Below are 72,089 nucleotides of genomic sequence, written 5' to 3'. Positions count from 1 at the left end.
CAAAATGTTGGTCAGGTCCTGGAGAAAGTGTCATCACTTCTAAGCTGGTCGTAGGTTATGTTCCAAAAACGAACAGCATTTAAGACTGCCACTACTAGAGAACATATCACTCAATTTTGAATGACGTTACTATCAACGACAATTACCATTCGAAATTTGTCGGAAAGAAATGAGAGCAGGTTTTATAGAAAATCTTCAATGATGGGTATGTACGATCCGTGTCGCTAGCATAAATAAAAACGAAAAGAAGACGAAATGTGTTTCAGTGACATGTAAGAAACACGTTCCTCAAAAACAGCTCAATGACCTCGCTAACACAAGATACACGAAGGTCTTCCGTCGTTAACATGCTTGGAGATAAGTGGAAGCATATTATAATACCTGACCTAAAGGATAAATATTCAAGGACAGGAGTGTATGTACTACATTCGCTGGTTGTGACAAAGCACACACTAGTCATTTGTCGCTATGACGTAAGCGTCGAATATAGCAACAAACAGTGTAGTAAGACTGCATATGGTTGATCTTACCGCCTCCAGTATCCATATCAGCCGTGAGGTCTCCCTTAACGAACAAAAAAAATTTCGTCATCGTGGCTACTTCGACATTTCCAAAGATTTTCAGTAACAGAGTGCACTGATGTGGTATCTTTTCGAAGTGTGGTTCTTGTCAAGAGACTCCGTCATCCTATGGGCAGCTTGTGGCTACTATGGTATCAGAACTCTTAACCGGTAACAACGCGGGCCGACGTCTCCCAGGACGACGGCTGACAGTGATATACCGCCTGCACCACTGACCTCTCTACAGCTACTGCATGCTGACATACCACCCTTGTAGTGTGACAGCTGCTGTCATCACCTTGGATAGCCACCTCCTCCTCATACCATTGTTTCTTTTGGATGCATCGTAATTCTTATCCCATGTTCTTTCAGACATGACGTATCACTTTGGTTTTATATTTAATTAATTCATGCTTACCTTTGGCCAGTAGTTTACCATTGCACTGTGTTTTCTTGTGTCATTTAAATAAGGTAGGAAATGTATGAACCTCACTTTCGACACCGCATTTTACATTTAATTGCTTTATGGTGACTACTTGATTATGAGAAATTTGTCATTGCCTTCACACGGCTGCCAGCATTTGCGGTTTTCACCCATATACCTTCCGTATCACGTACGTTTCTACAAGTAACTCTGAGATAATCATTCGTTTTTGTGAACAATTTTTACGTCCCAAATAGGCACACCTTAGTCCAAAAAATAAAAGATTTAGAATGCAATTCAGATACCAAGTTAGTTTCTTTCGATATCAAAAATCTTTATGCTAACGTCCCCATACAGTAAACGCTTACAATTATAGAAAAAAAATTTACGTCGGTTCAAAAAAGATATTTCAGGTGAACAAATCACAGACTTCATGAATCTCATCTCAGTCGTAGCCAGGTACAACTATTTCGAATTTAATGGACATTTGTACCAGAAATCCGGCGGGCTCGCTATGGGAAATCCGTTAGCTGGTATCCTCGCTGATATTTTCATCAACTCCCTAGAAGAATATTTTTTTTATTTTCCAGCTGCGTCACTAGGCATTCTTTCTTTTACCAGATACGTTGACGATATTCTAATCATCTACAAAGGACCCGCTGACGGTGTTGATCGTATCTTTAACCTATTCAATGATCTTCATGAGAAAATTTCTTTCACTATCGAATTTGAAAATGAGGCCCGTCAATTAAACTTCCTTGAATCGACGCTTACCATAGAAACAAATAAAATTTCTTTCAATATTTTTCGTAAAGTCACATGTACCGACCAGATCTTTCCTGCGTCTTCTACTCATCTACAATCGCAGTCTCATTTCATTCTGATGTTCACCGAGCCATTTCCATCCCACTTTCTAAAGAAAAGTTCAACGACGAAATCAATTTACTTAAAACAATAGCAGTTAACAACGAGTATTAACCTAACATAGTAGATGACGTCCTTAAAAAGAAAACTGCTAAAAGAATTACTACGCTAGTCACTTCTGTTATGAGTCTAACTCAAAAAAATATTTCTCTATTCCCTTCGTGGGGCCTATCTCTTATCAGATCTAACGCATTCTTAGAAAGAAATACAACTGCAAAGTTCCTTTTCTACTAATAACAATTTGGAAAAAAACTTCATTCGTAATTCACATTCTATTCGTTCCCCTTTAGAAAATTCTGTTGTTTACAAAATTGTCTGTGATACTTGGTCCTCTTATTATATAGGACAAACTGGACATGCCTTCACTACCAGATATAAAAAAACACTTGCTAAGGAAAAATGGCACTAACCCCCAAAATTCGTCTTTTTCCGACAATCTTCTAATTACAGGCCCTTCACTAAAGCCATTTGCGATAGTAACATTTTGCACACCGAAAATAAAGTGCGTAGACTAGACATTCTAGAAGAATTATAGATTTTCAAACATATTGCTCGAAAGGATAGCCTCACCCTTAGCGAACAGCTACAGCTACGTTACAAAAATTTTTTCAACGGTATAAACACGTTACTCGATATCTGACTTCGGGTCTCCTTGTGCAGGTTGCCGAAATGTTCTTTTCCTTCTAAGGTAGTCCTATGTTTTCTAATTATCAAATGTTTCTTGCCTGTATTTCACGTCAATATTGCTTTCTACAAGTTGTCATTCAGTCCGATCTACATTTTCATAATGATGTTTTTCATATTTTATCTTACTGTTATAGGCTTTGATGTAGAGAAATGATACGTTGTATGCTACTACCAAACAAACATTGCTTTCCATTATGTACCAAATACTGTTCTTTTATAATCATTTCTGCATATATTTCAATATGAAGTAGCCTAATTGTATCTACGGCTACGAGATGGCGCGTTCGTTGCAGTGCCTTATTCACCTGGCCGCATTTGTTAACACGGGTACCTCAGTCCGTTTTCAACCTGTAACCGCGCAAGTAACGAGCAGCCTTTAGTGGCTCGCCATCACAATTTTTTATCTTAAATATCTTTGTGACTAATGCCCTTTGGCATATTTATTATTTTATAAATTACATGTAAGTACTGCCAGTCTTTCATGATGATTCTGTACTTATACTCTGTATCATAAGTTTTTAGTCATAATTCTGTGACCATGTTATAGACCATTCTTTGATTTAAACTCTGAGGAAGACACTCCTAGCAGTGTTGAAACCCGGTTCATTCGTTCAAAAATAGTGACCGAGGGCTGTTTTGTTTCAATTGTAAATATTAATTGTTGGAACACAAAGGTTTACAATTACGTCGTAAATGAAATTTAGAGTCAGATACGTCGGTTCTTAAATGCAAAAAAGATCAGACTTGATATTTTTGATCACAGCTCCATGTACCACGAGTGGAATACTATGGTTTTAGTAAACTCTGCCTATTTTTTGGCATGCAATCCAAATACCCAATACCATTTTAGAATCCCATTGGAACATACCAAGTTGAGCGAACCCAAGCAGGGGTCTGGTTAGGTGGTGGCCAATTTTGCAGAGACAGGTATGTCCTTTACCAAAATTAACTTTTCACCTAGAAAAATATTCTCTAATCTTTTGCACGACGCGTCGTTTTCGAGATATTTTGTTGTCTCAACTTGAAACAAAAGCCCTGTATATTGGCTACAGAAATTCTGTTCTGCGCTACTGACTGCTCGCTCCATGTATATTCCACGCCTATAGGAAAACGCCACACACGGTAATTCACTCGCTTTCGACAAAGAGGAAAACGGTCAGTTGCTAAATAAGTAGAATTTTTACCGTCAGCTCAGTACGATAACAAAAGATTTGATTTCAGTTTTCCTTGTAGACTCACAGAGGTCATGAGTGGCCTTAAATTTTTCGTACTCTGTTATCTTGCAGAATATGAAGAGCGCTGTTGAAGACGAGGTTGGTTGACAGCAATGACTCGCGGCGTAGCTGTACTAGTGCTCCTCTGCCTGCTGAGTGTTTTCCATGACAGAGGTTATCAGGGGATGTCGGCTTCCGGAGAACTTCAAAACGTAAACATGGTGGTGATGTGGGACCGCTGCAGAGAGGGATATGTCGAGGTCCACAATGGTGAATGCAGAAGAATGGGTATGTTTCCTGATATGATCAGTCGTTAACCGCTTTGGGTATTGTACAAATACTTCAATTGTTCCCTTAAGTATGTCGATCAACTTCTTTGCTCCTGACTTATTCTGAAAAATTGGCTAAGATGCTTTTTGACAGTGGTTTGCAGTATTTGCGACTGTGCTTGTGTTAGGTCGTTTAAATCCAGTCTTGCAGCAACTGTGTTACCTGAAATAAACTTCTTCAAAACACACAAATATACATGTATTAGCCACGGTTGATGGAAATATGATACACTATCTGGCTCGAAACGTACTCACGAACAGAAAAGGGAGAGACAAATAAATCAATAAATAAAACTGTAAGCTCCCTATCACACTGCGATAAATACGATATTGCAATGACTATTTCCCTCAGAACTATGTTGCAACTGAGACCCATCATCTACACTCCTGGAAATTGAAATAAGAACACCGTGAATTCATTGTCCCAGGAAGGGGAGACTTTATTGACACATTCCTGGGGTCAGATACATCACATGATCACACTGACAGAACCACAGGCACATAGACACAGGCAACAGAGCATGCACAATGTCGGCAGTAGTACAGTGTAGATCCACCTTTCGCAGCAATGCAGGCTGCTATTCTCCCATGGAGACGATCGTAGAGATGCTGAATGTAGTCCTGTGGAACGGCTTGCCATGCCATTTCCACCTGGCGCCTCAGTTGGACCAGCGTTCGTGCTGGACGTGCAGACCGCGTGAGACGACGCTTCATCCAGTCCCAAACATGCTCAATGGGGGACAGATCCGGAGATCTTGCTGGCCAGGGTAGTTGACTTACACCTTCTAGAGCACGTTGGGTGGCACGGGATACATGCGGACGTGCATTGTCCTGTTGGAACAGCAAGTTCCCTTGCCGGTCTAGGAATGGTAGAACGATGGGTTCGATGACGGTTTGGATGTACCGTGCACTATTCAGTGTCCCCTCGACGATCACCAGTGGTGTACGGCCAGTGTAGGAGATCGCTCCCCACACCATGATGCCGGGTGTTGGCCCTGTGTGCCTCGGTCGTATACAGTCCTGATTGTGGCGCTCACCTGCACGGCGCCAAACACGCATACGACCATCATTGGCACCAAGGCAGAAGCGACTCTCATCGCTGAAGACGACACGTCTCCATTCGTCCCTCCATTCACGCCTGTCGCGACACCACTGGAGGCGGGCTGCACGATGTTGGGGCGTGAGCGGAAGACGGCCTAACGGTGTGTGGGACCGCAGCCCAGCTTCATGGAGACGGTTGCGAATGGTCCTCGCCGATACCCCAGGAGCAACAGTGTCCCTAATTTGCTGGGAAGTGGCGGTGCGGTCCCCTACGGCACTGCGTAGGATCCTACGGTCTTGGCGTGCATCCGTGCGTCGCTGCGGTCCGGTCCCAGGTCGACGGGCACGTGCACCTTCCGCCGACCACTGGCGACAACATCGATGTACTGTGGAGACCTCACGCCCCACGTGTTGAGCACTTCGGCGGTACGTCCACCCGGCCTCCCGCATGCCCACTATACGCCCTCGCTCAAAGTCCGTCAACTGCACATACGGTTCACGTCCACGCTGTCGCGGCATGCTACCAGTGTTAAAGACTGCGATGGAGCTCCGTATGCCACGGCAAACTGGCTGACACTGACGGCGCCGGTGCACAAATGCTGCGCAGCTAGCGCCATTCGTCGGCCAACACCGCGGTTCCTGGTGTGTCCGCTGTGCCGTGCGTGTGATCATTGCTTGTACAGCCCTCTCGCAGTGTCCGGAGCAAGTATGGTGGGTCTGACACACCGGTGTCAATGTGTTCTTTTTTACATTTCCGGGAGTGTATATAATGGAATGAAAACAATGAAAAATTTTGCCGGACCGGGACTCGAGCCCAGAATTTCCGCTTATCTCGAGTGGTAACCTTACGTTTGGGGTGTCCGAGGACGCTTCATGGCCAGATCCAAACTTCCATATGTCGTCATTCACGTGTGTGCAACCTGCACTCCTACATCCTTTATGTATATTCCGATGTAGGGGAGACATCTTGCCGGCTGAAGTGGCCGTGCGGTTAAAGGCGCTGCAGTCTGGAACCGCAAGACCGCTACGGTCGCAGATTCGAATCCTGCCTCGGGCATGGATGTCTGTGATGTCCTTAGGTTAGTTAGGTTTAACTAGTTCTAAGTTCTAGGGGACTAATGACCTCAGCAGTTGAGTCCCATAGTGCTCAGAGCCATTTGAACCATTTTTTTTTGGAGACATCTTAACTGAAATTCGCTTGCGCGGTATCGGCTTATAACTACGATATAGCGGTGCCTGTCGTGTTCAGAAGTACGATGCAGTTTTCCTTCGGACATGCGAGCATCTTCAGGTGGTTGGTAATGTTACACAGATTCGTACTACTATCCATCTTTATATGTTGCTTTAATGCACCGAAACCGGTAGTGAATAAATTGACAGCTGTTTGCGATTTTATTCAAGTTCAGTTAACCATAAATTTCAAGTGCTGCGGCTCCGCTTATCATAAAGTTGTGTGTGAGAATTCTAAAGAGTCTCACATTGATCTCTGTATGGACTGACAGATGCCAAGACTTCCCCTGTAAGTTAGCTCTGTTCACTTTCCCCCACTTTGTACTCCAGAGTGTTAAATTTCCCGTCGTATCCTCTTTGTCATTGGTTGCCTCAATTGTCAGTGTCACTCAACTAATTATTGACTTGGGTAGGCATCCGTGACAGTCTACGAATACTGTACTAGACTTTCCAATCTTTTTTGAATAGTCCCTACGCGGCAGCTGGTGCATGACAGGGAACTTTGACGTTGTTCTCGTACCGTGTCTCGCTGTTGCTCCGATACCGTTTTGCCGCCGTTACTTTAGGGGCTTACATGCTAGACTTTCTTCTGCCAACTGCTGACAGTTCTTTCTGATGTTTCTCAGTGTTCCCGAGCTATTGAGAAGGCCGCAGCTTGGCAACAAGTACATTTCATTGCAACGTTAATGCTATGGCCTCGTTCAAGTTTCTTAGTCATTCGAGACCCGAAGGCGACCCTCAACTCTCAGTACTGTAAATGGACTCCAGGGTTAAGCAAACACTTCAGCCGAATAGAACCCATCTGTCTGTTGCGTCTTTTGTCAGAGTGTCACAGAGTCCTAAAATCTCCTAAGTGTAACACTTTTGTTCTGACTGTGGGGTTGCGACATTACATATATCACAATATCATTAGTTGCTGTTGTGGTCTTCAGTCCTGAGACTGGTTTGATGTAGCTCTCCATGCTACTCTATCCTGTGGAAGCTTCTTCATCTCCCAGTACTTACTGAAGCCTACAACCTTCTGAATCTATATAGTGTATTCATCTCTTGGTCTCCCTCTACGATTTTTACCCTTCACGCTGCCCACCAATTTTAAATTTGTGATCCCCTGATGCCTCAGAACATGTCCTACCAACCGATCCCTTCTTCTTGTCACGTTGTGCCACAAACTCATCTTCTTCCCGATTCTATTCAATACCTCCTCGTTAGTTATGTGATCTACCCATCTAAACTTAAGCATTCTTCTGTAGCACCACATTTCGAAAGCTTCTATTCTCTTCTTGTCCAAACTATTTATCGTCCATGTTTCACTTCCATACATGGGTGCTCTCCGTACAACTACTCTCAGAAACGACTTCCTGACACTTAAATCTATACTCGATGTTAACAAATTTTTCTTCTTCAGAAACGCTTTCCTTGCCATTGGCAGCCTACATTTTATATCCTCTCTACTTCGACCATCATCAGTTATTTTGCTCCTCAAATAGCAAAACTCCTTTACTACTTTAAGTGTCTCATTTCCTAATCTAATTCCCTCAGCATCACCCGACTTAATTCGACTACATTCCATTATCCTTGTTTTGATTTTGGTGATGTTCATGTTATATCCTCCTTTCAAGGCAATGTCCATTCCGTTCAACTGCTCTTGCAAGTCCTTTGCTGTCTCTGACAGTATTACAATGTCATCGGCGAACCTCAAAGTTTTTATTTCTTCTCCGTGGATTTTAATTCCAACTCTGATTTTTTCTTTTGTTTCCTTTACTGCTTGCTCAATATACAGATTGAATAACATCGTGGAGAGGCTACAACCCTGTCTCACTCCCTTCCCAACCACTGCTTCCATTTCATGCCCCTCGACTCTTATAACTGCCATCTGGTTTCTCTACAAATTGTAAACAGCCTGTCGCTCCCTGTATTTTACCCATTCCACCTTTAGAATGTGAAAGAGAGTATTCCAGTCAACGTTATCAAAAGCTTTCTCTAAGTCTACAAATGCTAGAAACGTAGGTTTGCCTTTCCTTAATATTTTTTTCTAAGATAAGTCGTAGGGTCAGTATTGCCTTACGTGTTCCCACATTTCTAAGGAATCCAAACTGATCTTCCACGAGGTCTCATACATCTTGCTCACCAGATGGTAGAGTTTTGTCAGGACTGGCTCTCCCAAGGCCGTCAGTAGTTCTAATGGAATGTTGTCTACTCCCGGGGCCTTCTTTCGACTCAGGTCTTTCAGTGCTCTGTCAAACTCTTCACGCAGTATCGTATCTCCCATTTCATCTTCATTTACATCCTCTTCCATTTCCATAATATTGTCCTCAAGTACATCGCCATTGTATAGACCCTCTATATACTCCGTCCACCTTTCTGCTTTCCCTTCTTTGCTTAGAACTGGGTTTAGATCTGAGCTCTTGATATTCATACTAGTGGCTCTCTTTTCTCCAAACGTTTCTTTAATTTTCCTGTAGGCAGTATCTATCTTGCCCGTAGTAAGATAAGCCTCTACATCCTTACATTTGTCCTCTAGCCATCACTGCTTAGCGATTTTGCACTTCCTGCCGATCTCATTTTTGAGACGTTTGTATTCCTTTTTGCCTGCTTCATTTACTGCATTTTTATATTAAATTCAATATTTCTTTTGTTACCCAAGGATTTCTACTAGCCCTCGTCTTTCTACCGACTTGATACTCTGCTGCCTTCACTACTTCATCCCTCAGAGCTACCCATTCGTCTTCTACTGTATTTCGTTCCCCCATTCCTGTCAATTGTTCCCTTATGCTCTCCCTGAAACTCTGTACAACCTGTGGTTTAGTCAGTTTATCCAAGTCTCATCTCCTTAATTTCCCACCTGTTTGCAGTTTCTTTAGTTTCAATCTACAGTTCATGACCAATAGATTGTGGTCAGAATCCACATCTGCCCCTGGAAATGTCTTACAATTTAAAACCTGGTTCCTAAATCTCGGTCTTACCTTTATGTAATCTATCTGAAACCTTCTAGTATCTCCAGGATTCTTCCATGTATACAACCTTCTTTTATGATTCTTGAACCAAGTGTTAGCTATGATTAAGTTATGTTCTGTGCAAAATTCTACCAGACGGCTTCCTCTTTCATTTTTTACCCCCAGTCCATATTCACCTACTATGTTTCCTTCTCTCCCTTTTCCTACTCTCAAATTCCAGTCACCCATGACTATTAAATTTTCGTCTCCCTTCACTACATTTCTTTTATCTCTTCATACTTTTCATCAATTTCTTCATCTGCAGAGCTAGTTGGCACATAAACTTGTACTACTGTAGTAGGCATGGGCTTCGTGTCTATCTTGGCCACAATAATGCGTTCACTATGCTGTTTGTAGTTGCTTATCCGCACTCCTATTTTTTATTCATTATTAAACCTACTCCTGCATTACCTCTATTTCATTTTGTATTTATTACCCTGTATTCAACTGACCTAAAGTCTTGTTCCTCCTGCCACCGAACTTCACGAATTCCCACTATATCTAACTTTAACCTATCCATTTCCCTTTTTAAATTTTCTAACCTACCTGCCATATTAATAGATCTGACATTCCACGCTCCGATCCGTAGAACGCCAGTTTTCTTTCTCCTGATAACGACGTCCTCTTGAGTAGTCCCCGTCCGGAGATCCGAATGGTGGACTATTTTACCTCCGGAATATTTTACCCAAGAGGACGCCATCATCATTTAAGCATACAGTAAAACTGCATGCCGTCGGGAAAAATTACGGCTGTAGTTTCCCCTTGCTTTCAGCCGTTCGTAGTACCAGCACAGCAAGGCTGTTTTGGTTAGTGTTACAAGGCCAGATCGGTCAATCATCCAGACTGTTGCCCTGAAACTATTGAAAAGGCTGCTCCCGTCTTTAGGAACCACACGTTTGTCTGGCCCCTCAACAGATATCCCTCCGCTGTGGTTGCACCCACGGTACGGCCATTTGTATCGCTGAGGCACACGAGGCTCCCCACCAACGCCAAGGTCCATGGCTCATCATTAGTTACACAGGTTAAAATGGTGCTAGCTGTCAGTCTCACACGGATCATGTTCTGGCGTCTCACCAACGTCCGTTGTTAAGTTTGTTCAAATTAGACCCCTGTGGATCAAAAAAGAGTTTATCATGAAAGATGGGAATCACATAAGAAGTTATTTACCGAAATGCTACACAAATAGTTTTGGTAAACATTTTTGGAAAGCAGTGATCAATTAATTGTTATATTTTGACTAAAGTTCAGTCTTGATCACAACATGTATGTTTAATGATATAGGTAACCGGTTTCGGTTCTTTCTACAAAATCATCATCAGACCCATGGCTCCCTTAGGATGGTAGGCGGAGCTTTCTTCGCTGCTACGCAGTCAACTGATCAGTTGACTGCGTAGCAGCGAGGAGAGCTCCGCCTACCATCCTAAGGGAGCCATGGGTCTGATGATGATTTTGTAGAAAGAACCGAAACCGGTTACCTATATCATTAAAACATACATGTTGTGATCAAGACTGAACTTTAGTCAAAATACACAAATAGTGTCTCTTAGCTCTTATAAACACAGTACAACCAGTTACATTGGCGGTGCTATTAATTTTTTGAATTTCCAACCTCTGACTTACAGTGTACATTATTCTAACTGAAAAGTGTCTGATGACAAACCTTATCTGTTGCAATCAGTGCTGTAACTACTTATGAGTGGTTATCCTAAGTGTTCAACAATATTTTCGTCACGCGTATTGTTTCCTATTACTCCAGTCTCTGCCCTTATTCTAGTCACCTTTATTTACCAATACGTACACCCCGTGACAAAAGTGTGGCACCTATAAGATACGGTCAGTTGCCAATGTATCTCATTGCACAAACACACCACCGGTGGCTGGTCAAATTATTAGAGTTGCAATTCTCCGTGACCAGAGTGGATTACTGCTGTTCACGTTTACTATTGTTAACAGGCCTAGTAAGAGATATAAGGGGCGCGACTGACGTCAGCTGGGGTACCACGTAGTCAAGTGAGACAGTGTAGTCATACCCTGACAAGGGTTTGAAAGGTATACTGCACAGCCAAATTCGCAACACTCAAGATAAATTTCGAACATAAATATCAACCGTTAGCAGACAAAGATATATTATTTACGTCGTGACTGAAATTTAAAATCAAATGCGTCTCTTCTTAATTGCTAAAACAAGAAGACTTGATATTTTTGTTACAGCGCCATCTGCCAAGAAATGGGGAACAATGGCTTGAGTAAACCTTGCGTATTTGTTTGGCGCAGAATCAGAATATGCAATAAAAATGAGGATTCCCTTTGGATAATGCCAAGTGGACCGCACACACGCAGGAGGGATGGTTAAGAGGTGATCAGAGGTATCACAGATAAATGCCCTCTCTAATAAGTCCAACTAAATTAACAAACATTAAACTTTCACCTTTTTGCACGATGTGTTATTTTCGAGATATTTAGTTGCCTCGAGTAAAAACAAAGATCCTGCATACTGGCTACAGAGGTTCTATTCTGCGCTACTGACTGTTCACTACATGTACATTCCACCACTAAGGTAAAACACCATACACTGTACTTTATTCGCTCTCGAGAAAGAGGGAGAAAGTCTGTTGCTAACTCAGTGAAACTGTCCCCCTCAGCACGGTGCGATAACCAAGCATTTCATTTCAGTTTTCCTTTTAGACCCTCACAGATCATGAGTGGCCTTCTATTCTGTTATCTTCCAGAACATGAAGGGTGTAGTCAAGAAAGAGTGTGGCATACAATGATGACACGCGACGTAGCCATTTTGGCTCTCATCTGCCTGCTAGGGGATTTCCACGGCAGCAGTTATTTGGGGTTGGCTGCTTCCGGACAAGTCAAATTCCACGCGTTACTGGTGTTGCCGAACCGCTGCTGATGCGGTTGCACCGAAGTCCATGACAGTGAACGCAGAAGAAGCGCAACGTTTCCTGATATGATCAAATGATAACGTTGCGAGGTATTACACAAATATTTCAGGTTTTCCCTTAAAGATGTTGAGCAACTTCTTTGCTCCTGATTTGTTCTACAAATTGAGTAACGTGGTTTTTGGCTGTGGTTTACATCTGTTCTGACATTGAGTCTGTGTTAGGCCGTTCAAATGCATTCTTGGAACAGTTGTACTATGTGAGACAAACTTATTCAAAATACAAAAAATACATGTATTCACAACAGTTGATGGAAATATGGTACATCATGATTGGCTCGAAACATAGTCTTACCACCCACTCACCCAATCTCCCACCCACCCACCCACCCACCCACCCACACACACACACATACACACACACACACACACACACACACACACACACACACAAGCACAAAGATCAGTATATATGCACTAACACACATCGGACATTAATCTTCGTAAGCGTGGTCATAGAAAACGCGCGAAAAGTTCGCAAATAATGATGTAGGGAAAGGTACCGACGGAATGGAATGAAGTAAACACTGAGAAGAACATGGAGATACCGTGTTATCGTGTGGAACAGCGTTGTCAGCACGTAACAAGGCTCTGAAAGTGGTCTTATTGTGGGCGTTCAATTAACTGTCTAGTCTACTAGTGCAATATAGAGATTTGTGGTTCATGTGCATGTGACAGTTGCCAAATGTTGGCCTGTATCAGAACGTGAGGACATGGAAACTCGTCGTCAGGATCCCGCGGTCGATTCTGAATTGATGGTTGCTGTATTGTACAGCAAGCACACTAACCATTTCACACCTGCGCCTGCCGTCCGAAACAAGTCCGAGCTATGGAATGCACAGATTTACGTTAACACCACCACACCAACGTCGGTGTGCTGGGATGCTCCCATGGCCGTGAAGCATGTAGTTATACGGTTATCGATCCCCTACTAAACCATCAGTCTAACAAAAGAAACAAAAAAAGAGCGGATACTTCAAGAACAACAGTGGACGCCATCCTAAGAGCAAATTAAATCTCATGAGTAATTTCAAACTGAAGATTTTCCCTCACCCTGCACGATATCGAAGTTAAGCAATCAATACTACGCTACTGGCCTTTACAATTGCTACACCAAGAAGAAATGCAGGTGATAAACGGTATTCATTGGACAAATATATTACAATATAACTGACATGTGATTACATTTTCACGCAGTTTGGGTGCACAGATCCTGAGAAATCAGTACCCAGAACAACCACCTCTGGCCATAATAACGGCTTTGATATGCCTGGGCATTGAGTCAAACAGTGCTTGGATGGCGTGTACAGGTACAGCTGCCCATGCAGCATCAACACCATACCACAGTTCATCAAGAGTAGTGACTGGCGTATTGTGACGAGCCAGTTGCTCGGCCACCATTGACCAGACGTTTCCAATTGGTGAGAGATCTGGAGAATGTGATGGCCAGGGCAGCAGTCGAACTGCTGTATCCAGAAAGACCCGTACAGGTCCTGCAACATGCGGTCGTGAATTATCCTGCTGAAATGTAGGGTCTCACAGGGATCGAATGAAGGGTAGAGTCACGGGTCGTAACACATCTGAAATGTAACGTCCGCTGTTCAAAGTGCCGTCAGTACGAATATGAGGTGACCGAGGCGTGTAACCAGTGGCACCCCATACCATCACGCCAGGTGATACGCCAGTATGGCAATGACGAATACACGCTTCCAATGTGCGTTCACCGCGATGACGCCAAACACGGATGCGACCATCATGATACTGTAAGCAGAACCTGGATTCATCCGAAAATATGATGCCACCCAGGTCCATCGTCGAGTACACCAATGCAGGTGCTCCTGTCTGTGATGCAGCGTCAAGGGTAACCGCAGCCATGGTCTCCGAGTTGATAGTCCATGCTGCTGCAAAGGTCGTCGAACTGTTCGTGCAGATGGTTGTTGCCTTGCAAACGTTCCCATCTGTTGACTCATGGATCGAGACGTGGCTGCACGATCCATTACAGCCATGCGGATAAGATGCCTGTCATCTCGACTGCTAGTGATACGAGGCCGTTGGAATCCAGCACGGCGTTTCGTGTTACCCTCCTGAACCCACCGATTCCACATACTGCACACAGTCATTGGATCTCGACTAACGCGAGAAGCATTGTCGCGATACGATAAACCGCAATCGCCATAGGCTACAACCGACGTTTATCAAAGTCGGAAACGTGGTGGTACGCATTTCTCCTCCTTACACGAGGCATCACAACAACGTTTCACCAGGCAATGCCGGTCAACTGCTGTTTGTGTATGAGAAATCGGGTGGAAACTTTCCTCATGTCAGCACTTTGCCGGTGTCGCCACCGGCGCTTACCTTGCGTGATTGCTCTGAAAAGCTAATCATTTGCATATCACAACATCTTCTTCCTGTCGGCTGAATTTCGCTCTGTAGCACGTCATCTTCGTAGTGTAGCAATTTTAATGGCCAGTAGTGTAAATCCGGTCTGTATGATAAAGAGAAAAATTTCCAAACCGCTTTTAAGATCGAATTCTTTATAGACGAAGCTAAGGATGTTGAAAGAGTAAATATTCATCTCAGGTGTTTTAAGGAAGCAACTTACATGAAGAGCAAGGGACGAAGAAAACAGCTTTCGCTGCAACAGGCTGCAGACTTTTTAGACAGCTCATGAATGGTGTTGCGTTTCTTGCTAGGTGTGCACTGATTATTTTAACTGACTGCCTATGAGGACTGCAGAAGCTCTCAGTGTCAGAGCTTAGGCTGTGAAATGCTGTTTTGCTTTTGTGGGATTTCAAGCGAAACAGTTTAACAAAAAAGTCGATTTTCCTCTGGTTTGGCGCATAGAAAGGAAATAGTCATTTGCTATCACCTCTAACACCATTAAATTTTTTTAAGCCAGGTTTTTGTACTACAAAATGCGGACCCTGTTAACCGTTTTTCGAACTGTTGAGCAATTATATTTTCCAAAAACGTTTGCGGGTCTTCACCATCGATACATTCATTATCTCATCTCTGTTATCGACGTTTCAGAGAGCAACTACATCTATAAGACTTGAAATTCTGCAAATCTGACATATTCCTGACATAGTGGGGGAAACATTGTTTACATCAGACAAAATCTGTGAATTATACGAAGTGAATCCAGCGATCGCCAGTAGCTACGCTCTCGAATTTCTGCTACGGACGTTCGATGGGTCACTAAGCTTTCAACTAAGATCTCTTTAGAGAAGGATGAGACAAAACCCATAAACTTTTTTCTTTATCGGTATTAACATTATAGTAAGTCTGCATAACATACGAAGTTGTGTCTAAAGGTGGTCGAAAAATCGTACGATCTAGATTCTATAGGAGACATCCTCCCCCGCCACTGTACGACATAATGGCACGTCAAAACATGCGACCTATCAGCGTGGATCCGTAGTCACGGTCGTCGATTTTCCAAGTATCACAAGACATGTCGTCCTCTGAAAAAATTCCACCGGGCATTGGGAAATGTGGTGTTCAATGCGGTAAGGCCATGGGAATTAGGAATGTTAGTGTAAAGGGAGGTGGCAACAATAGTGACGAGCAGGGCACTATGTGGTAAATGGACAGGACGTGTGGAGAGTCGGTGGAGGAAGTGTTTGGTGTCATTTATGTAGGAGGGTGGGTTCTGGCTAATAGGTTGAAGGTGTTGGTCCACGACATCAGAGATTCTTTCAGTGGGGGCACAGTAATTAGTCACAATGGGGCGCCCTGGGTGGTCAGGTTTATGGACTTTGGGAAGCATGTAGAAGGTAGGAGTGCAGGGTGTGGTGGTGGTGAGTAGAAACATGAACTCCGGGGAGAGGTTCTGGGATAGGTGTAGGGATTTGAGTAGTGACTGGATTTCTGATGTGGGATCGCTCTGGCAGTATTTGTAGGCGGAAGTAACTGACAGCTGGCGTAGTCGCTTGCCGTTCAAAGCAACAGTGGTGGAGCCTTTGTCTGCAGGCAGGATTATGAGGTTGGGATCAGTTTTTAGATGGTGGACTTAAGTTCTTCTGTGGATGTAAGGTTAGTTTTCATGTTTAGGGATTTTTGGAATGATGATGAGGCAAGTTCAAGGTTAAGAAATTCTGGATAATTAACAGGGGGTGATCTGGTGGCAATGGGGATGGTTTACGACTGGATGGAGGAGTGAACTGAGTTAGGCAGGGTTCAATATTGGTCTTTAGTTTAGTCTGATTGGTAGAGTTGGTGGCGAAAAAGTGTTTTCACTGTAGGGAGAAGGAGAGAAGGTCTTTAACAAGTCCTGCGTTATGGAATTTGGGAGTGGGGCAAAGGTGAGGCCTTTTGGAAGGACGTTCCCTGTCTAAATCAGCCCTGGACGGTGATCTATAACAAGTGGGTGAGAGCCGCTCTTCTATTTTCCGAGTAGGCTTCTGTCCGTTGTCGTCCGGTCATTGGCGGATTCTACTCGGCCGGCAAGTGACCGAAGAGAAGTCAATACCTTCAACCTCAGCGCCACCCGTGGCGCTGGTGGAACTCGCGCAAGTGGCGAGTCTTTATCGCACTGGCACCAGCTCGCTCAAATAAAATGGTTCAAATGCCTCTGAGCTCTATGGGACTTAACACCTGAGGTCATCAGTCCCCTAGAACTTAGAACTACTTAAACCTAACTAACCTAAGGACAGCAGAGAGTCGCCATTAACCAGCTCAGAATTCTGTTCCGAACACGCTGACTGCCGTGCCTACTGGATAACTGATACTAATAACATCAAAGAAGAAATGAATGAGCAACTCCACAACGTATTCCGTGCGGTTACATAACAACATTACAACAAAGGCGGCCAAGACCAACCGGGACAAAACCAGAGAAGAAGACAAGGAAGATGGCTAGTGCACTTTCTGTATGTGAAGGGTGTCTGTGAATGGCAAGGTAACGTCCTCCGCCGGTGACGTCCCAAACGTATTTTCCGCAGCAGCCAAAAAGGATCCACGACATGATAAGTTCCTTCAAGAATGCAGTGAACAACCTTAATAGTGCAAGAGTGTATGACCTACGTTGAGAGTGCGGGGCTGCCTACATACAGGGGACAGGGAGGCCAGTCAGCACACCATCAGCGGAACATGAACGCTATGTGCGATTAGCACAACACGATAGATCGGCGACAGTGGAATACCGCCGTGACTGTGAACAAACTGTAATGTTCTAGGAAGCCCGTGTGCTGGCGAAAGAATCCTGGACGCGCCAGTGCAAAATACCAGAGGTACCTGTTATTATTAAGCAGCCTGGAAACATTAATAGACAGATTGGTTATAAACTTGCAGCATGCTGGCTGCCGACTAGCTGACTATCACAGTCTGACGGGCCGCCAATCCAAACAAACTGTTATAGAGGAAACTGCCAGGGAGACCTTCCGGATGACTATCCTGACTCAGACATCCATCCATAGTAGAGCAGCACGAACATTTCGTCCTCCAAAATCTCAACTCCTTCATTGAGGACAATGGGTACGTCGATAGGATTCGAAGGAGCAGGTTACGTCTCCTATTTCAAACTTTCAGACTGCAAAGATATGTGATACGCCTCGTCCTAAATTCTCTCTGCCTCCTGCATTTGGTTTGGAATGAGACGTACTAAACCACCAGTCCACGATCCTCTATCAGCCCAGAGGGTGAGATCGATCTTTCAGTACTTCTGATCGCGTTTCCCATTTGAATCCATCAACGTGGCCCTCATCGCTCAAAATATTCACTGACGGTTCCAAAACAAGAGAGGGCACTGGCTTTGCTTACTTCTACGGTGATCCACTATCTTTGGCTATGTTCTACCAAAGTCGAAGTCCTTGCAATCAAGAAAGCTCATCAATATGCGGCAAACCATTTCAACGACATCCTTATTGTCACGGAAGCGAGAGGTGCACTGGAATACCTGGGAAAGGAGCAATGGGGCTCCAACACTAACCGTCATGTACTCGATGTAATTAAGTTACTCTACCGGTGTGAAAGTCATCATAAAGGTGTCCAGTTATTATGGGTCAAGGGACAGAGGTATCTCATGTAACGAGATAGCGGACCACCTGGGAAAACAAAGTGTGACTGATGCCCAACCCTACCACATCTGCCTGCCACATACAGATTTTGTTGCTAGCGTGAATGCGTGAATGTACAGGCTGCACAATGACATTTACTTGGAATTATCTTAATTTGTAATACGTATGCTGTATATGCGATATTGTATAAGAGATCTGTAGTTATTCACTTCTCTGGCTAAACGGTTAATGACAAAGGCCAATAAATAATAAAAAACCGTGCACTCCAGAAACGAAGTTCTGATTTATAGACGTAGACTATAAATTTCTGAGAAGCATGTGAAACACAGTGCTTTTAAATAGTATTGCCTGTACCAGAAAAGTAATGAATTTTACAACAGCTGCGCTGCACCTTTCCTCAATTCCATCCGCAACATCAATGTTCCCTGAGGAAGGCAGTTGCGATACTGTAGAAATATTTATGTTTAAAGTATTTTATACAACAACGTGGTACAACACGCAGAATAATGTTAATCATCATGACGTCGGTCACGGAAGACTATGTAGTTAAAAATACCGATATGACACATGTCGCAAATAAACGAAAAGCCCCTGTATTTAACCTGTCACAGCTTCAAGCGAAGGTCTACGAACAAATCCTACGCTACACCATGACTTAACTTTTGCAGTAAATTGGAATATTATTTGTTTTTACTTAAGACAACTAAATATCTCGAAAACGACCCAATGTGCGAAAAATTATGTAGCTGAAAAGTTCATACTAGTAAAGAGAACATCTGTCTGCACTGTAACTGACCACCTCCTCCTAACCACCCCTCCTGCGTCGTCGGGGTCAACTTTGCACTTTCAAATAGGAACCCTAGTTGTTGTTGCATATTCGGAATTTACGCCAAAAAATTGGTACTGATTACTGAAATCATTCATGGCCGATGGCACTGTAATCGACAAATATCAAGGACGCCTGTTTTTGCAATTGAGAACCGACACATTTTTTTTCTACATTTCATTTAAGATGTAAATGTAAATCTTCGTGTGCTAACGGTTGATACAGATGTTTAGAGGTTACTTTAGTGTTGCCAATATGATTGTGCAGTTCAAATAATATGGCTAGACACTAACATTTCTGACAAATAAGCTACTTATACGGTAACGTAATTTTTTGTTTCCTGCGGGATTGATACCGGTGAATTCGTAAACCATTGCAATTTTGGTGGCCACCCTCGAATAGCCACACCAGGGTAAAAGATTTCGGTGTGTGTTTCCATCCAGCCGCCGTATCCCTTGTGCTGGTCGCTACGTGGCTACCAGCAGGATACGAACCACAACCATTGTAACAAGGTAAAGTGTCCACAGCGTGATAGTGACAGGCGCACCTGGCATGGATACTCACCAAAATCGAGTAACCCTATGGTGAGATATCACGTATCCCGATAGAACAGGAAACTATTACATCCACGTCGTTGTTCCTGGATCACGCTGAACCAAATTTCTAACCATAGATCGAAACAGCTAATCAAATTGTACTGTACAATCAAATTTGCAACATTCAAGTAAATTTCGAACATACATATCAACTGTTAGAACACCAATGTTCACATTTACATCGCAAATGAAATCTATAATCAAATACGTAGAGTCTCAATTACAAAACAGGCTCACTTGATATTAGCCGATTACAGCACCATCTACCAATTTGAGTAACCCAAGAGTATTTTTTGGCGTTGAATCCGAACTGGCAATTAAAATGTGTGATCCCCGTTTGGAAATACAAAATTGACCTTATCCACACAGGAGGGGTAGTTTGGAGACGGCCAGATGTATATCAGACAAATGTCCCCTTCATTAACATTATCTTTCCATCTACAACTTTTTTTTCTTTTTCGTTTTTGTCTATATGTTGGTTCCGATACGTTTAGTTGACTCAAGTTAAATCGAACACTCTGTATACTGTCTACAGAAATTCACCTCTGTGGGAAAATATCACTCACGGTAATTTATTCGCTTTCGCGAAGGAGACAAACGTATGTTGCTAACTCAGTGGATTTATTCCCGTCAGCACAGTGCGATAACAAAACATTTCATTTCAGTTTTCCTTGTAGACTTTCAGAGGTCATGAGTAGCCTTATATTTTTCATTGCCTGTTATCTTCCAGTATATAAAGGCTGCAGCTGAGAACGAGGTTAGCAGCAAGTGATGACGCGTGGTGTAAGTGTTTTAGTGCTCCTCTGCCTGCTAGGGGCTTTCCATGACAGCGGTTACCGGGGGATGTACGCTTCCGGACAGATGAATATACAAACGATAGTGGCGTTGCCGAACCGCTGCATGTACGGTTACGTCGAGGTTCATGATGGTGAATGCAGAAGAAGCGGTACGTTTCTTGAGGTTTTCAGTCGTTAATATCGTTTGGTATCCTACAAATATTTCTGCTGTTCCCATAAGGATGTTGAGCACCTTCTTTGACCCTGACAGTTCTAAAATTTCGCTAAGACGTTTTCAGCAAGCGAGTTTGTGTTAGGGCGTTCAAATACGTTCTTGCAACAGTTATTTGAAAACAACTTATTTAAAATACTCTTAAAATATACGTGTATTCGCCAAAGTCTGATGGAGATACTGTACACACTACCTCGCTGGGGAAGTACGCATGCGCAGGAAACCGAATGAGAAGAAAAAATAAAACTGTAAGCTATTTACCACACACGTATTCATACACACACACACGTCCGCACGTTACCGAAATGTCGGTCCATGCTCAACGAGTCTCTTTGCATTATATCTTACAATATCGTGGAAAGGTCATTTTGCAGAACATTATCTTAATTGGTATTAAAATATGGTTGGATGCTATTTACTCTCGATGTCACATTACTAATATCAACATTTACTTTAATAACACAAATTTGAATTTAACACTTCCTCACAAAATAATTTTCAATCTTTATCAATAAAAATTATTTCTTGAAACAGTAGTTGTCCAGCCGGAAATTTTTTCAGGTTAATGTAAATTTCCTCTCTGCCAGACATTTAATATCACTAGATAACTGATCAAATATTTTTGAAGTGGCATTAATCACACTTTTTATCAACTAAAGCCAATTTAGCTTATGGACATTTTTCTTACAGTATTGTAATTTCGGGTGTAATTATTCTTTTTGAGCTGTAATGGATTTTTTTTTAAAAAAAAGTAAGATAGAAAATGTGTGGTGTGATTACACACTTAAAATATCTAAATCCTCGAACAAATGCCTACAGAATGATCGAAGTTGATCACCAGTTATCACACTTGTGATACGCTTTGGCGTAATGCAGACTTTCATTCCCATAAATTAGGAATTCAGTTCCACATCACGTCACTGCGACATAATAAGCAAAGGATGTTAGTTTACTGATTTGTCACTTTGAGCGGTTTTGATAATGAAAAGTGTAAAAGTGAATGAAGTGGTTTTTCCTTGTTCTAAATGATGTGTATTATCTAAGAATTATATAATGTTTTTCTTCCTATTTAAATTCTCACCAAAAACTTCAAAAACTGTGCTTTGCTCGCTGACTAATGTTCATGCTTTAAAGTTATAAGTAGCGGTGTACCTGCTGATGTGCAGACGCAAACGCTGAGTTTTCTGAAAACTGAGGGAGAAACCATTAGCAGAAAACCAGTCATTGATACTCCTAAACTCATAATCTGCAGTATCTTATCTTTGTACATGTGTGCTTGAACTGACAGACTTCTGTCATCTGTCAAAAGAACTAATACTGCTCGATGTGCTATAAACAGAAAGCCATTAGCACATATAAGATACAACAGAAAGAACTCCGCTATATACAGTTGATGACTCACGAAGTGGTGCGTTTCTTAGCGCCTCTTTGTGACACATGACGTGAGCCATGTGTTACCTGTGTTATTAATGTCCTAAAACTTCATTTTCTGTGAAAAAATTTTTGATTTACAGAGGTAAACTTCTTGGATAAGTCACAGAAGATGCTGACTCATGCTGTTTTGTTAATACTTGTATAATTTTACGAGTGAATGTATAGATAACCTTACCAGTTGAGCAATCCTTTTTTTCTAAGTTGAATTGCTAGGTATATCACGGTCTAAATATGAGACACGATTCTAGAGGATTTCACTTTATGAAACATTTTAGAAATTGGCAGCAGCAGTGAAACACGTCAGTAATTATTAACATAGTCATTATCACCGTTCTCACAGAGAAATTTAACTACCGCATTTTTAACATTCTGGTTTGATGCCAGGATTAACTGAAATATTATGTATTTCAGGGAAGATGATACTTATTTTGTGTCAGCATTGTACACACCATGAGCTCAGTGTGAAGTTTGACTTTTTAGAGAGTTTATTACATTCTCTGTTATAGATGAAAATTGGATGAGTGTTTTAGGTTACTAAATTTTAAAGAAGACGGTTTCTTAACATTCCCCTTGCTTTTTCTGATGAACTCAAGCAATCTATTGTTTCTACTCAATTTACGAAATTAAAAGCACTTGCAATATGTAACTTTTCGTTTCAATTTTTTCACTATGAATTTAATTCCAAACCATTATTCTCAAGCACGTATCTAACGTCAGAGAGTCTATTAACTGTTGAGTATAAATTTATTTGCTTTCTTCGAACGTGTGCAAAGATAGAATCAGTGCTATGTTGATCAAAACGCGTTGGATAATTCCTTATTATAATCAGATCACTTGATATGAAATATGTTTATAGGTTATTTTTTTCTAAAGATAGAATCAGTGCTATGGTGATCAAAACGCGTTGGATAATTCCTTACTATAATCAGATCACTTGATATGAAATATGTTTATAGGTTATTTTTTTCTCTCGCAGTGCTCAATAAAACCTACACCGACATAACTACACAACATTATTCCTTGTTCTTGTCTGACAGATAACTTACAATGAATGAAGAAGCGTGCTACGTAGTTCAAAAATTCGCTGTGGGGATCTGTATACAACTATTTTTATATTATAATTTTCTTTAGTGGCAGGTCATCAGTATACACCTCTGTATCCTGATCTCTGTAATGTTTCTAAACTAGTGTGCCACCTGCCTTTGTACTGGGTGATCAAAAAGTCAGTATAAATTGGAAAACTGAATAAATCACGGAATAATGTATAAAGAGAGGTACAAATTGACACACATGCTTGGAATGACATGGGGTTTTATTAGAACCAAAAAAATACAAACGTTCAAAAATGTCCGACAGATGGCGCTTCATCTGATCAGAATAGCAATAATTAGCATAACAAAGTAAGACAAAGCAAAGATGAAGTTCTTTACAGGAAATACTCAATATGTCCACCATCATTCCTCAACAATAGCTGTAGTCGAGGAATAATGTTGTGAACAGCACTGTAAAGTAAGTCCGGAGTTGTGGGGAGGCATTGGTGTCGGATGTTGTCTTTCAGCATCCCTAGAGATGTCGGTCGATCACGATACACTTGCGACTTCAGATAACCCCAAAGCCAATAATCCCACGGACTGAGGTCTGGGGACCTGAGAGGCGAAACATGACGAAAGTGGCGGCTGAGCACACGATCATCACCAAACGACGCGCACAAGAGATCTTTCACGGGTCTAGCAATAAGGGGTGTTTTTTTTTTTTTTTTTTTTTTTTTGTTCTAATAAAACCCCATGTCATTCCAAGCATGTGTGTCAATTGTTACCTCTCTGTCTACATTATTCCGTGGTTTATTAAGTTTTCAAATTTATACTGACTTTTTGATCACCCGGTATATGTGTCAGCTCCCTGCTTTTCCTCATTCATGCTACAAGAGATTGATGCTAATCCATAACCATTTATCTTTGACTTACCGACCCTTGTGTTCATACTGAGATCGGACTGACACATTACATCTACCGTTTCATTACTTTCTAAAGCTTCTTTTTGATCTGTTGTTACATAATATGCAGTAATTTTTTACCATAAAACTTATTTCAAAATTTCCTGTTTGTGTCCAGAGTATATCTTATGAAACTCAGTTTATGACGCTGTTATCAAGGAACTAGTGTGACAGAAATTTCGCCACACCCCTTTTCCATTATTATCTTTACCAGAAGCTCAGTTAAATTATCCTTTACTCTGTTATGCAGATGGATATTATGCTCGGTTCCTATTCTTGTGAGTGATCATTATGTTTAATTTCTCTTGACATTCATTGGCACAGACGCACTTGATTTTCCTCCTGAGTATTTTTGAAATGCGATTCAATATTTGGTGCATTGTGTCATAGTTTATTCCTTCCTGGTATGGTTGAATTTTCTGCAAGGTCCCCTGGTCTACAAGCTCTCCTGCTACCTGACAGAAAGGACACCTCTTCCCATGTATTTGTGGAAGGGTCTGGTTTGATCATTGTATGTGTCATTCAGGTGCAACAGTAACACATAGGCTAATTAATCTATGAGATTACTTGTTGCTCATAGTTCGACTTTATGTACAGAAGCTATTCGTGAAGTTTTTGGCACCACGTTGTATGGCTGTTTACACTTAATAACAAGATGTGTTGTTCGGGAATGGGTATGTCAAGCAGAAATCGGTAACCACTACAGCCAAAATTGTGTATTCATGCAAATGAGATGGACAAAATAATACTTATCACATTTCCTCAGCGCTGAAAAGTTGCCTCACATGAGCAACCGTTTGGATTGTTCTGCATCGTCTACTGTAGGTTTGTCTCGCATAAGAACGGAAATGTCTTAAATAATATGAAGAATCTTCTCTGCTGAGTATTTCTGTCCATTAGCCTGATAAACACTTTGGGAATAACAGAAGGCTGTAATCTGACGTATATTAAGCCTCATCTACTCCACTTTTATCGGTTCTGCGTACAGTTCAAGGTAGAACGCAAATTATCCGGGAAGGTTGTTCGTGAGGACAATGTCAGTACACGGATACCCCTTCGAATCGCTGGTTGAAATGAAAATTACATGGACGATAAAAAAATTGTAAAATATGGATCTAAATCCTCTTACTCTTAGACTTATTCGCCATGGCTTAAGCAGTCTTCCGTTTATTGCATATGTTTTTGAAACCTAGAAAGTAATCTTGCTCATTGTGCAGCTCAGTTGCAATCTACAGAAGTAGTAAAGTGTACTGTACTACAGTACTCAAACATCATTTGGAGAGAACTTCCTGTTTTCCCCTGATTAACACAGTTTTAGTGTACTAGATTTCAAGCGGTACGTCTTGTTTATTTCTTTCACTCCTTCCAGTTTTCTTCAGTGCCTAAAGTATCAATAGTTTCAATGTTTCTACCTGTTTCATTGTTTCTGCTTCTGTTGCTGCTTTCAAGTGTTGCTCTGTTTGTACTTGTTACACTTATTATAATTGTAACACTGTTTCCGACTGTTAACATGGGTCTACTTGCTACACCCCTCCTACTCGTTGCAGTGCACCTAGTCGTGATACTGCTTGTAGTTGTTGGATTGCTTTCTTTTTTTTCACTACTTCTACATCTTTAACTGTTTACTGACGGCTACCAGAGGGGGCTATATAAAGAAAATAAGTTTTACGACAATATTACAGAAAGAGAAAAGGACGCAGATGAAGATTAGATAGGAGATAAAAGACGACACTGTGAGAGTAACTCCAGTCAGGACTAAAAGACCTTAATGGAAGCAAGGCCCCTGGAGTAAAATACATTCCTTCAGAATCACTGAAATCGTTGTGAGTTCCCACCATGACAAGATTGTCCTACCCCCCCTCCCCCCCATGTATGCTAGATATATAACACCATCAGACTACATTTTATTTTATATTATTTTATTTTACTTTATTTTTTTTTTCTTTGACGTCAGTCGTCTGGTTTCATGCGGCACACCACGAATTCCTCTCCTGTGCTAACCTCTTCGTCTCAGGGTATCACTCGCAATCTACGACCTCTATTATTTGCTGGATATATTCCAATCTCTATCTTCGTCTAGTGTTTTTCCTCTCTACAGCTCTCTCTAGTACCATGGAAGTCATTCCCTCATGACTTAACAAATGTCCTATCATCCTGTCCCTTCTCCTTATTAGTGTTTCCACATTTTCCTTCCCTCTTCGAATCTTCGTAAAACCTCCTCATTCCTTACCTTATCGGTCCACCTAATTTTCAACATTCGTCTGTAACACCACATCTCAAATGCTTCGATTCTCTTCTGTTCCGGTTTTCCCACAGTCCATATCTCACTATCATACAATGGTGTACTCCAGATGTACATTCTCAGAAATTTCTACCTCAAATTAAGGCCGACATTTGATATCAGTAGACCTCTCTTGCCCAGGAATGCCTTTTTCGCCTTAGCTAGTCTGCTAGACGACGATATAGCACTCCGTCTTCAGGTCATAAGTGGCCCATCCGGACCATCCGGCCGCCGTGTCATCCTAAGCTGTGGATGCGGATAGGAGAGACGTGTGGTCAGTACACCTGACTTCCTGTCATTATGATGGTTGTCTTTGTCCGGAGCCGCTACTATTCGGTCGAGTAGCTCCTCAATTGGCATCACGAGGCTGAGTACACCCCGAAAAATGGCAACAGCGCATGGTGGCCTGGATGGTCACCCATGCAAGTGCCAGCTACGCCCGACAGCGCTTAACTTCGGTGATCTCACGGGAATCGGTGTATCCACTGCGGCAAAGCCGTTGCCAGACTACAATGTAAGTGTAATATTTCCAATTTCAGAGATGGAAAGTGCTGACAGGTGTAAATAATACTGAACCGCCATTTGAATAACTCATGGATGTAAAATATTGCCACGAATTATGTTATGAAGAATAAAAAAATTGATAGAGACCAACCTTGTGGGAGATATTTTTGGGTTCTAGAGAAATATAAGAAGACACTAGGCCAGTGCCTCTCACACAAGGAAAATTTCGGTCGTGCGAAGCGGGTGCAGGGTGTTTCCACAGTGCATCGGTCAAACTCGGCTTAATTCGCCTCAACTCGGCTCGCACGTTGAAACCGCCGTGGTACACTGCCAAGTGCGTTAATAGACGGATTATTCGATACTGAAACAGATACGCTTAAGACAGTTAAATAACCGATCAACCTGTTCCGAGGAAAGCGATTTCCTAAAGCCCATTTAAACAGGAGTGGGTACGTTCTTGTTTGTTTGCCAGTTGTGACGATAAAGCCAAATGTCTAATCTGGAAGGAATTATTACGAGCGTGAAAAAATCGTCTATCGGAAGACACTAAAGCAAACAATATTCAGAAAAGTATAGGGAAGTCATGGGGGTACCCAAGAGAGGACGAGTTGGGGAAGTTGCAAACACTTGCAGAAGATAATTCTGTACCCACAAATGAGGCTTGTACCAGTACATGTTTATTTTAGTTAAAGGACATGCGAAAGGAAATGAAATTTTCTTACTTTTCTCTAAAATGTGTATTTGTTTTCGTTTTCGCTTGTAGCAATTCTTAACGTTAGCCATGCTTTAGACCGCATGGCTTTCCGGATTTGGAAGGAGCACCTGGTTGCTGGCATGAATCCGCCCAGCGGACTTGTGTCGAGGTCCGGTGAGCCGGACAGACTGTGAGAGGTTTTTAGGGTATTTTCCATCTGCCTGATTCCCCTTATTCCACTTCAGCTGCACTATGTCGGCGATTCCCTGGGGGGGGGGGGGGGGGGGGATGGGCGGGGCGCTCCATAGGGGGCCGCACCGCACAATAACCCTAAAACAGTGGTTCGGTGTGGGGCGGCGGAGGGGTGGACTGCGGTAGTCGTCGTGGGGTTGTGGACACTCTGGCTGCAGTGTGGACGGAGCCTCTCCGTCGTTTCTTGGGCCCCGGTTAACACACATAAAATACAATAAACATTCTTAATGTAATCTTTTTCTCTAATTTAGGATGAAGAAGATGAAGTGTGCTGCGAAAGGATTCATATAACTAGTTATAAACTTGCTCTACGTTTGGCAAGATCTAGGAATCCTTTATGGAATGTTTTGTAGGACGTAGTAGAGACAATGAACCCCACGTTAGCTTCCAATTATAGCAGAATACTATTTGCCAGCACGAAAATATATCAGCGAATCAGGGACACTGCCAGTAGCTTTCTCTAAATCTACAAATGCTGTAGTTGTAGGTTCACCTTCCTTCTAAGATAGCCGGCCGTTGTGGCCGAGTGGTTCTAGGCGCTTCAGTCTGTAACCGCGCGACCGCTATGGTCGCAGGTTCGAATCCTGTCTCGGGCATGGATGTGTGTGATGTCTTTAGGTTAGTTAGGTTTAAGAAATTCTAAGTTCTAGGGGACTGATGACCACAGATGTTAAGTCCCATAGTGCTCACAGCCATTTGAACCTTCTAAGATACGTCGGAGAGTCACTGTTGTCTATCGCAGGGCCTATCACAGAGTTTGCGTGAGCTCATCGCGAAGCGCAGAACGCAGAAGTCGGTTTTGCTATGTTCACGACGATACAAACCCCCACTCCTCGACTTGGTGCAATGGTGCTGTCTTCCTGTTTCCTTAAGCTTACACCACTCGCTCCGCATGTCTCGACCTTGCATAAAACTTAACCTCTGTTTCCTTTATCATTGTCAAATGCTTACGTCCAGCTGGCGCAAAGCTTAATTTGGTGGGACGGGATTACCGGTGCAAAAGAGATTTAAATAAATAATAATAATAATAAGTTTAAATTCGGTTTAAGCAGATAATTATCTCTTCTACTTCCCTCTTTTCTGTTTCCAATTACGTTACCAAGATCTAGAACATCAGATCGGCTGACAGCAATTCTAATAGCATTTTTTTTAAACTACGGTACCTGCTTGCAATCTAGTCTTCTTACAAGTCGAAACCTGATAAAACATTTCACATATGCAAATGAAACCAAACATAGAAATAATCTTCTCTACTTCTCTACGCGGCTTAGGAAATTCTTTCTTCGACCATTCTGGTAGAATTCGAGCGAATCTTTGGGTACTGCAAATAAATCCTTTCGGTGATCATCGGTTTGCAAATCTATTAGTTCGAAATGTTGATGTGAAGACGCACTTTCAGATCGAAAAGGCTTTTACAAACACATCAGTTATTGGCTGCAAATTAGTAATTTACTGTTACAAAAACAAAATCGAATGTTAATGTACGAATGTAATGCATAAAGTTGCTTTGAAGCAGTAAAGAGTGATGCACTGTGGACCATTGTGTTAATGTAATGTTATGCTTGTACTTTTTACAAAATCGATTTCATTTTGCCATGACAAGCCGGTACATTATCTACAATCTGTTGCTAAACTGATTTTCAAGGGGCTATAGCACCTCGACTTATTTTTCAAACTGTACCTCTTCCCACACAGACTGTATTAGACAAAACCATAGCAACGTTTTAGATAAAGGACTTTTAAAAAACCAGATGCCTTATTAAAGATGAAATTTGTACGTCGCTTAAACAGTTCAGGAAAATGTTGCGTACTTTTCTCTGAAACGTTTTTGAGGAGCTGAGGTTTACGTTGGAAAGCTTTTATGTTGCCGGGCATATCGTTGATGAGGTTGTCTTAATTTATGAAGTTTTTGACTCGAATAATTTATGAGAGCTGTATTATCTATTAAAAATTCTGAATCAGCTACTCATTCAGTCATGCAAAGGTAGCTCGGGACGTCTTTTGTTCTGTAAAAACTGAGCCACGGCGTGGCGTAGTAGAAAAACTCAGGAAATTATTTTTCCTTTACTCAGCCAACGTAACTTAGAATGGTAGGAGATATCTGGATGCTCTTCTTCAGAAGAAATTAAAAATTCTTTGACCTGATGATGAATGAGTCCATGAGAACAAATACAGTTAACGAAACGCACCACTACGTACATCACTCCTTGAAGACTGATAACTTTTGCACAAAGAGCCTCTTGGTGTGCACGACAATGAATGGAAGTTAAAATCGTCTTGTTAGGCTTTTTCCGCAGTAGGCTGATAAACCCTTTTACTTTACATCACATTGCTGGTGCTCCGTCTGTGGTTGCGAAAACAACTTTTCCCAAGTGACTTCTATTCCTACAGATGCAATTTCGACCGCTTCCATAACATGCGTACCTGCAGCGGTGTGCTTCATCGAAATCATATCCGCTAGGTCGTCGTCCACACCATGCAAAAAGAAGAAAAAGAAGAAGGAAGAAGAAGAAGGCTAAATTATCCTTGACGCTAGTATCCGTGGCCGTGGACGCATCAAGTCGAATGGTAAGGAAGATTTAAAATGTAGAGAGGCAATATAACGAAAAGCGTTTCTGAAAAGGAGAAATACTCTGAAGTGCCAAAGAAACTATTATAGGCATGCGTATTCAAATACAGAGATATGTGAACAGGAAGAATACGGTGCTGAGGTCGGCAACACCTATATAAGACGACACGTGTCTGGCGCAGTTGTTAGATCGGTTACTGCTGCTACAATGGCAGGTTGTCAATATTTTAGTGAGAATGAACGTTGTGTTATAGAAGCCGCAAGAGTGATGGGACACAGCATCTCCGAGGCAGCGATGAAGTGGGGATTTTCCCGTACGACCATTTCACAAGTGCACCGTGAATATCAGGAATCCGGTAAATTATCAAATCTATGACATCGCTGCTGCCGGAAATAGTTTCTGTAAGAACGGGACCAAAGACGACTGAAGAGAATCGTTCAACGTGACAGAAGTGGAACTCTTCCACGAATTCCTGCAGATTTCAATGCTGGACCATCAACAAATGTCAGCGTGCGAACTATTCGACGTAACATCATCGATAAGGGCTTTCGGAGCCGAAGGCCCACTCGTGTACCCTTGATGATTGCACGACACAAAGCCTTACGCCTCGAATGGGCCCATCAACACCTGTATTGGACTGTTGATGACTTGGAACATGTTGCGTGGTAGGACGAGACAAGTTTCAAATTGCATCGAGCGGATGGACTTGCAGGGTATGGAGATAATCTGATGAATCCATGACTCTTCATGTCAGCAGGGGACTGTTCAAGGGTGGAGGCTCTGTAATGGTGTGGGGCGTGTGCAGTTGGAGTCATATGCGACCCCTGATACGTCTCGACAAGTGACACGTACGTTAGCATCCTGTCTGATCGCATCCATTCATTCATGTCCATTGTGCATTCCGACTGACTTGAGCAATTCCAGCAGGACAATGCGATACCCTACTCGTCCAAAATTGCTACAGAGTGGCTCCAAGAACGCTCTTATGACTTTAAACACTTCAGCCGACCACCAAGCTCCTCAGACATGAACATTATTGAGCATATATGGGATGCCCTGCAACGTGCTGTTCAGAAGAGGTCTCGCACTCTTACGGATTTATGGACACCCATGTAGGATTCATGGTAGTAGTTCCCTCCAGCACTATTTCATGCATTAGCTGAGTCCATGACACGTACTGTCGTGGCCCTTCGGTGCTCGCGGAAGCCCTACGCGATATTAGGCAGGTGTGCCAGTTTCTTTGGCTCTTCAGTTTATATTAACGTCCAATATAAAATTTAAAATTATTAAGTATTAGCTGAGGTAATTGTCTGGTGTGTAACCTTGTGTGAAAGTGAAATACAGACGGTAGGCAATGTAGACGTGCCTGCATAAGAATGCTTCTATTAGATGTGTAAATCGAATAACGAATGATGAGGTATTGATTCAATTTGGAAAACAATTAAATTTATCCCACAACTTGACTAAAAGAAGGGATTTATAGGATACAGCCTGAGGCATCAATAAATTGCCAGTGCGCTAATGGAAGGATACGTTGGGAGTGGGAGAGGCAAAAATTTTAGAGTCTAAGGTTTGAATATAGCAAGCAGAACCAAACTGATGTACGCTGAAGCAGTTATGTAGAGATGAGGAGACCTGCATGTGCTGAGCTAGCATGGAGAGCTGAGAGCTGCAGTCATCGGACTGAAGACCACAACAACAGTTACCGTATACTTTCTGGAGAAAGTAGTTATCATTTCTGCTACAAACGTCTTTGAAACAAAGACGTGGTGGCAAATCATTGTAATTTTGTACGCTCTAAACTGAAACGAGTGTGCAGCTAGTACTACCAACACTAAATTTCCTACCACAATCACATTACCAGTTGTTACTCATGTTGCTTGCATTCATATTTTCATTGGGCTACAGTTCCTCTGTACTTAATTGGTGCATTATGTCTTGTTGATTCTTGTTTCATTAAGACTATACCAAAATCTGCGAGTGTAGAAGCAAATTCTGTACACATTTATCACCATAATTACTCACTGATACAACGTGTATCAGTGAAACTCGTAAATTTTATTCTCATCATGGTGGCATGTTTCAGAAAGTAATTTGCACAGAATTCAAATTAAGGATGGTATGGCTTCATTCTGGGGGCTAAAATGTAGTAAAATGAGGAACCGGTAATGACATGGGCTCGTGCTGGGTGCAAAATGGGAGAAATTCAAAATGAAAGAGCAAAATAAATTCGCATTAAATCTCATGCTTCACAAACCTCATACAGAATTAGAATCAAGACCGATTTAGGTGGCCATAGACGCTGCTCAGTAATTGGACAGGTAGGGAGTTGAATAACAATTTTATCTAACCACATGACGGTGGCAGCGGATATTTGGTGTGAGTTCGGCGCGACATTTCCATGTCCGGCTGGGTCTCCTCTGGAGTCTCGCGCTTATTGATTGAGAGCCCGCATCTTTCATCTTCCCGTATCGCAGCTTTTGAAGCAGCGCCTAAGACAGCTTACCTTGTTCCTTGTCTCGCGCTTCCGCCTAAGCGTTGTCAAGGTTAAACAACTGCCTACTGGTTGACGCGGTGCTATAGTCCTCGCTGGGTGTGTCAATATTATGTTTGGATGCTGAGCTCAGACGTGGGAACACAGTCGAACGCTTAAATATTTGGGCATCGGACCTTAACGAAGACCATCCGACACTGAATTGAAAATGAGGATGAGACAAAGTGACAACAGACACTAGAACTAATGCAAGAATCAAAGTCTGAAAACTTAATAAAAATAGACTGACATGACTCTAAAAAGCAGAGTGAGAATTCTTTATCCAAAATAACAGGCAAATGAAATACCACGGCGCACGAGAATACACAGAAACAATCTCTTGTCCGGCGCTAGAATTAGGTCAGATGGGACTTCCAGTCATCTCTCAATCAAAGTTCGAGTGGTCGCTGCCTGGATTCACCAAATCGTTGAATCCTCAAGAGGCCCAGATTGATCTCTGAAGGATCTGATCTATCCCAAGTTTGTTCACATTCCCCCACTCTCTACTCCAGGGCGTTAAATTTCCCGCCGTATCGTCTTTATCAGTGGTGTTCTCAGTTTTCAGAGTCATGCATTTAAATATGATGCTGGGTAACCACCCCTGCCTGTCTACGAATAGTGTACTAAACGTGCTTGAATAGTCTCTATATGGCTGCTAGTGCATGACGTGGGAAGTATGACGTCGTTTCCGTATCGTACTCAATTGTGCCACATTATACTGTTCGTTACTGATACCCTAGGTGCTTACATGCCGCATTTTCTTGTGCAAACCGCTGAGAATTTCTTCAGGTATTTGTATGTGTCCTCGAGCCACCGAGAAGGCTGCAGCTTAACAACAATCCTTTTCGTTTGAAACGTTAATGCCATTAATCTGTTGATGAAGTGTCTTAGAGGCTTGGAGCTCGAGGGCGTCCCTCAGCTGTCAGAAATAGTAAACACATCAGCTGAACACTACCTGCCTGTCTTCTGTGGCTTTTGGAAGAGTGTCACAGTGTCCAAATGGAAACCTTTTGAGTGTGGGGCTGCAAAGAATTATAATATTTACTTACAGGGTGAACATTAATTAAATCGTCAAACTGCAGGGATGGATTGCTGACTGGAAATGGTGGACAATAGATCCTATGAACTTGTGGCTGGAAGTGTACGGTGTGAGTGCAATGACAATAAATCATTCCAGAATATGGCACAGAGCTGCATCGCATTTTCGTCATAATAAATTTTCAAAGTGGCCTCCATGGGATTGCAGGTGACAGAGTTAGTAGTGGTTGTCATGCGGGAAACGCAGAATCGTACTTTGGCTTACACCATATTTGCGGGCCACTTACCTGGAATCTCCGCCACCTCCCTGCACGTTCGTCTATCTGAAAAGACCCATTAACACACAAACGTGCAAAAAGGGCTTGAAATGTTGTGTGATGGGGTTGGTGTCTGAGAGAGTACCTGCTCTGGTATAACCGCGCTGCCTCTCGACCGTCTCCATCTGCTTGGCCGTACACAGACACCATCGGCTTGCTCCGGATCATTCTGCTGCTTACAATACACTGCGTCAATGGCACAGCCTGCGAGACACAAGGAACACACGACACGTCGTCAGAGGAACTGACATTCGTTGCATCTAACGTTGCAAGCGATGCATTGCAGGACATGTTCAAAGGACCTTTCTTCCTCCGTTTCCAGTCAGGAATCCGACCTGCAGTTTGTCGGTTTTCTTAACGATCACGACGTCTGTTCTTTCGGACATATGATTATGGTGATACGACCAGTGATGTCGTCAGTGCACATGCATACCAAACTCGAACTCTCACGGGAATCGAAAAAATGCCGCAAATAATGAGTATAGTGGGCAAGGGACACAACATAAGTAGTAGAGAATTTGAGTCCGACGGGAGGAACAATAGAGTTGTCCGTGGAGCTGAAAAGACCATTACGTCCGTATGGCTCATTGGTCAGAGTATCCGCCTAATAAGCAGCGGACCTAGCTTCAAATCCCGACCTAGCATAAATTTTAAACTTTCCCTGCTCATTTCAATCAAAGTCCGCTCCTAGCCAGTGTGTATAATTTCTTTATGTCTTATTATAATATTATTAGTAATAGAGTTTAAAATACGTCTTATCTATAACTGGGACACAGTCACACAAATATCATTATTAAGTTCTGTACAGTTTACACTCCTTTAATCAAAATCGTCATTATCTTGATACATACGAATCATATAAGAAATAATTTACCAACCTGGTACATAAATAAGGCAATCTATAGCTCCTATAAACACATCATAGTCCATTATATTGACGGTATTATTCATTTTATGAATGTTATTCAATCTGTATATTGAGCAAGCAGTAAAGGAAACAAAAGAAAAGTTCAGAGTAGGTATTAAAATCCATGGAGAAGAAATAAAAACCTCGAGGTTTGCCGATGACAAGCAAAGAACCTGGAAGAGCAGCTGAACGGTATGGGCAGTGTCTTGAAAGAAGGATATTGGATGAACATTAACAAAAGCAAAACGAGGATAATGGAATGCAGTCGAATTAAGTCGGGTGATGGTGATGGAATTAGATTAGGAAATGAGACACTTGAAGAAGTACAAGAGTTTTGCTATTTGGGGAGGAAAATAACTGCTGTTGCTCGAAGTAGAGAGGATATAAAATGTAGACCGGCAATGGCAAGGAAAGAATTTTTGGAGAAGAGAAATTTGTTAACATCGAGTACAGATTTAAGTGTCAGGAAGTCGTTTCTGAAAGTATTTGTATGGAGAGCACCCATGTATGGAAGTGAAACATGGACGATAAATAGTTTAGACAAGAAGAGAATAGAAGCTTTCGAAATGTAGTGCTACAGAAGAATGCTGAAAATTAGATGGGTATGTCACATAACAAATCTGAAGATACTGAATATGATTGGGGAGGAGTTCGTGGCACAGCTTGACTAGAAGAAGAGATCGGTTGGTAGGACATGTTCCAAGGCATCAAAGGATCACCTATTTAGTATTGGAGGGCAGCATGGAGGGTAAAAATCGAAGAGGGAGACCAAGAGATGAATACACTAAGCAGATTCAGAAGGATGTTGGTTGCAGTAGGTACTGGGAGATGAAGAAGCTTGTACAGGATAGAGTAGCATGGAAAGCTACATCAAGGCAATCTCAGGATTGAAGACCACAAGAGCAACAACAACAACAACAACATTAATCTCCACCGCCTGACTTCCAATGACGACAAACATAGCCCATAGTAACTAGTGCTGTTACTATTTTACTTTATCTGGTGCCTTTTTCTATTTATTTTTGCCTTATAGAAAAGGAACAGTTCTAGTGTGTTACTTGAAAGTCTGAGACGTTGCCCTCATGACTCGGTATACTACGTGATCAAGAACATTTTCCATAAGCATATATTTACCTATTAATGCAGTGCCCGCCCGTGTTCTAATTCCTGTATCATTTACACTTCCTGGCAAAGAAATTGAAGCACTCATAAGACATAGTAGGATGTCAATGTAATTTCGTACACGTATACACCATGGGTGGCTGTGTTTAAATGGCTCTAAGCACTATGGGACTCAACATCTGAGGTCATCAGTCCCCCAGAACTTAGAAGTACTTAAACCTAACTAACCTCAGTACATCATACACGTCCATGACCAAGGCAGGACTGGAACCTGCGGCCGTAGCGGTCGCGCGGTTCCATACTGAAGCGCCTAGAGCCGCTCGGCCACGGCGGCTGGCGGTGGCTATGTAAATTATTAGAGTTGCAGTTCTCTGTGACCAAAGTGGATTAGTGTTGTTCGTGTTAGTATCGTTAACAGGCCTCTTAGGGTACATAAGGGGCGTAAATAGTCTTATATGTGGAGTTAAAGCTGTGATGGATATCGAGATACGATGTAGTCGGGTAAGACACGGCTGGGTTTCCATTTTGTGGCCCGATGTTGGACTGTATGGGAAATTGAAGATAGGGACACTCGTCATCGAGATTCCGGTCAGCCCCGTCTGACCACCAGACGTAAGGGTCGCTGTTTTGGGGACCGAGCACATTCCAACAATTTTTCTGCTACACTCTGCTACACTGCGTGTCATCTCGCACTGAGAAGCAGCCGGACTACATTCCCATGCATTTTTTTTTTTTTTTTTTTTTTTGCACAGCATTCACCAAGTGTTACTTCAAACATTCTGACACTACGGCCCCTGAGACTGGTAGGGCACTAAAGCAACGGATTACCGTATTGGACGTTTATTTTCACCACATTTATGTAGCATTCAGAATTTATAATGGCTTCCAGTTATGATCGTATTCTTTACGGCATTAAATAATCAACAGTTTTGTCTTGAAACAAACCACTCATGCCTATATTTACTTCTGGTTCAGTATTAGCATTAGCGTTAACTTTCGTACCTCATCATAATGGCTCACAGACCTAAGCAATGTAGTGTTCCTCTCTTCCTTTTTACTCGTCTGCAAATAAATAGAAACTATACATAATTGATCTCTTAAAAAATTACAAACCCAACACGAGCACACAACATGTATACTACCCTCAATTTACCTGCTCTCTCTGTCTATTTCTTCTGCTCGACTGAAAGTTTAATGGGGAATATGCGACTATGGGCGTCACAGAATCTGATGAGCCCCTGGCCTAAGTCGCCCATGGACTGTTGAGGAGCATGATCGCTGTAGGAACAACGCTTCAAATCTCTAATTAACTTTCCATTCCACGTGCGAGGCTCGTACTCCTCTCATGATCAGTCAAGAATGACCAGCAAATCCAGGCGACAGCTGCCAATAGTTGGGACGTGAACAGTGATACAGAGTCGGACGCATATTGCGCAATCGACAGTAGTCTTTCGAATTACCTCCAAATCCCTCAACAAACATGCCAAGTCTTACATCGGACTTCCCTATCGCCCAGTGATCCAGGTACACGAGAAGCTTCGTCACCTATCAATGACTAGCGCACTTACCTTCTGCATAGGATAGGCCGCGCTGAGTGGACGCACGGTTTGGCTCTGAGCACTATGGGACTCAACTGCTGAGGTCATTAGTCCCTTAGAACTTAGAACTAGTTAAACCTAACTAACCTAAGGACATCACAAACATCCATGCCCGAGGCAGGATTTGAACCTGCGACCGTAACGGATTGCGGTTTACGCACGGTTTAGGCGCCATGTCACGGACTGCGTGGCCCCTCCCGCCGGAGGTTCGAGTCCTCCCTCGGGCATGGGTGTGTGTGTCATTCTTAGCATAAGTTCGCTTAAGTAGTGTGTAGGTATAGGGACCGATGACCTCAGCAGTTTGGTCCCTTAGGAATGCACAAACATTTGAACATTTTTGTATAAGATAGGCGGCTGCAGTCCCAACAAGCAGTACGAAAGCTCTCATAGGTCTTGTTAAAGTGCAAGGTGCAGCCTTGGGGCCAATAACTGGAATTGAATTCATCGCCTTGGTCAAATGTGTTGAAACGTCCCCTTTGAACAATTATACATGACTGTGCTTAAACTAACACACAATATTTTTTAGCGCAACGCAATCTGACTTTCAGAATTCCCTACAAAAGAATGGCCCTGACTAACATTAAACTATACCTTTCAAAAATCACTAAATCACTTACCTCACAAAAATCTTCTTTACTTCCACTACTGCAATACAGCAAGCGCCACTACTGCTAGCTAATTAAAAGATTCAAACTATGGAAGACACTAACTACTGATAGGGATAGTTAGCAAATGAAAGATATTAATAGAGAACAAACAATGTATTTACCTTGATATCATCATTTATAAATATAGCAGGTCATGACAAATTTCAAAACTCCGCCATCTCTCTCCCCACATCCACCACTGCTGGCGGCTCACCTCCAACTGCGCAATGCTACGCGCTGTTCACAGCCAGCTGCCTAACACTACAATGGCGAGTATTACAACAATGCAAAGCAGCCACAGACTGCACACAGCACAGCCAGTGATTTTCATACAGAGGTGGCGTTACCAATAAAAAAACCTAAACAGCCTATATACAGTGTGTCAAATCTTATGGGACTTACCTGCTAAGGTCATCAGTCTCTAAGCTTACACACTACTTAACTTAAATTATCCTAAGGACAAACACACACACACTCATGCCCGAGGGAGGACTCGAACCTCCGCCGGGATCAGCCGCACAGTCCATGACTGCAGCGACTAAGACCGCTCGGCTAATCGCGCGCGGCTTCGTCGCCTTGGACTGCCGTATTCCGTCAGCAGTGCTCGACTGCGGGTGACGGACTCTGGATAGGTCTGCCACCGTTCCCTTAGTCGTATGTAACACAATGCACCTGCTCAGATTATTATCAAGTGTTGACTGCACTCTACGTCACACGCTGAACTTCTTAAACTGCAAGTGTGAGTTGTTTCATTCATTTACTTGTGGTATTTTATTTTTCCGAGTTCTAAGATTCGGGTACATAAGTTGTAAACATATTCTATGGCTTGTAAGAGGTGCAACTGAAAAAGTCTATGTATATTGTTCTGAGACAGTTAAGAAAGAAAACTTACACTGTTAAAATTACAAACAAGAAATTTAGAAAACTAACTCAAGGATCTCTTAATATTATTTAGTCCATATGAATTCTTGATTCCCGTGACGTGTACTAGGTACGCATGTACACTGCTGGCTATTAAAATTGCTACACCACGAAGATGACGTGCTACAGGCGCGAAATTTAACCGACAGAAAGAAGATGCTGTGATATGCAAATGATTAGCTTTTCAGAGCATTCACTGAAGGTTGGCGCCGTGGCGACACCTATAAGATGCTGACATGAGAAAAGCTTCCAACCGATTTCTCGTACACAAACAGCAGTTGACCGGCGTTGCCTGGTGAAACGTTGTTGTGATGCCTCGTGTAAGGAGGAGAAATGCGTACCATCACGTTTCTGACTTTCATAAAGGTCGGATTGTAGCCTATCGCGATAGCGGTTTATCGTATCGCGACATTGCTGCTCGCGTTGGTCGAGATCCAATGACTGTTAGCAGAATATGGAATCGGTGGCTTCAGGAGGATAATACGGAACGCCGTGCTGGATCCCTACGGCCTCGTATCACTAGCAGTCGAGATGACAGGTATCTTATCTGCGTGGCTGTAACGGATCGTGCAGCCACGTCTCGATTCCTGAGTCACCAGATGGGGACGTTTGCAAGACAACAACCATCTGCACGAACAGTTCGACGACGTTTGCAGCAGCATGGACCGTCAGTTCGGATATCATGGCTGCGGTTACCCTTGACGCTGCATCACAGACAGGAGCGCCTGCGATGGTGTACTCAACGACGAACCTGGGTGCACAACGGCAAAACGTCATTTTTTCGGATGAATACAGGTTCTGCTTACAGCATCATGATGGTCGCATCCGTGTCTGGCGACATCGCGGTGAACGCACATTGGAAACGTGTATTCGTCATCGCCGTACTGGCGTATCACCTGGCGTGATGGTATGGGTTGCCATTGGTTACACGTCTCGGTCACCTCTTGTTCACATTGATGGCTCTTCGAACAGTGGACGTTACATTTCAGATGCGTTACGACCCGTGGCTCTACCCTTCATTCGATCCCTATGAAACCCTACATTTCAACAGGATAATGCACGACTGCATATTGCAGGTCCTGTACAGGCCTTTCTGGATACAACAAATGTTCGACTGCTGCCCTGGCCAGCACATTCTCCATATCTCTCACCAATTGAAAACGTCTGGTCAATGGTGGCATAGCAACTGGCTCGTCACAATACGCCAGTCACTACTCTTGATGAACTGTGGTATCGTGTAGAAGCTGCATGGGCAGCTGTACCTGTACACGCCATCCAAGCTCTGTGTGACTCAGTGCCCAGGCGTATCAAGGCCGTTATTACGGCTAGAGGTGGTTGTTCTGGGTACTGATTTCTCAGGATCTATGAACCCAAATTGCGTGAAAATGTAATCACATGTCAGTTGTAGTATAATATATTTGTCAAATAAATACCCGTTTATCATCTGCATTTCTTCTTGGTGTAGCAATTTTAATGCCCAGCGGTGTAACTTGGCCGTGTGTTGGTAGTTCCACATCTCCTTACCAGTGGAGCTCTGCAGTTCAGTGTCCGACTGTACCTATAACTGACCGTCCATCTTCTGTGATTACACTTCATAGTGATGCCCGTTTGTCTTTTAATTAACGGCCTACTACGTTATTCGTTACCGCAGTATCTTCAAAGCACATAACCGTTCCCGAAAATTTCAATATCCCACTTCTTTACATACTGATATATCGTCTCCTGGGTACACATCACATTCCTGTGTGGGATTTCTGATTTTCTAATTCACCACGCCATAATCTCGTATGTTGTGGTACCATAGGTTCGAAGAAAATTTGTCCATATACCTCCTTGATTTACAGTATTTTCTTTTCTAATAAGGTAGTTTTAAATCGATTAAGAGCATTCATATCTCTCTCTCTCTCCATCTGTCCCTTTGTTGTTGGAACTGACACTGACAAGAAGTCGAACACTTTTGTAATAATCTGTATAAGATTTAAATGTACTATTTCGAAGGAGCAAATAAAGGGGTTAGTTAACTAAATAACTGAGCACTTGGCTACATAATTTCATGGCAATAACTAATATTTCTCTTCAATTTTACTAGAAGCATTATTCGTTCCCTGGTGTTGATATTATCCTATATTTGTGTGGCCAGAAATATTTTGTTCTAATTTACTTTACGGACCCATTCTATATCTTTAATTAAGCTCCTGCATTTCTTATCCACCCTAAGACAGTCAGATATCCAACATTACAAGATCCAACACCCAGAATGTTTCATTTTTACTGGGTTACTAATCTTACTCTAATCTCCGCATTCGAGATATGAATTTTGGAAATACACATTACACACATTATGTACATTTAGTGCAGTGACTTGTATTGGCTGCTCAATCTTGAGGTAGAGCCCGGGGGACAGAAACTTTTGTCAAAGACTGCACGCAAAGACAACAGTGACCTTCTAGAACACGTAGGATGAGAAATGTTAAAGTGGAAAGCTTTGCAAAGAACATTCTGAAACTCTGCTGGACGCTGGCATAAACGATGACAGTTCAACATTTCAGTGAATCACACATATCCTGCAGCAACCTCTAAATAGCGCTGCACCGTCTAGAAATGTAAGCTGTCTATATTGGTCATTGCAGCCCTCTTTGTAGAATTGGTGTAAAATCACCTCAGGGCATGGAGAAGAAAACGTGTTATTTGCATCGAAGATTAAATCACAATAACTATTTCAAACCGAATATTTCCCTCACCCCGTGCAATATCAAAGTTAACCAAGCAATATCAATTCCGGTTTCTATGACGAAAAAGTTTCTAAACCAGCCGTTAAGTTCGAGTTCGTTTTAGACGAAGCTAACGACACAGAACGAGTAGATATTCATCTCAAGTGTTTTAAGGAACCAACTTTTGAGCTGAACCAAAGGGGCGAAGAGATCTTGTTTCAAATGATTATCTTTTCAGAGCATTCACTGAAGGTTGGCGCCGTGGCGACACCTACAAGGTGCTGACATGAGGAAAGCTTCCAACCGATTTCTCGTACACAAACAGCAGTTGACCGGCGTTGCCTGGTGAAACGTTGTTGTGATGCCTCGCGTAAGGAGGAGAAATGCGTACCATCAAGTTTCTGACTTTGATAAAGGTCGGATCGTAGCCTATCGCGATAGCGGTTTATCGTATCGCGACATTGCTGCTCGCCTTGGTCGAGATCTTAGCTTTCGTTTGAGGTTGTGTGCAACAGGCAGCAGACTCTTTGGGTTTCTCATCAATGGCGCTGCGTCTTTCGGTCGGTGAGCACTGATTATTTTAACTGACTGCCTGTGTGAAGCGTAGCAGCGCTCGATATTACACCCCACGCAGTGCACTGCAGTTTTGCTTTTGTGGGACTTCAAGGAAAAACAGTTTAACAAAAAGATCAATTTTCCTCTCTCTTAACGCATGGAAATGAAATAGTCCTCTGCGATCATCACAGCCGCCATTAGCTTTCTTTGTGATGTCCATTTTCTTGTAAAACACGATACGGAGCACCTTAACGGATTTTCGATCTGCTGAGAAGTTATACTTTTCTCACAATGTTTAAAGCTCTTCAACACTGATACAATCCTTATCTCTGATATTGAAATTTCAGTGAACAAATACACCAATAAGACTCGAGACGCCGCAGTTCGGACGTATTAGTCATTCATTTCTGACACATTGGGTATAACAATGTTTATATTAGGCAAAATTCCGTGAGCTATATGACGGGAAGGCAGCGATTGACATTAGCTAGGGTTTCAAATTCCTGTCACTTTAATCACGCCATGCAGAGGAAACGGACATTTGGTGGGAAGCTAAGCTGCCGCTGACGATATCTTTAGAGAAGGGTGAGACAAAACGCGTATCCATTTTTCTTTATCGGTATTTACATAATTCGAAGTCTGTATAATATACCAAGATTTGGCTAAATTTCGCCGTCAAACCGAACGAGCTAGGTTCCATTAGAGACCTCTTTGTCTGGCACAATCCAACAGACCAGCACGTTAAAACATGCGACCATATCCGTGCGGTTCCGTACCCACGGGCTTCGATTTTCCAAGTGTCACAGCAGATGCCGTCGTCTGAAGAAAATTTGTACATCGAATTGGTTGGTTGGTTGTTTTGGGGAAGGAGACCAGACAGCTAGGTCATCGGTCTCATCGGATTAGGGAAGGACGGGGAAGGAAGACGGCCGTGCCCTTTGAAAGGAACCATCCCGGCATTTAACTGGAGCGATTTAGGGAAATCACGGAAAACCTAAATCAGGATGGCCGGACGGGGGATTGAACCATCGTCCTCCCGAATGTACATCGAATTCTCTCGGTCACAAAAGCGCCAGTTAACTAATATATGCTGCACCGACACACTTGCTGGAATCATACTAACGGCACATATTCGTAGACGGAACATACAAGAGAGAAACCGCAATACATCCTCTGTTACGAATCAATTCTACATCTACATCTACATTGATACTCCGCAAGCCACCCAACGGTGTGTGGCGGAGGGCACTTTACGTGCCACTGTCATTACCTCCCTTTCCTGTTCCAGTCGCGTATGGTTCGCGGGAAGAACGACTGTCTGAAAGCCTCCGTGCGCGCTCTAATCTCTCTAATTTTACATTCGTGATCTCCTCGGGAGGTATAAGTAGGGGGAAGCAATATATTCGATACCTCATCCAGAAACGCACCCTCTAGAAACCTGGCGAGCAAGCTACACCGCGATGCAGAGCGCCTCTCTTGCAGAGTCTGCCACTTGAGTTTATTAAACATCTCCGTAACGCTATCACGGTTACCAAATAACCCGGTGACGAAACGCGCCGCTCTTCTTTGGATCTTCTCTATCTCCTCCGTCAACTCGACCTGGTACGGATCCCACACTGATGAGCAATACTCAAGTATAGGTCGAACGAGTGTCTTGTAAGCCACCTCCCTCGTTGATGGACCACATTTTCTAAGCACTCTCCCAATGAATCTCAACCTGGTACCCGCCTTACCAACAATTAATTTTATATGATCATTCCACTTCAAATCGTTCCGTACGCATACTCCCAGATATTTTACAGAAGTAACTGCTACCAGTGTTTGTTCCGCTATCATATAATCATACAATAAAGGATCCTTCTTTCTATGTATTCGCAATACATTACATTTGTCTATGTTAAGGGTCAGTTGCCACTCCCTGCACCAAGTGCATATCCGCTGCAGATCTTCCTGTATTTCGCTACAATTTTCTAATGCAGCAACTTCTCTGTATACTACAGCATCATCCGCGAAAAGCCGCATGGAACTTCCGACACTATCTACTAAGTCATTTATATATATTGTGAAAAGCAATGGTCCCATAACACTCCCCTGTGGCACGCCAGAGGTTACTTTAACGTCTGTAGACGTCTCTCCATTGATAACAACATGCTGTGTTCTGTTTGCTAAAAACTCTTCAATCCAGCCACACAGCTGGTCTGATATTCCGTAGGCTCTTACTTTGTTTATCAGGCGACAGTGCGGAACTGTATCGAACGCCTTCCGGAAGTCAAGAAAAATAGCATCTACCTGGGAGCCTGTATCTAATATTTTCTGGGTCTCATGAACAAATAAGGCGAGTTGGGTCTCACACGATCGCTGTTTCCGGAATCCATGTTGATTCCTACATAGTAGATTCTGGGTTTCCAGAAATGACATGATACGCGAGCAAAAAACATGTTCTAAAATTCTACAAGAGATCGACGTAAGAGATATAGGTCTATAGTTTTGCGCATCTGCCCGACGACCCTTCTTGAAGACTGGGACTATCTGTGCTCTTTTCCAATCATTTGGAACCCTCCGTTCCTCTAGAGACTTGCGGTACACGGCTGTTAGAAGGGGGGCAAGTTCTTTCGCGTACTCTGTGTAGAATCGAATTGGTATCCCGTCAGGTCCAGTGGACTTTCCTCTATTGAGTGATTCCAGTTGCTTTTCTATTCCTTGGACACTTATTTCGATGTCAGCCATTTTTTCGTTTGTGCGAGGATTTAGAGAAGGAACTGCAGTGCGGTCTTCCTCTGTGAAACAGCTTTGGAAAAAGGTGTTTAGTATTTCAGCTTTACGCGTGTCATCCTCTGTTTCAATGCCATCATCATCCCGTAGTGTCTGGATATGCTGTTTCGAGCCACTTACTAATTTAACGTAAGACCAGAACTTCCTAGGATTATCTGTCAAGTCGGTACATAGAATTTTACTTTCGAATTCAATGAACGCTTCACGCATAGCCCTCCTTACGCTAACTTTGACATCGTTTAGCTTCTGTTTGTCTGAGAGGTTTTGGCTGCGTTTAAACTTGGAGTGGAGCTCTCTTTGCTTTCGCAGTAGTTTCCTAACTTTGTTGTTGTACCACGGTGGGTTTTTCCCGTCCCTCACAGTTTTACTCGGCACGTACCTGTCTAAAACGCATTTTACGATTGCCTTGAACTTTTTCCATAAACACTCAACATTGTCAGTGTCGGAACAGAAATTTTCGTTTTGGTCTGTTAGGTAGTCTGAAATCTGCCTTCTATTACTCTTGCTAAACAGATAAACCCTCCTCCCTTTTTTTATATTCCTATTAACTTCCATAATCAGGGATGCTGCAACGGCCTTATGATCACTGATTGCCTGTTCTGTACATACAGAGTCGAAAAGTTCGGGTCTGTTTGTTATCAGTAGGTCCAAGATGTTATCTCCACGAGTCGGTTCTCTGTTTAATTGCTCGAGGGAATTTTCGGATAGTGCACTCAGTATAATGTCACTCGATGCTCTGTCCCTACCACCCGTCCTAAACATCTGAGTGTCCCAGTCTATATCTGGTAAATTGAAATCTCCACCTAAGACTATAACATGCTGAGAAAATTTATGTGAAATGTATTCCAAATTTTCTCTCAGTTGTTCTGCCACTAATGCTGCTGAGTCGGGAGGTCGGTAAAAGGAGCCAATTATTAACCTAGTTCGGTTGTTTAGTGTAACCTCCACCCATAATAATTCACAGGAACTATCCACTTCTACTTCACTACAGGATAAACTACTACTAACAGCGACAAACACGCCACCACCGGTTGCATGCAATCTATCCTTTCTAAACACCGTCTGTACCTTTGTAAAAATTTCGGCAGAATTTATCTCTGGCTTAAGCCAACTTTCTGTACCTATAACGATTTCAGCTTCGGTGCTTTCTATCAGTGCTTGAAGTTCCGGTACTTTACCAACGCAGCTTCGACAGTTGACAATTACAATACCGATTGCTGCTTGGTCCCCGCATGTCCTGACTTTGCCCCGCACCCGTTGAGGCTGTTGCCCTTTCTGTACTTGCCCAAGGCCATCTAACCTAAAAAACCGCCCAGCCCACGCCACACAACCCCTGCTACCCGTGTAGCCGCTTGTTGCGTGTAGTGGACTCCTGAGCTATCCAGCGGAACCCGAAACCCCACCACCCTATGGCGCAAGTCGAGGAATCTGCAGCCCACACGGTCGCAGAACCGTCTCAGCCTCTGATTCAGACCCTCCACTCGGCTCTGTACCAAAGGTCCGCAGTCAGTCCTGTCGACGATGCTGCAGATGGTGAGCTCTGCTTTCATCCCGCTAGCGAGACTGGCAGTCTTCACCAAATCAGATAGCCGCCGGAAGCCAGAGAGGATTTCCTCCGATCCATAGCGACACACATCATTGGTGCCGACATGAGCGACCACCTGCAGATGGGTGCACCCTGTACCCTTCATGGCATCCGGAAGGACCCTTTCCACATCTGGAATGACTCCCCCCGGTATGCACACGGAGTGCACATTGGTTTTCTTCCCCTCTCTTGCTGCCATTTCCCTAAGGGGCCCCATTACGCGCCTGACGTTGGAGCTCCCAACTACCAGTAAGCCCACCCTCTGCGACTGCCCGGATCTTGCAGACTGAGGGGCAACCTCTGGAACAGGACAAGCAGCCATGTCAGGCCGAAGATCACAGGAACCTTCTGAGCAATCTACATCTACATCTACATCCATACTCCGCAAGCCACCTGACGGTGTGTGGCGGAGGATACCTTGAGTACCTCTATCGGTTCTCCCTTATATTCCAGTCTCGTATTGCTCGTGGATTGTCGGTATGCTTCTGTGTGGGCTCTAATCTCTCTGATTTTATCCTCATGGTCTCTTTGCGAGATATACGTAGGAGGGAGCAATATACTGCTTGACTCTTCGGTGAAGGTATGTTCTCGGAACTTCAACAAAAGCCCGTACCTAGCTACTGAGCGTCTCTCTTGCAGAGTCTTCCACTGGAGTTTATCTATCATCTCCGTAACGCTTTCGCGATTACTAAATGATCCTGTAACGAAGCGCGCTGCTCTCCGTTGGATCTTGTCTATCTCTTCTATCAACCCTATATGATACGGATCCGACACTACTGAGCAGTATTCAAGCAGTGGCCGAACAAGCGTACTGTAACCTACTTCCTTTGTTTTCGGATTGCATTTCCTTAGGATTCTTCCAATGAATCTCAGTCTGGCACCTAAAAATGGTTCAAATGGCTCTGAGCATTATGGGACTTAACACCTATGGTCATCAGTCCCCTAGAACTTAGAACTACTTAAACCTAACTAACCCAAGGACATCACACAACAGTCTGGCATCTGCTTTACCAACGATCAACTTTATATGATCATTCCATTTTAAATCACTCCTAATGCGTACTCCAAGATAATTTATGGAATTAACTGCTTCCAGTTGCTGACCTGCTATTTTGTATCTAAATGATAAGGGATCTATCTTTCTATGTATTCGCAGCGCATTTCAATTGTCTACATTGAGATTCAACTGCCATTCCCTGCACCATACGTCAATTCGCTGCAGATCCTCCTGCATTTCAGTACAATTTTCCATTGTTACAACCTCTCGATATACCACAGCATCATCCGCAAAAAGCCTCAGTGAACTTCCACTGTCATCCACAAGGTCATTTATGTATATTGTGAACAGCAACGGTTCTACGACACTTCCCTGCGGCACACCTGAAATCACTCTTACTTCGGAAGACTTCTCTCCATTGAGAATGACATGCTGCGTTCTGTTATCTAGGAACTCTTCAATCGAATCACACAATTGGTCTGATAGTCCATATGCTCTTAATTTGTTCATTAAACGACTGTGGGGAACTGTATCGAACGCCTTGCGGAAGTCAAGAAACACGGCATCTACCTGTGAACCCGTGTCTATGGCCCTCTGAGTCTCGCGGACGAATAGCGCGAGCTGGGTTTCACACGACAGTCTTTTTCGAAACCCATGCTTGTTCCTACAGAGTAGGAATAGTGTAAGTGAGCGCAAATAATTAAACAGTTTGGCACATTCGAACTGAAACCGGACAATTATGAAAACTCTCTTGTTCAGTCATCACACCTGCAAGTCGAACTGAAAAGTGAGAATTAACTTAGGGCGCAAGTGATTAAACTCCTCAATCAGTGACTCCGTCTCTTCACGAGTGTCTCTGAAAATAATCAAATTATCATCCACATATCTCTTGTAGACGATGATTTCTTCACTAATTCTTCGCTTGCGTCTGCGGTGTGCGAAAGCACTCGTGTAGCTATCCAATTTCTTGGGTCTTTTTCATCCAACATGGCTGAGATATTTCGACATACTAAAGTTCATATTGTTTTTTCGAAGGGCTCTCCCATGCGTCACACCCTTCCCCTATCAGGAACTTATTCTCTAGGTCAAGTAGTCAGGTGTCTACAATAGTAGTTGTACAGAACGTCCCACCGAGTATATCGCTCGAACAGGGAGATTTTTCACTGTTAGGTTTAAAGAGAATCTACTGACAGAAAATGGTCATGTGAAAAACCTTCCCCTCTCGTCCAGCACCTCAAATTTTCTTGCCATCGGCCCCCAAATTTGAAAAAAGATTTTGAAATTTCTAAGCATATATTTTTCGAATCTCCAAATCCAATAAACGAACAAGTCTGCTCTAAATATCAAATATTTTTTAATATAAAGACGTGTATCTTTAAATGATGCTTGCCACCTATATTACTTACTGAGTATTCTATTTGTTGTTGTTGTTGTGGTCTTCAGTCCTGAGACTGGTTTGATGCAGCTCTCCATGCTACTCTATCCTCTACAAGCTTCTTCATCTCCCAATACGTACTGCAGCCTACGTCCTTCTGAACCTGTTTAGTGTATTCATCTCTTGGTCTCCCTCTACGATTTTTACCCTCCACGCTGCCCTCGACTACTAAATTGGTGATCCCTTGATGCCTCAGAACATGTCCTACCAACCGATCCCTTCTTCTTGTGAAGTTGTGCCACAAACTCCTCTTCTCCCCAATCCTATTCAATACTTCCTCATTAGTTATGTGATCTTCCCATCTAATATTCAGCATTCTTCTGTAGCACCACATTTCAAAGGCTTCTATTCTCTTCTTGTCCAAACTATTTATCGTCCGTGTTTCACTTCAATACATGGCTACACTCCATACAAATACTTTCAGAAACGACTTCCTGACATTTAAATCTATACAAACCTTAGAAATCATCAGGTTACCTTCCATTAGGAAAGTGGGTGCACTCAGTGACTCTGATATGTTTTATAAATTATAGAGGGTAGCATTCAGTTGTCTTCTTTTTGCAGGTTTTTTTTGGCATCAAGATTTCGTCTAGTGCCTAATCATTATCAATACATTATTTTCTAGTCTCGATGTATGTCTGGAGCTACAATATCTGTCGCTTTCATTTCTGCCCAATCCCTGCCTGTTTCAAAAATCTCGACGAAATCTGTTATGGCGTGTAGATGCAATGTCCTTGTAATTCGAGTCGTAGGGCGACAATAAATCACTAAGAATTCTATCTGGCAACATTGTACGATCTATGACAATGCTTTAGTATTTGGTACTGTAGTGCACCTAAAAAATTATAAATTAAATATAAAAAAACTCAAGGTCTTAATCGACAGAGACTGAAATGATGCCATGCTACATCTGCACAGAACCGATCTGTCTGAAGAAGAAAGATGACGAAGAAAGAGTCAGAGGAAACACCAGTGCTATGCATTGTACGATGTGGATACGAAGTCGCGAGTTCCATTCCACCCTTTCCTTTACTTGCTAAACCGTATTTTGGCTGCCTGCTAGAGGTTTTAGACCGTAGTGATAATTTGCTTCTCTTTCTAATTCACCATTAACATTAAAAGCTTCTAGAAATATCCAGAATGAATTTTCACTCTGCAGCAGAGTGTGCACTGATATGAAGCTTCCTGCTTAATTAAAACTGTGTGCGTCTAGAATTCGAACCAAGGAACGTAGGTGATGACGTACCTGGTGGAAGTAAAGTAATGACCAATGGTCGGGAGTCGTGCTCGTGTAGATCAGTTGGTAGACTACATGCTTTCGAAAGGTGCGGGCAGCAGTTTTGAGTACTGGTCCTGCACATAGTTTTAATCTGCCTGGAATTTCCATTCCACAAACATTTCCACTAAAAAACTCGTGATTGTTGTAAAATGAGAACAGTTTATGCTTCAAAGTTTTCTCTCCCTACAGTGATGTCTGGCGCCGTTCAGTCAGGTGAAGGCAGCATGGTGCGCATTGGACTCGTTTCTGCTCTCGCACTGGTAAGCATAAAATTCTTTATCATTATAGATTGATTTTCCTCAAGAAATAATTTCGATAAGCCTAGTGAACACTGTGCAGTAACATGACTACTATCAGTTATTACTTCTTGCCCTCGTAATAATTTAGTCACTTCTGATGTTCAATGACAACTAATAATAGATTGGAACAGTGTTTGGAGGCTGGTGATAAAAGATCCAGAAGACGACACATTTATTACGGGTACAAATGAGAAGAAGCACGACATCGTCCTGGATCCCACAAATGTGAAATGAATGTAACTATTCTGCCGGTGCTCACCGTAAGTAAGATTGCGATGTGCTGAGCTGCGCGGTGTAGACATACAGTGACCTGCGATATCTGCAAGCGGCAGATACTAATCTTCAAGAAAGACAGAAACACATGGAAAAGTCATCCCCGATTCCCGCACGCGGGAGTCCGAATACGGTCCTTAGTCATCAGCAGTCGTTGTGTGGCGACAGTTGCGGCCACACCCTGTTAATTCGGGCCCGACCTCGCTTCCTAGAATCTCCCCTCACAGAGCCTGCGGTCTTGTACACCGGTCACGACCTACTCAGCAAAAGTATTTTTTGCCGCTCTGTCTCGAATCCTCTGCAAATCCGCAAGCAGCCCAGACATTCATAACCTTTTGAAAACCGCCACAGAGTTAATGAGAAGAGACACGCATATCACACATGACGTCCTACTGCCAGTCACCACGTTTCGAGCACAGTCACATTTCTAGCCGTAGCACTGAATATCCGTAGCAGTGAACGTTAACTGTAGACAGTAATGAGCAACTTTACAAATCGGAAGTATATCTAAGGCCCCTATGAAAATAAACACCGAAGATGGGAGCGAAACGTTGTGTGTCGTAAGTAAATCTACGGACCAGCGCTTGATTTCCTCAAGAACGTTAATATCAGTAAAAATGTCTAAACATATACGGTTTAAGTAACTGTAACAAATTTCAACCGCCATCCGACACGTGATGCGTAGAAAAAACAAACAAAAGTATATGAACCCAGTGAAATTACTACTTGACCTAAAAGGATTACAGCGGTTACAATTTTAAAAAAGTTTGAAATTATTTTCCCAAACTTTAACGCAACTAATCAAAAATTTCAAAGGAATTCAGATGTTTAGTAAAACCCACTGACGACGCTACAGATATGCTGAACTCAAGCAATAGATTTCTATTTTCAAAGCAAAGTGAACACGTTTTCACGACTGTTACTGCAAAAACGAGTATTTTTACTATTAAAAATCAAAGGATTTTCACCACTTACTTCAGTAAAGTATAATTATTTCTACTGTTTTACTTTCTTTTACAGAAATATTAGTTATTGATGCTGTAATACGAATACGCGTAAAAAATAGGACAACGTATTACGTATAATGAAGCACTTTGCCATAACACTCGTTCGTTACACCAGAAAGTAACTGACTTTAATGATGTACGTCTTCTTTACAGATTTCGACTGGTATTGGTTTCTACATCCACTCCTAGTGACTCCATTAGTAAGTACCACAATATGTAACTGACCCTGATTTTAAAAAGAGCGTATCTGCTAAGAGACCTGAGGCAAAATAATATTTTCCAAAAGGTCAAAGAATGACACATGTTTGTATTAACTATATTGTTTTAAACCAGTAAATTCTAAAATTAAAGAAAAACGAGTACAGTATTCCGTGTAACTTAATGCTGTTTAATATCAAAGTTGTTAGTTGTCTTAGAGGGCGTATTTTGTGGTAAGGTAGTAAGAGACTGAACATGTTTATTCGAATTCGAAATGACTGAAATGGGTGAATACTGAGATTTCTGAGTTATCTATGTGCAGCAGCAAAGGTATGAAAAAGCTGAAGGAAAGATAAAACCCAGCAGTTTAAGAGAAGAAAGCAATTTTGAACTTAGTGTCTTAGCATATTGCCTGTCATTAACATTAGCAAAAAACAATCCCCTCATTCGTTGAAAAGGCAGAGCTATCTTGTATTTAAATTACATTAGTTTTGAAACATCCAGGCTTATTTAAAAAAATAGAAAATGAACACTCATTTACAGAGTGAAAGTCTCGTTCTGGAAACGTTAATTTTACTCCGTCATTGAACTACTTGTCCACAGCCATTCAGTGTTAAATGAATTGCGTTAGGGACCGTATAAGCACAGTGATCTCCAAAGTATGTAATTCCTCAAAATAAAAGGTAACGTATGTCGCTGATGACAGGAAAAGTCGCTAACATAATAAGTGAAGGCACTTTAAAAGCACTGCTTTTTTCTCTGTGGTATACAGCTAATGAGACCACTGAGTGCAGCATCGTGACTTTGCAGTCGCGTGACACGCAAGGAAAGCATATAAGATGAACGGAGACAATTGGGGAATAATTGATGTTATGCTGATAGCCGCAATTGGGAACTGTCACTGACCAAAGCGACTTTAACAAATGGTTCATGGCCATGGTCTTGTCCCTGGGGACCAGCTCAGGCGAAGCTGGTCGTGTTCCTTAAGTGATCTACATCTAATTCTACATCTACATGACAACACTGCTATTCAAACTTAAGTGCTTGGCAGAGAGTTCATCGACCTACTTCCGAACCATTTCACTACCGTTCTACTCGCTAAAAACACGCCCGAAAAACGAACGCTTAATTCCTTCTGTGTGAGTTCTGATTTCTCTTTTTTTACGACGATCACTGCTCCCTATACAGGTGGACCCTAACAGGATACTTTCGCACAGTTCGACCATCTAATCTATAACAGGCTCTCTCCCTTTTCGCGGAAGTTCAAAACGTGCTGCCTATCTTCCAAGTTTTCGATGCCCTCCATAACTTCCATCTGGTAAGCAAAGCATTACTGTAGCAGAGGACAGAGAAACATAGTGCAGGAAATGTCTTTAGTAGATTTTTGCATCTTCTATTTTGCCTATAAAACGGAACCTTTGTTTGGCCTTCCTCATAACATATATGGAAAATATATAAGGACGGTGAAATCACGAACAAACGACAAGACGCTGAATGGCCACCTCATGAATGGCACCTAGCTCTAAATGTAGAAAATATATGTTAATGCAGGTGAGTGGGAAGAACAAACCTGTGATTTTCGGATTCAGTTTTACTGTTGTCCTGCTTTTCACAGTCAAGCCGTTAAAATATGTTGGCGTAACGTTGCGAAGCGACATGAAGTGTCACGAGCACGTGAGAACTGTGGTAGGTGAGGCAAATGGTCGACTTCGGTTTATTCGGAAAGTTCTAGGAAAGAGTCGTTCACCTGTAAAGGAGACCGAGTATAGGACGATGATGCGACCTGTTCTTGAGTACTTCTCGAGTGTTTGGGATTCGTACCAGTTCGGCCTGAAGGAAGACATCGAAGCACTTCAAAGGAATGCTCCTAGATTTGTTACCGGTGTATTTTAACAACACGTTAGTTTTATGAAGATTCTTCAGGAACCCAAATGGGAATCCCTGGAGGTAAGGTGGCGTTGTTTTCCAGAAATGCAATTTAGAAAGTTTAGGGAACTGGCATTTGAAGCGGACTGCAGAACGATTCTACTGCCGCCAACATACATTGCGTGTAAGGACCACGAAGATAAGAGACCAGAAATTACCGCTCCTTTTTCATATATATATATATTTTTTTCAGTCATCAGTCATCTGTCTGGTTTAATGCGGCCCGCCACTAATTCCTCACCTGTCCCAGCCTCTTCTTCTCTGAGTAGCACCTGAAACCTACGTCCACAACTATTTGCTGGATGTATTCCAATTTCTGTCTTCCTATACAGTTTTTGCCCTCTACAACTTCCTCTAGTACCATGGAAGTCATTCGCTGATGCCTTAACAGATGTCCTGTCATCCTGTTCATTCTCCTTGTGTTTTCCGCATATTCCTTTCCTGTCCGATTCTTTGCAGGACCTGCACGTTCCTTACCTTAACTTTCCTCGTATGGAGAAACCGAGACAATCGTTTTTCCCTCGCTCTGTTTGCGAGTCGTGCAGGGTACTCTCCTCCACGCACCGCGCAGTGGCTTGCGGAGTATCTATGTAGATATCGGTCAGAGTTCTTGGTAGTTGGAGGCTTGCAATCTCTATAAAGCAGGATTTTCGGTGATCTGTGGCACAAGTGAAGAGAGAGAACAATACTGTTGCAGACGCAAGTGTTTACGAGCGCACCGTCCCGCGTACGTTGCTGAACATAGAACGATCCGTGTGTATTTGCGAGTTGACCCGATAACATTGACAATAACGACTGGATTGTGGACAGAATTTCCGAGACTGGAGCTAAGATCAAGGCACAGATGTCGTATTGTCGGGCGCACCACATTTCATGAATCACGAGGCAGTGAGTCGTGTACATATAAGCCGTTGTCCAGGTGAATCGCTGGTCAAACATGCAGCGAGTCACGGACAAAGGCCGGTGAGCCCTGTGGCAGTAACTGAAGACACCTTGATAGCAGTGGTCAACGTGAACGTTACTGCAGACCTCCTTCGTCCCCTCATGCTTGACATCTCCCATTAGGATAACTGTCCATGCCTTAAAGGCAGAATAGTACAAGCCTGGTTTGACAGAATTACAGTGACCTCACATTGATGTCTTGGCCAACACACCCACATGATCTGAACCCGATGAAACACATACGGGGCGCTATCTGGCGCCAGCTCCTCACTCACAAACAACTGCTGTTAGCATGAGTGACATAAAAGTAGATATCTCAGGTATTGCGAAACAACTCAAATCACTTAAGAAAGGCAAGTCTTCCGGTCCAGATGGTATACCAATCAGGTTACTTTCAGAGTATGCAGACACAAAGTGCCTTTCTTAGCAATCATAAACAACCGCTCACTGGACGTAAGGTCTGTTCCTAAAGACTGGAAAGCACAGGTCACACCAATATTCAAGAAAGGAAATGGAAGTAACCCATTGAATTACAGACCCATATCACTGACCTCGATTTGCAGTAGGATTTTGGAGCATATACTGTACTCGAACATTATGGATCACCTTGAAGAAAATGACTTGTTGATATATAACCAACACGGATTCAGAAAATATCGTTCTTGTATAACACGGCTAGCTAGCTCTTTATTCCCATGAAGTAATGAGTGCTGTCGACAAGAGACCTCAGATCGATTTCAATTTTCTAGATTTCCAAAAGGCTTTTGATACCGTTCCTCATAACCGACTATAAATCAAATTGCAAGCGTATAGCGTATCGTCTCAGTTGTGTGACTGGATTCATGATATCCTCTCAGAGAGGTCACCGTTCGTAGTGATAGACGGTAAATCATCGAGTACAACAGAAGTGATAGCTGGCGTTCCGCAAGGTAGTGCCATGGGCCCTCTGCTGTTCCTGATTTACATAAATGATCTAAGTGATAATCTGAGGAGCCCTCTTAGATTGTTTGCAGATGACGCTGTAATTTACCGTCTAGTAAAATCATCAGACGATCAATTCCAATTACAAAATTATGTAGAGATAATTTCTATATTTTGCGAAAAGTGGTAATTGGCACTAAACAAAGAAAAGTGCGAGGTCATCCACATGGGTACTAAAGCAAATCTGATAAATTTTGGGTATACGATAAATCGCACAAATCTAAGGGCTGTCAATTCGACTAAATACCTAGGAATTACAATTACGAGCAACTTAAATTGGAAAGACCACATAGACAATATCGTGGGGAAGGCGAAACAAAGACTGTGCTTTGTTGGCAGGACACTTACAAGATGCGACAAACCCACTAAAGAGACAGCCTACATTACACTTGTCCGTCCTCTGCTGGAATATTGCTGCGCGGTGTGGAATCCTTACCAGGTAGGATTGACGGAGGACATCGAAAATGTACAAAGAAGGGCAGCTCGTTACGTGTTATAGCCCAATAGGGGTGAGAGTGTTACTGATATGATACGCGAGTTGGGGTGGCAGTCACTGAAACAAAGGCGGTTTTTTTGTGGCGAGATCTATTTACGAAATTTCAGACACCAACTTTCTCTTCCGAATGCTAAAATATTTTGTTGACACCCACCTACATAGGGAGAAACTGTCATTATAATAAAATAAGAGAAATCAGAGCTCGAATGGAAAGAATGGTCGTTTTTCCCACGCGTCATTCGAGAGTGGAATGGTAGAGAAGTAGTATGAAAATGGTTCAATGAACCTTCTGCCAGTCACTTAAGTGTGAATTGCAGAGTAACCATGTAGATGTAGATGTAGAATCGGTCGTAATTTATGAGAATTGCGCCGCCTCTCCGAAGACATGTGGTGGCGCATGCTTCCAGAAACCTACTTCTACATCTACATCTGCATGGATACTCTGCAAATCACATTTAAGTGCCTGGCAGAGGGTTTAGCACTTGACGAGCCCAAAGCTGGTTAAACATGCTATGAAGCAGCTCGCCAATATACATTGGCTCACCAGTATTTGCTGCGATGTAACACATCAGTAAACTCCTACGGGTTAAGTTAACTCGTCCGATATGATAAAATAATGAAAGATGATTCAGGCAATCCTCCAGAAAGTGTGGATCATTTACTTCGTTTTCCCATATCAAACATCAATCTTCATTTACACTTGAATATCAGATAATTGGATCTGTAGACAGGAAGGTGCTAGCAGAAACAGATTCCGTACGTGATATTATCTTACGAAGCTTCCAACATGTGTGAGTGGTTTGGGAAGGTATTGAATCTGTCTCGTGTACAAGACTTGTCAGAGATGCTATTAGCAAAAAGATAATTCCCTTGACGTATACCAAACATCCTCATGTATGTACTGGTACCACTGACTGTATGGAAAGCTAAAATTGCTTTATCCAAGACAAAAATAATTGAAAAATACATTATGCAACAAAAAACAACGTTTATCTGGTACAGTGTGACATGGTCGTCAGAAGTGAAAGAGCACTAAATATAAATATTTCTGAATTAAGAGGCGGTTTTCCAGTTATAAAAACTATGAAATTAATTTTTAAATTGAAAAGTATTAGTTCACTAACTACACACTTTACATTCACAAGGAGGAATCAAAACCCTTCTCCAATGAACCACACGCCGGTAGCAATGAAGCTACTCGCAAGCAGTCCAGCACCCAGGACAGCAAACTTTCACGTAAATCAGCAAGAAAAACGCTTTCTGCGGGCAGATCTCACCACTGACAGAATATAAAATGACACGGGACATCGAAAATAATTTTTTAATTGTAGTATTTTTGCAATACAGTATTACGTGTTTTGTAACGTTATTATGAGAGGTAATTAAGCAATTCTCAATGTATTTATTCTAACTGAAAACAGATGTTATATAGCTAAAATTTTAATTTCGATTTTCATTTAGATTTTATGTGGCTGGTGAGCATTTTTTACGGCAAATTTTATTGCAAGCAGATTTGTCTTAAGTATTTGTATATCAGAGAATATATTGATAAGGCAGTATTTCAGTTAGCCTGGGATAAAAAATAAACCATGTTTCTGAAAAATTTGTCCTTGGATAATGTACCATTTTACCTAAGTGCGGACAGTGCGATGGCGCAGAGTGTGTGTGTGTGTGTGTGTGTGTGTGTGTGTGTGGCGGAGCGGGGAGGTTAAATGGAGAGAGAGGAGTGTAGAGCTAGGTGGGGGGAAGGAAAATGGAGGGGCTGTGAATGACAGGCTGTGGTCAACTTTCTGGTGGGTTTGGAATTGCGACAGTCGTGGACGAGGAGGCCAACTTTTGTCTTTTGCTCGGTGACCCCCGTTGCCAGGTGACCCCCGTGACTGTATTTATGCCTTTGATTTCACGCACATGGGAAATTCGTTGAATCGTTTCTTCTAGAGGGCAATGCCACTCATCTGATAACTGAGAAGATTTCATCAGTGAAATATTTTAAGTAGCTGGTAATGTAATACTACGGATGTAATTATCAGAAAAAATTTCTTTTTACATCCGTCCCAGGCACTTTACTGAGAAATTTTTGTTTAGTTTTCAGTCAAATAGAATTTTATCTATATTATTGTTGGGATGTCAAATTACTAATACGATTACTGTCATCTTATTTTCAGATGGAAACGAGATTTGGCGAAATATTAAAGCAACGTACATGGTAATCCCTAAATGGATAGTACATTAGCAATATAGGAGCAGATATAGTGTTTTGCATGTAGTTTATAACGTATAATCATCCAATAATTCCTATACATTTCAAATATTATGCAAATTCATATGTGGAAATAAATTTTCGATAATAATTTGTTTTCATGAACCTATACATCAAAATATCAAAATGAAATAAGGTCTGATTACACTTTGGCATTTATTTTAAACAAAAATTGAATTATCTGTAACTCAAACAGTTGGTCAAGAGTACATGATGTAGCAACTACATGAAAATGCAAATCAAAGATGTACGTTTCTCTACTCTCCATTTTTGTGTAAATTTTCCGAAGATCGATATTAGTTAAAATATTTCCAAACTTAAGATAAATTATCGTTTTATAACACTACCACCCACTACTAGATTAGCAGTACATCGTTTATGTTACTCCTGTGAATGTGTTCGTGAGTGTCACGGTTAAAGTATCAGACTACTTTCATTTCTCTAAGGGTTTCTATTGAAGCAGTAGCGGAATAAACAGAAATCGAACCAAAGCTCTATTATTAATAAGATAAACTGTAATTAAGTGAAACTAAACGGTCGCCAGCGTAGTTTTCCATGTATTAGCACAGTTCATATTGAGAGTTAACTACTGAAATTATGTTTTGCAAATAAGATACCATCAAGGGAGGTAACGATAGTTTGGAATGAAGCACACAGAAGAAGTATCAACCGTTTTTGCAACAACTGGCTCTCAATAGGGCTTACTATCTTTATACTAAAACATAAAACTACTGATAATTAAAGGTAAATAATTAGTAATGATGGAGTTATATTAACTTGCACAAGAAGCTCTTTTGTCAGCTTAATAATTGAAAAATACCGTCCTTGACATGGTTGTCAGGTAATTACATTCTCTCTTCCTATCATTATTTGTATTCTCAAAGGCCATTCACATCATTGTTCTATTTAGCTCAAATGGAACATGTGGTACCTAGATCAAGTATAGTTTGGATAGATGTAAACAGTTGCTTGTTATAGCTACAAACGTTAGGTAGCTGGTAAGAGTACGTCATTAATGCTCTAATTGTTACAGGAAATTTAAATCTAGCTCAACATTAGCTACCCAGGGACCAATCTCTCAGTAGACATAGATCGAGGCCAAATATTTTAATCACAGCACTATACGAGAAAAACTACTTACTATATAATTATGAAATTTAAACGCTTTACTTCCAAACCTGCTCAATATTTAGTCCTTATGCTGGCCCTCCAAAGTTTGCTAGCCAGTAATTACTATGAATCATCAACGTTTTTGCAGGTAACTGCACTACTTTAAATCTTTCCTTGGCATTTGAACTTTGGTGAATATTTAACTATCTTGTTTTGCAAAATACGTGAAGTATGTCAAAACTTATGCTCACTGAATAATTATGAAATTTACTACTCCCCAAAGTTTATTATCTGTGGCGAAAATTTACTGAAATGACTTTTCAGCTCAATGAAACAGGATACTCGAAAATATGGTTGAAGTTGGGATAGAACCAGGTAAACGACAAAGAATAAAATGTGGATGCTCAACAGCACACAAACCTATTATTGAAATAGAAATTGCATCAATGGTCCATGCAATTATGCAATACTCAACTGATAATTTAAGATGTAGGAGATGGCAGTGTCAGTCCGCTGTGGCTATTCAAAAAATGTTGTGTGACAAGTTTCCAAGATTCTCTTCTTCGCATCGGATTTTTGTAGTGCACAATAGCCCAAGTATGCCATGATCAATAAGCTGCATTACTTCCACATCCTAGGTTATGATACGTTTGTTGCTGCTCTTCTCGCCTCGTTCAGTCCACAAGATGTGAACACTTTTAGTCTGCTTGCCACCGACTGACTCTTGCCACAAAGGAGCCTTGCAGTGCGACCGCCAGTTTAATCTTTTCTTTTCTCGCCTACCCAGTTTCATTGTGGAGGGACCTACATCCAAGTTTTATATGATCACAAATCTGCTTTCCCTATACATGAACCAATACTGCAAGTAGAGTTTTAAGATTCCCATTATTTAGCAAATAATTATTTTTTAAAATTGCATCCATAGATAAGTTACACTGGCATAAGTTAACGTAAATAATGAATAAAACATTTACTTAGATGTTACATCAGAAAGCATGATCATACAGAAGTCACATTAAGTAAAAACAGACAAAGAAGTTGGATAAGACAGTTTTAGGTTTTGTCGATAATAGAATTAAAGTGTGTCTTGAAAGACTTCTGTTACTGTTACAGAAGTGGAAACTAAGGACAATTTAACAGCTGTAAGTCAGCCTTGCAAGAAAAATTTTTATTCGTTTTATCCAAATATGTTTCAACATATCTGCATCATCGTTAGTTGACTTTATATCTCAGGAGAGTTAAGAGATGTGTAAACACGATGCCTGGAGAAAAATACTCAAGACGTTGATCGAGAATAAAGCTATCCATCAAATTCTGAGGTGGTAGCTACAGTTCCTTCTTCGTCTCATTATTTCGTAATTTCTTAAATATGTGGTGCTTACTCATACGGGATAACATATCCCTATATTAGGGCAAGATCCAGCGGACTGAGATTAGCTTTACGTTGCTCAGAGAATAATAACATCCCTATGCATAATATATAGATACAGCACACCGCATACAGTGCATGAAACTGCGCCACGTGTTTTACACAAGGGGGAAAGACAAACGAAACAAGTGTAATACTAACGAAACGTATCTCTCCGAGTGTTGTGCAAGATCACTGAATTAATTAAAGGCAAAACTATGTTGGTTCCACCGGCTAGGAATCTTCACGACGAACTGTTTTTTATCATATTTGCAGTACAGTGTCCCTGTCAGCTCGCATAATGAATGTTATGCCTGCCAGTACTATGGTATATATATATATAAACTATGGTATATATATATATATATATATATATATATATATATAACTATGGTATATATATATATATATATATATATATACCATAGTTTTAAGTAAAAGTGAACGGGCAAAGATATGTCTTCATCCGAATTGTGCCCGGTGACTGGCAGGCATAACATTCATTATGCGAGCTAACAGGGAGACTGTACTGCAAATATGATAAAAAACAGTTCGTCGTGAAGATTCCTAGCCGGTGGAACCAACATAGTTTTGCCTTTAATTAATTCAGTGATCTTGCACAACACTCGGAGAGATACGTTTCGTTAGTATTACACTTGTTTCGTTTGTCTTTCCCCCTTGTGTAAAACACGTGGCGCAGTTTCATGCACTGTATGCGGTGTGCTTTATCTATATATTATGCATAGGGATGTTATTATATATATATATTTGGACCATGTGATATGTTTTTCCTGCGAGGCCACTAGCTCCATCCTTAAGACCTAGTAGTTGTCCTTATTTCCACCAACGTGTCAGCAAACACCTGATGTGCTCGTTGAAGCGCACGCTCGCTGTCAAGTGATAGGCGCCATTATAAATTCTGTTTTATCTTCCAACCTATGTTTCGTCGAAACTGTCAGTTGACAAGCGAGTCTTAATCACACTACCATGAAAATATCCACGGCACTTGACATTAAGGGTTAGTGTCTTTCTTGTATATTTCCTGCTGCAATACAAATAAGATCTTCTCGTTACGAGCACTCTCGCGGTTTTATTGGCCGCTATCGGCATGGTTAGTGTACGCCCTAATTTGTTGGCTTCATTCGTTATTGTCAGAGGGGCCGGAAGTACATCATCGTTTTAAAGCCTATACAGTCGATACTGAGTAAATTATTAACCCTTTTCTCTAAACAGGTACACTATTTGATCAAACGTACCCGGATATCTGGCTGAAAATTAGTTACAAGTTCGTGGTGCCCTCCATCGGTAATGCTGAAGTTCAATATGGTGTTGGTCCACCCTTAACCTTGATGACAGCGTCCACTCTCGTAGGCATACATTCAATCAGGTACTGGAAGTTTTATTTTCCTGCACTGAGGAGAGGTATCGATGTAGGTCGGTCAGGCCTGGCACGGAGTCGGCGTTCCAGAAATCCCAAAGGTGTTCTACAGGATTCAGGTCAGGCCTCTGCGCAGGCCAGTTCATTACAGGGATGTTATTGTCGTGTAACTACTCCGCCACAGGTCGTGCTTTATGAACAGGTGCTCGATCGTGTTGAAAGTTGCAATCGCCGTCCCAGAAGCGCTCTTCAACGCTGCGAAGCAAGAAGGTACTTAAAACATCTACCTTGGCCTGTGCTGTAACAATGCTATGCAAAACCTCAAGGGGTGCAAGCCCCCTCCATGAAAACCACCTCCACATCATAAGACAGCCACCTCCGAGTTTTACTGTTCGTACTACACACATTGACAGATGACGTTCACCGGGCATTCTCCATACCCACATCCTGCCATCGGATCGCCACATTGTGTTCCGTGAGTCGTCACTCCACACAACGTTTTTCCACTGTTCTACCATCCAATGTTTACGCTCCTTACACCAAGCGAGGCGTCACTTGGCATTTACCTGCGTGAAGTGTGGCTTATGACCAACCGCTCGATCATGAAATCAAAGTTTTCTCACCGCCCGCCTAACTGTCATAGTACTTGCAGTGGATCCTGATGCGGTTTAGTATTCCTGTGTGATGGTCTGGATAGATGTCTGCCTGTTACACATTACGACCCTCTTTAACTGTCGGCGATCTGGATAGATGTCTGCCTGTTACACATTACGACCCTCTTTAACTGTCGGCGATCTCTCTGTCAGTCAACAGACGAGGTCGGCATGTACGCTTTTATGCTGTACGTGTCCCTTCACGTTTCCACTTCAGTATCACATCGGAAACAGTGGACGTAGGGATGCTTAGGAGTGTGGAAATCTCTCGTACAGACGTCTGACACAAGTGATACCCAATCAACTGACCACGTTCGAAGTCTGTGAGCTCTGCGGAAGGCTCCTTGTGCTCTCTTACGATGACTCATGACCACTGAGGTGGCTGATGTGGAGGACCTGGCAGTAGGTGGCAGCACAATGCTCCTAATATGAAAAACGTACATTTTCAGGGTGGCCTGGATACTTTTGATCATATAGTGTAAGTAAGCGAATACACACAAAAATACACAGGTGGTCCCAGAAAGCACCAACGACACTTACTATGTCGTGCGGGAAGACAAATGTTCGGTTTTCAAGAAGGAACCCATATCCGGAAACTCACAGCTTGGACGCTAGATAGCGTCGAAGTCTGAGAACGAAGGGTTGTAACTGTTTGTTCCGATTCGTTTTGGTGCCTGAATGTGGAAATTATGCAACCCTTTATTGAACTGTGAACTTCAGATGGACGATTTGCGCCTAATAATATTCCTTCGCATGTGCTACACTCTTCCACATAGCTCTTGTGAGCATCCCGTAGTGGAACTCTTCTGGTCCGCCAGTGCAGTAACATTGTTGACAGCAGTGCAGCGTGTGCCAGTACAGCTACGGAAATGACCGAGATGGTGCTTGCATACGGGAAAGCGGACTGGAATTAGAGACCTTTTGAAAGAGTGTATGTGAAACGTTTTCCAAACAGACATACCCCACATCATTTCACGTTCACGGCCATCGAGAGACGCTTCAGAGAAGCCGGAAAGTTTAGGTGTGCCCATTCTACAGTAAAGTAGTAGGGACTTCTGCTTGGTACTTGTGAATACTATCCCCAGTGTCTACTGTTTGTCCTCTGGTAGGGGTCAAAACGTGGTATGGGTCGTTCACGCTCGGCTCGATCATCACAGTTGAAAAGGAAATGCTGACAACGTTCGAAAGGGATCCAGCTGCCAAAATTCGGTTGGCGGAGGCACTATACACGGGTAAAAGTGACATGTGGCGTTTAGCCCATGAACACCTGCTCCATCCATACGATGTGCAGAAAATCCAGGCATTGTGGATGGAAGACTACCCACGACGGGTATGACTTGTGCAGTGGTAACAGTGAGTACACCAGACACAATTCCCGAGCTTGGTGCTATTCACGGAGGAATGCACGTTTATTAGAGATGGTAAATTAAACTTGCACAACGTGTACACTACTGGCAATTAAAATTGCTACATCAAGAAGAAATGCAGATGATAAACAGATATTCATTGGACAAATATATTATACTAGAACTGACGCCGGCCGAAGTGGCCGTGCGGTTAAAGGCGCTGCAGTCTGGAACCGCAAGACCGCTACGGTCGCAGGTTCGAATCCTGCCTCGTGCATGGATGTTTGTGATGTCCTTAGGTTAGTTAGGTTTCACTAGTTCTAAGTTCTAGGGGACTAATGACCTCAGCAGTTGAGTCCCATAGTGCTCAGAGCCTATTTTTACCTAGAACTGACATGTGACATTTTCACGCAATTTGGGTCCATAGATCCTGAGAAAGCAGTACCCAGAACAACCACTCTGGCCGTAATAACGGCCTTGGTACGCCTGGACATTGAGTCAAACAGAGCTTGGATGGTGTGTACTTCAACACGATACCACAGTTCATCAAGAGTAGTGACTGGCGTATTGTGACGAGCCATTGACCGGACGTTTTCAATTGGTGACAGATCTGGACAATGTGCTGGCCAGGGCAGCAGTCGAACATTTTTTGTATCCAGAAAGGCCTGCACAGGACCTGTAACATGCAGTAGTGCATTATCCTGCTGAAATGTTGGGTTTCGCAGGGATCGAATAAAGGGTAGAGCCACGGGCCGTAACATATCTGAAATGTAACGTCCACTGTTCAAAGTGCCGTCAATGCGAACAAATTCTTAGCAAATTTGATAAGACGGGTTCTTTTGAAGTGCATTTTGGCAGAGGGGAGAAAACAGTTGATCTGACGTCTGTCGAAGATGTGGTCATAGCACCGCAGGAGGGTTCGAACGATGGTATGTAAACATGAATGTTGGACATGCCTGCGACCTCGATGGTTAAAATCCTACGAAACATCCTGCATCGCTTTGCGTACAAAATCACCAATGTTTAGTAGCTGCTTCCATCTGACCTGCCAGCAAGACAAACTTTCCTTCTGGAATTTCTTGCTCTCATAGAAGTGGCCAATGAATGGCCGTGGAACATGCTGTTGACAGACGAAGCCCGTTTGCATCTCGAAGGACATGTCAACATGCAGAACTACAGAGTATGGGCATCGTAAAATCGTCACGTATGCCAACCGGTACAACTTCACTCTGCGAAGGTGAGTTGACGGCATCGTTTATCATAGAGATGTATTTTTTCGAGGTTGTGAGTCCTACGGTCCAGCTACCTGTACCGTCATTGGTGAACACTATGAGAGTCTTTTGCTTACCAACGTCAGTCGAATCCTTCAGTAACGTGGATGTGTGGGTAGGATCAGTTTTATGCAAGATGGCGCTCCTCGGCCAGTGAAGCGGCTGCTGCAGAAGCATTTCGGAAATTCTAGAATTTTCGTCTGTCATTTCCCTACAGCCTGGCCTTTCAGATTACCTGGTCATCACTTCTTGCTGTGGGATTATCTGACAGATCTGTTCAATGTTCCAGTTACCAACGTAGTTCAATTGAAGGGATGCATTGCGCGATGAATTCTGAACGCAACCTGCAGGACACCCGACCACTTGCGGAACATGCTGTCTCTCGATTTCAACTCCTAGCAGAAAACGCTGGGCAGAATACTGGACATTTCCTGCGCCATTGTTACTACAATTAAAAACCGATGTCATTTTACTATTATGTGCAGTTTTTGGTCCCAAGACAATTAAAAATCGATTACATTTCCCTTTTTGTGCGGTTTTTGCTCTCAAGATAATTAAAAAGCGATTTTAGACATCAGATGTGGTACGAACTTGCGGTGGTGGATGGGCAATCTTACAGTGCCAGAAGTGTTGACTACCGTACTTGAGTAGTCACGTGCGTTGAACACTACGGGTGGCTTAATGTGCAACTCAAACCGTAGCCGTAGTATTGGGATTCATCTGTCATTTTTAACTGACCCCATTTACCTTAAAACTCTTACAGGGCCATCTGTTAGTAAAATTTTTCTTAAATTGTTCTACGACATTTCGCCCTAGATCAATAACGTGCTGTTCAAATTTGACGTCATTCTGACCTTTGGTTCTGTTATGGTGATTCAATAAACTTCTACAAACTGACATGGCACATCGGGTATACAACAAGGATCAATAATCACATAGAAACCGGGGTTCGCAAAGACTATCCGGGGCTACTAAATGGCATTGCAATCATTTTTTCACACGATACAAATGGAATCCCAGAACACGAGATGCTCGAAGTTTTATCCACGTGTATAGAGGCACGCCTGACATCGGCGCGGCCTGGACACACTCTCTCAAAGATACCTGGTGTGTCTCGAAGACACCCCGCTGCCGCAACAATCCTGTCCACTATGTCCTCCGGCGAAGTAACTAATCTTTAAAGCAAACGATTTGTAATACTTTCTTGTATCACTGTAGTGCCAACTGGTGCTCCATTTGCTCCTACAGATGCAGTACTATGAGCCAGATCCATACGCCAAAAACCATGGTCTTCCCTCTGGATAGTATCACGGGGCCATCCAGAACCTGGTCTTCTTGCGACCTTTCATTCCCGTGACCACCCTTCCAGAAATCAAGTGCTGTGGCTACATTCCTGCCGCGTCTTTCTGCAATATCGCAGAATGAATATCCGACTCCTTGTAGCGATATTACACGTCCTCGTTCAAACGTAGTGAAGTGTTGATAATGCCGTCTTCGTCGCCGTAAAGGTATTCTTGATTAACATCAATTCACCACGCCCAGTCTCAGAGGTAAATGATGCTCACGACCGTATTAACAGCGACTGGTGCGAAATTTGAATAGACACCATCTTTCAGATGCAGAAACAAGCGTACTAACTTTCGTTTACGTTGTGATATCTTTTCCATGAGTGTATACATACAAATATACCTCACCATCGTTTTAGTTCCTGCACAGTTAATACAGATTAATCCTTAACACTTTTAACTAAACAGGTGTGTAATATATATAATACTCTGGTTTCATCATCGTAAATTTTGCCAGTTGTTTATACAGGGTGTTACAAAAAGGTACGGCCAAACTTTCAGGAAACATTCCTCACACACAAATAAAGAAAAGTTATTATGTGGACATGTGTCCGGAAACGCTTAATTTCCATGTTAGAGCTCATTTTAGTTTCGTCAGTATGTACTGTACTTCCTCGATTCACCGCCAGTTGGCCCAATTGAAGGAAGGTAATGTTGCCTTCGGTGCTTGTGTTGACATGCGACTCATTGCTCTACAGTACTAGCATCAAGCACATCAGTACGTAGCATCAACAGGTTAGTGTTCATCACGAACGTGGTTTTGCAGTCAGTGCAATGTTTACAAATGCGGAGTTGGCAGATGCCCATTTTATGTATAGCTTAGCACGGGGCAATAGCCGTGGCGCGGTACGTTTGTATCGAGACAGATTTCCAAAACGATGGTGTCCCGGCAGGAAGACGTTCGAAGCAATTGATCGGCGTCTTAGGGAGCACGGAACATTCCAGCCTATGACTCGCGACGGGGAAGCCCTAGAACGACGAGGACACCTGCTATGGACGAGTCATTTCATCGTGTAGTTGACGATAACCCTAATGTCAGCGTCAGAGAAGTTGCTGCTGTACAAGGTAACGTTGAATACGTCACTGTATGGAGAGTGCTACGGGAGAACCAGTTGTTTCCGTACCATGTACAGCGTGTGCAGGCACTATCAGCAGCTGATTGGCCTCCACGGGTACACTTCTGCGAATAGTTCATCCAACAATGTGTCAATCCTCATTTCAGTGCAAATGTTCTCTTTACGGATGAGGCTTCATTCCAACGTGATCAAATTGTAAATTTTCACAATCAACATGTGTGGGCTGACAAGAATCCGCACGCAATTGTGCAATCACGTCATCAACAAAGATTTTCTGTGAACGTTTGGGCACGCATTGTTGGTGATGTCTTGATTGGGCCCCATGTTCTTCCACCTACGCTCAATGGAGCGCGTTATCATGATTTCATACGGGATACTCTACCTGTGCTGCTAGAACATGTGCCTTTACAATTACGACACAACATGTGGTTGTTGCACGATGGAGCTCCTGCACATTTCAGTCGAAGTGTTCGTACGCTTCTCAACAACAGATTCGGTGACCGATGGATTGGTAGAGGCAGACCAATTCCATGGCCTCCACGCTCTCCTGACCTCAACCCTCTTGACTTTCATTTATGGGGACATTTGAAAGCTCTTGTCTACGCAACCCCGGTACCAAATGTAGAGACTCTTCGTGCTCGTATTGCGGACGGCTGTGATACAATACACCATTCTCCAGGGCTGCATCAGGGATTCCATGCGACGGAGGGTGGATGCATGTATCCTCGCAAAAGGAGGGCATTTTGAACATTTCCTGTAACAAAGTGTTTGAAGTCACGCTGGTACGTTCTGTTGCTATGTGTTTCCATTCCATGATTAATGTGATTTGAAGAGAAGTAATAAAATGAGCTCTAACATGGAAAGTAAGCGTTTCCGGACACATGTCCACATAACATATTTTCTTTCTTTGTGTGTGAGGAATGTTTCCTGAATGTTTGGCCGTACCTTTTTGTAACACCCTGTATATGTGACTGGAAAATATCCCGTAGGATTAATGATGATGACGAAACCAGAATATTATATTTTAAAGCGAATAAATATTTACTGAATTACATTTACACATGTGTGAATATTGGCCTAACATCAACTGCAGATCCAAATTTAAAAATTAAGTTAAACGATATTTAATGTATATAGTGCACGCAAAATCAGAGCGTCAAATACAGAAACATGAGCGAACAGAGTGCACAATAATGACGACAATAAACAGCAGACAGAGGCTGAACGTGGACTTTTTCACAGTCAGTCACTACCAAATGCAGCGAATAATTAAAGCTTACAGCTGCCTCATGTTCTATAAGCGAAGTTAAAGTTTCTGTAGTCAAGCAAAGTCAATCACCGAAAAGGGTGTATGCTCAATGAAAAGCTATGATACTTAACGTGTGCTCAAAAAATTTTCTCAAGTCCAATGAAAAGTTAGAGTACGAGCATGTAACTCACACGGCTCTGTAGCTGCACAGCCCCTTGACAAAAACACACTAAGCAACACCGAGCGAAGGCGAAAGTTTCGAAGATGACTAAAGGGTTTGTGTGTCCTACTTCTCGCCCTTCAGTGCTTCCCGTGGCGTCAGACACTACCGAATTCATGTTAGATACTCGAATAATGGTGTACTGAACTTGAATAGAAACTGCAGACAGCTGTTAAGTGATGATTTCATCCCGACCGGTTTCGCTGTGTTGAAGCAGCGTCTTCAGGTGGTTAGCACTGTCAGACAGATTAGCCAACGGAGACGCCTCCAACGTTCGTAGTTTCCGTGTGTAAACCTATCTGACAGTACTAACCACCCGCAGAGGCTGCTTCAACACAGAGAAACCAGTCGGGATTAAACCATCACTCAACAGTGTTTTACGATGAATTTCATCTTTTCTGGCAGTGTATATTATTAAATTATATGTGACTTATATAATGAACATCATTCGAATTTCAAGCTAACTGAACATACATGGACGATAATAGGAAATAAGACAAATGTTGCAGGTACTTCGTGACCTCTTATTAAAACAACAATGCAGATTTGGACAAATTATGAACAAAAATCACAAACCATGCCATATTCTGTTTTCAAACTGACAAAATTTATATAAAATTATGACGACTATGGAGTAGTAAATTGTTTGTATTTATCCACCATGAAAATTTGGTAACCATCTAGGATACTCATAATACCTTCACATTACTTGTAACTGTGATGGTTTTGCATTTCAACTTTTACATTTCATTTTTTAATAAACACTTCTGTAACTCTTTATACACGAATATGATTTGAAAAGTAGCTTATTGCGGTGTTTACTGAGACCATCAGCCTTAAGTTTATGGTTCATATAGTCGGATTGTTCAGCTCAGTTTGTAATTTATCTATGTAATTTACCTATATCTGAAGTACTGAATATCGTTTTTTAAAAAAAAAAAATCCTTCTTCACGTGTAGCGTTTGCTTTAGATACCATAATCAACTGCTGAGCGGAATTGACTGTTGGTTAGCTCTGTGTTTCGCATGTGAACATTGTCGTGAAACAAAACTTAAATCTAAATGTAATGAGGAATTTGAATGAATCTAATTAAATACCAAAAGAAACTTACCATGTCCTCACTGAAAACTATTTAACTGAAGTACATATAAAATTTACGTAACATGAAATACAATGTCTGGTTTGAAATATCCACGAAATAAAATACTGCTCAACATGAAAGAAAATAACTGTTTAAATTTACGTTAACTGTTCACTGTAAATTAGTCTGCTTACTTAGTACGACATCTGGAAATTCTCACTAAGTAGTATTTACTTACATGAATGCAACGTGAGATCTCCCTTGAATGAAAAGTAGTTTACCTCTTGCTTAGCATGCCATTTTGTGTCTAGTGTGCCGATGTTCTCGAAAGCAAGTTTAAATCTGAAAATGCGGCAGCTAAAGAAAAGTAATCTTGTCTACATTTTTCTTTGCCGATCAGAAAAAATCTGCGGCTGCGTGTGGCGTTAAGGTGCAATACACACTCGACAAAAATTTTTAAGCTTTATTAAGAATGATAGAGGAGGGATTTAGGTTAAATAAGAACGCTCTTGAAAAATTAAACTCTGATTATAGTCAAAAAAGTCAGCACAGCATAACAAGACTCTAACAGTCACGTAACTTTCATTGCACAATTTTTGACTTAATGAAGAACAAAGAGATCAGA

The 72,089-nt window shown here is 42.2% G+C and overlaps 1 long non-coding RNA gene across 1 annotated transcript; it reads left to right on the top strand.

The window, feature by feature from the left end:
- Positions 1 to 20,544: 20,544 nt before the first annotated feature.
- On the top strand, positions 20,545 to 59,643 carry LOC126475410 (uncharacterized). The gene is made up of 4 exons (XR_007586720.1): positions 20,545 to 20,737; positions 51,134 to 51,204; positions 52,677 to 52,723; positions 59,232 to 59,643. It is a non-coding gene; the product is annotated as an uncharacterized LOC126475410 (long non-coding RNA).
- Positions 59,644 to 72,089: the final 12,446 nt, after the last annotated feature.

The sequence above is a fragment of the Schistocerca serialis genome, chromosome 4 (assembly GCF_023864345.2).
Source record: "Schistocerca serialis cubense isolate TAMUIC-IGC-003099 chromosome 4, iqSchSeri2.2, whole genome shotgun sequence".
NCBI classification, from domain to species: Eukaryota; Metazoa; Arthropoda; class Insecta; order Orthoptera; family Acrididae; genus Schistocerca; species Schistocerca serialis.
This window is presented reverse-complemented; position numbering and strand designations above follow the sequence as displayed.